Raw genomic sequence first — 72,089 nt, 5'->3', positions numbered from 1 at the left:
GTAAGTGAAAACCACTTCACTTCTTCACGTTGGCAAAGATATCTTTTTCCGTAAAGACCCAAACATAGGACTCCCACAGATAGAGGATTGGTAGGACAACTTTGTAAATTCTCTAACCATTAGCCAGTATTTCACATTTTTGGAATGGGCACATTAATAATGCAAATATTGAGTCTATGTTATTTCTAAGTAGTAAATCAATGCACGATGGGAGGCAAGAATTCAAAGATTGCAAGCATCGAAAACCCAGTCACATAGGACTTTTCAACCTTTTTTGATTTTCTCTTTCTTTGCATGTATCAGGATCACCAATTAATTCTAATTGATGAGACAGGTGGATATTGATTTATGTTGTACTGAGAAATGTCAATTGTTTTATACTCAATCTGGATTGATTTCCTTTGACTTTACCTTGCACATTACATGTATTGGTTTCATTTTTGAAAACATAAATATATATATTTTCAATTATATGATAACTCAAGAATCTTATGAATTATCATTTGTTTTTTTCAACTTCATTTTATGTTATATATGCATGAGCTATATGAGCTATGTTGTTTCCTTTAGATGTATTGTCCAGAACTTGGTCCAAAAAAGCAGTTTGGACAATGCATTAACAAATAAGACCCCAAATGAATGGGGATAGTCGCAACCCAGTTATTATCCACTTTGAGACACAGACAGGGGCGCAGGTATATTGGTAAAAATGAAAACCACTTAAAGGCCATGTGCCGCATGTACTGCAGCCACGCACGTGGTGATGGAAGTGGTGGAAAATAAACACAAGGCAGGGACAGAAGAACGTAAAGTCCCCCAGGAACAGTGAGCCAACGCTACGAGCCACGTCACAGAAGCACAAGAGAGAGAAAGGAAGAACACAATAAAGAGCACTGGTTCATTGGCAGTAGAACCAGACAACCACAGGGATTGGTCTGTCGATTACAACGTCTCCAAAACTTGGCAGCCCAGTTGGCAACTCAGACACCGTATGGGTCTCACATTTCCCCAGTCCTGCGCTCCCTTCACTGGCTCCCAGTAGCTCAGCGTATACAATTAAAAGCGATGTGTATTGTCCACCAGGCTCTGCACGACCATGGAGCAGAGTATCTCCACGTTAGGTTTGTGCTCTATATCCCTAAAGTCTTTAAAGACTCATCTATTTTGATTTTACAGTGACTATGGCTTGCTTGTTTTGTCTGTCTCCTAGTTACTTGCCTCTCCACGACCAGGCGCTCTACAAGTGACCATAACATAACATAACATCAAGATCCAGATGAAGACCCAATCGATATGTTTGATATCTAGTGGAACAATCACAGATGGACAGCAGGTCCAGTGTATCATCAGAAGAGGACTTGGGAAGAAGAGACAACCCTTGTGAAGAACCAAGGAACAGAGGGTACCTCTATGCACTTGAGAATCCAACAGCAAAGGATCAAAGTCTGATACTGCTTCTCCAAATAAATGGCATGGCGGCTGAATTCCTGGAAGGCACGGGTGCCATAGTAAATGTTATCAGTGTAGAAGTATACAAGAGCCTCCCAAATGCCCCCCGACCGTGACCGATGGAAGTAAACATCTACCCATACGGTCAAAAACCCCACTCCCATGTAAAGGACATTTCATGGCACAGTGCAACTACATGACTCAAGCAAAACAGAATACCCATACATGTGCTGGAGGCTGCAACGGACAGCGGCTGCAACCTAAGCTTCAAGGCAGCAATAGAGATTGGTCCCATACATGTACTTTACAGACTCATGGCACACAAGTACTTTGATCCTTCAGCCAAGATTGAACAACTGTTTCCTGCACTGCTCAAAGGGCTTGGAAAATAAAAAGATTGCTAGATAAGCCTCCACATCAACCCACAGACGCCGCTGGTGGCACAGAACTATTGTGGCATTCCAGTGAACATATAGAGACAGGTGGAGCAAGAGCTACACAAACTACTGGCGGAAGACATCATCGAGCCGGCGGTGGGCCCCACTCTGTGGGTATCCCCGATCGTGCCAGTACCCAAAAGGGACTCTCAAGACATCCGAATATGTGTGGACATGCGTCGGCCGAATGAGGCCATACTGAGAAAGCATCATGAAGCTCCATGCATCACCACGAATCACAGACAGGGTCCACTTACTAAATGGCGCCACTGTATTCTCGAAACTGGATCTCAACAAAGGGTACCTTCAATTAGAACTGAGCGCAAAGTCCAGATACATTGCCACGTTTGTTACCCATTTGGGTCTCTATGTCCAAATGTCTCTGTTTTGGAGTTTCATCCGCTGCAGAAATTTTCCAGGGGGAAATACATAACGGCATTAGGAATATCCCTAACTGTTTCAACTATAGCGACGTATTCAGGTAAGATCAAGAACAACATGATAACATGCTAACATGCATGGCACTGGAGGAAGCTCATCCCACCTTAAACAAGGAAAATGTGAGTTCAGGAAACACACACTTTGGTTCTTTGGCCACATATTTTCGGCACAGTGCATGACCCCAGACCATGAGAAAGTGACTACCCTCACTTAGGCAGACCCCCTAACCAACGTCTCTGACCTACGGTCTTTCTTGGGTCTCGCTAGCTACTATACTTGGTACATACAGGACGTCCCTTCAGTGAGTGAACCACTAAGAGCCCTAACTGAACAACAAGGACATTTTGTGTAGGCTGACTCATGTCAACAAGCGTTTGAAACGATTCGACAACACATAGTTGACACCAAAAACATGGCGTACTTTAACACATCTAGGGAGACAGAATTAGTCGTCGACGCCAGCCCCATAGGATTAGGTGCTATTATAACGCAAATTGACCCTGGTGACAGTGGAAGAAGACACAGGGCCTCATTACACGGACGGCAGTGGACCAAGGTGCAATTAGCACCTTGGTCCATGCCGGTAAAATACCGGCACCGCCTTGGAGGAAAGGGGAATTACTGCCCTATTCCAAGGTTGGTGGGGCGGTAATTCCCCCTTCCCCCATTGCCCTTCCCCATTCCCATTTTTGCCCCATAGGGCATAATGGGAATGGGGAAGGTGCTAATTACGGCACCGCAAATTGCGGTACCGTAATTAGCTCCCTGGTCCCTTTGCAGGTTGGTTTTTAACGCCTACAAAAAGCAGGCGTTAAAGTCTCCAACCCGCAAAGGGACCTCGTAGTAAGGCGGTAAGGGTTAACGGTCACCGGTACCATTAACGGTGACCGTTAACCCTTACCGCCGTCCGTGTAATGAGGCCCACAGTGGGCCTCATTACGAGGCTTGCGCTCCCGTAATGAAGGGTGCCGGTATGGGACCGGCACCGTTCATTATGGGATGCGCAATTATTTCCGGGTCCTGTGAGGGGACCAAGGAGCTAATAACGGGCCCGTTATTAACGGGCCCGTTATTAGCTCCATCCCCATTCCCATTGAGCCCTCTGGGGTTTCAAATGGGAATGGGGATCGGTTCCTTCAAGGAGGAATTACCGGGTCCTCCAATGTTGGATTGACCCGGTTATTCCTCATTGAAGGAACCTGGTGCTGGAACACGGTATGGAGGCCCATTGTCTTGTATGCCAGTCGCAGCCTTTCGAAAACTGAGCAAGCATACTCGCAGGCCCAGAAGGAAGGATTGGCCATGGTCTGGGTGTGCAATCATTTCCTTTTTTTTTTAATGGGAAACCATTCACGGTGGTCAACGACCATCAGGCCTTACTCTTCATACATGGGAACCTCACGCAGAAAATGCCCCTCAGAATCACAAGACGGGGTTTGAGGCTCCAGGACTACAGTTTTTGCATCATTCATCGCCCTGGAGAAGAGGACAATCCGGCTGATTTCATATCTCGCCATCCGTGCATTACCCCACCACCGGCAATTGCAGACCAATACATACACTATGGGCCTCATTACGAGGCTGGCGCTCCCGTAATGAAGGGTGTCGGTACGGGAGCAGCACCCTTCATTACGGGATGTGCAATTACGAGGTTCCCTTGCGGACCCGGAACAGACCTCTGGTAAAATCAGACGTCCTTTCCGGGTCCCGCGAGGGGACCAACGAGCTAATAACGGGCCTGTTATTAACGGCTCCGTTATTAGCTCCATCCCCATTCCTATTGAGCCCTATGGGGGCTCAAATGGGAATGGGGAATGGTTCTGTGCATGAGGAATTACCGGGTCCACCAAGGTCGGAATGACCCGGTAATTCCTCATTCACAGACCCCGGTATTGGAGCACGGTATGGAGGCAGCCATGGCGCTAATAGCACCATGGCTACCTCCATACTCGTAATGAGGCCCAATATCTTTCATGCTGCTACCCCAAAAGGGGTTGATCTGGAGCACATCGCACGAGAAACTGAAAATGATCAAGCCATACAAATCATATTCAGATGCCTTGAGTCAGGCCAGTGGAAACAAGCCAAGCAGGTGGAAGAGAGCACCAGCCCAGAAACGCAGCGAGATCTTGGTAGCCTAACAGCAGTGAAGGAGGAGTTAGTCCGATAGGAAGATGGGCTGCTACTCAAGGGCACTAAAATCGTTATTTCCTGGACACAGCAACAGAGGGTCCTGAAGCTGCCCCATGAAGGGCACCGCAGAATCTTGTCCACCAAGAGGATACTACGACAGAAGGTGTGGCTCCCGTAGCTGGATACACTGGTGGAAACGCTACTCAAGCAGTGCACTACGTGTGCAGTCATCAGTCCACAAACGCGACTCGCACCACTGCGCATGACAGACCTAACCAAAAGAGCATGGGTCGAGATAGCAATTGACTTCTTTGGGCCCATTGAGGGAGGGGAATACATACTTCTATCAATGGATGAGTACTCTCGGTTCCCGGACCTACAGCTTGAACACTCCACTGCCGCATGGCACACCATTTATTTTTATTTTTAAATTGGTTTATTGGTAGTAGCTGAAAGAAACATGGCGTCCGTCGGTCAAAGTTACAGTAAAAGTACAATGTACAGATATATCATTGCCTGCATAGCAGCAAAATAAGAATACACTGTACCATAAACACAAACGAAACAAAACAAAAGTCAAACTCTCCAGGCATAACAACTGGGCTCTTGTACAGGGTATTGTGAAGAGATCAGTATTGAAAAGTAAAGCCGCATTTCACACCATACTGCCACTGGAGAGAATATTTGCCCAATATGGAATACCGTGAGTGGTCAAATCGGATAATGGACCACCATTCACAGGGCAAGACTTCAAAACATTTGCAGAATATATGGGTTTTGCTCACAGACGAATCACGCTACTATGGCCAAAGTCAAATGGAACAGTGGAACGTTTCATGAGCAACATTAAATGGAACGCTCAAATTGCACGCCTGACATGAGAGCCTGTCAAGAAGATATTGTACCAGTTGTTGCAAGACTATTGAAACACTCTTCACAGCACCACTGGCAAGGCTCCAGCTGAACTGATGTTTGGGCGCAACATATGAACGAGGATTCTGCATGTCCCAACTCAAGGAGAAGAGTATGAGGGGGACTGTGAGATGTGAGAACAGGACATGACTGCAAAGCAAACATGAAGGTGAGAACAGATGTGGCCTGGAAAGCGCAAGGGAATGATCTGGCAGTGCGGGATGTTGTGATCGTATGACAGCCTCAGACTCACAAACAGACTTCTGCTTTCGACAGTGAACCAATGACTATCACACACATAAAAGGGTCTTGGATCACGGCAGAAGGGGAAAGGAGAGCCGTGATATGAAATTCTTCTCATTTCAAGAGAATGCCTGGTGTTATTCTGGATAGGACCTATGGAGAAGAGTCTGATCCGCATGAATGGGATGCTCCCTCAGAAGGCGATGGAGAAGTCTCCAATGGAGAACAAGTCAGTTCTCCCATAAGGCCGGGGCATGGTCAGCGCCCAGTGAACATGGCAGAGAGGCCTCAACTGGCGAGGAACCGCCTCAGAGACTCATAGAGGAAATGTACTGAGTCTCAAAGTTTTGTTGAGAAAGGGGGAGGTTGTGATGTTCTGCAAGGACCTTCTTCAAGCCCGCTCCAACTGTCACGTGTGGAGGGGCACGTAGGGTTACGGGTGCGGGAAGGGTTATAGAAAGGGGAGGAGCGGAAAGGGAAGTTTAGTATGTACACAGGGGAATAATCTTTGGTGTGCCTGCACGAGTGTGGGGGAACCATGTGGGGGATTGCGCTGTTAGCGCGGATGTTCCATCCCTCGAAGGGATATTATAGATATATTCTAAGGCCAGTGCTGCGAGTATCAATAAGTGTCACCCATTTACTTTTAGAGAACTAAATACACAGGCCAGTAAGGGATCTGTGCGGTTCCATGTAATACTGTCGCCGTGAAAAAGTCGTCAGTATCTGGCGACTTTTTCCTGGCCACCAAAATTCTTTCCCCATATATTCTAGGAGGGATCAAATTATATATTATTACCTCCAGTCCTAGAATCATTGGGGAAAGTGATAGCCTGGAGGGTGCATCATTAATGCATTTTTATTAAAAGTCGGCAACCTGACGAATTTTTTCATGGCAATATTATTACCTGATTCCATCTGTGCATAGTAACTGAAAGAGTGTTGGTGCAGTTCTTGGTAAGCTTACGAGTCATAGGGCCTCATTACACGGAAGGCGGTGAGCCATGGCGCTATTAGCGCCATGGCTCATGCCGGTAAAATACCGGCACCGCCTTGGCGGAAAGGGGATTTACCGCCCCATTCCATTTACCGCCATTGCCCTTCCCCATTCCCATTTCTGCCCCATAGGGCTCTATGGAAATGGGGAAGGCGCTAATTACGACACCGCAATTTTGCGGTGCCGTAATTAGCTCCGAGGTCCCTTAGCGGGTTGGATTTTAACGCCTGCAAGAAGCAGGCGTTAAATCCTCCAACCAGCAAAGGGACCTCGTAGTACGGCGGTAAGGGTTAACGGTCACCGGTGCCTTTAACGGTGACCGTTAACCCTTACCGCCGTCCGTGTAATGAGGCCCATAGTGCTTCCAACACTTCCGCCATGTTTTATTGAAGATGTTCTCCATTCCGTCCAGCAGTGATAGCATCTTTTCCAGGGAAGCATGCTTGGTCCCTTCTCCCTGGCCCCTTCAATTCTCAGTTTACATTAGGTTTATATTTTTAAAGGCAGATTCGTTAGGTGTCAGGTGTTGAAACATATGAAGTGGATCTGTTTTTATTCACGAATCAAGTAGTAAATTGGCTCTGGCCGCCTTTCTCTTTTACTCCACCCTGTCACTTGGCTCCCTCACAATTATTTTACTTCTGTGGCTCGGCATGCTTGTGACGTCACTTCAGCTGGGGCAGCATTTTTACTGCCTCGTGAAACTGATGCGACCTCTTGAAGCCTTCTGCGCTGCATGGGTTTTGTTTTCATCACACTGGTAAATTCAGTTGCCATCGGTCTTGACCACCTCTTCACTGTCCCTGCTGCATTACTAGTAATGGTGATTTATAAAATGCTTCATGACGGACTGCTGCAACTTCTAAGCGCTTGCCTGGGGACTGTTCCCAGGCGAGGGCGTTGACCCTCAGCTGCTCGCTCGATTTGTTTGGGTGTTGTTTCGCTTGCGTTGCCGTTTGTTTTGCATTGGCGGTATGGCAACGGCAGCGAAGATCCGTTAATCTATTCCTGCGGACCACACCGCCGCTGCAGCCGCCCACTCTGGACACTGTTTATTTTTCTTCCACTAGCAGTGTGTATCCCGTAATATAGGTCCTGGTTTTCCTTTTCCTAATTTTGCCCCCGCGCTCCAATGTCAATTCCCACCATGACCAAACTTAAAATCTCTGTTTGGTAACATGCGCGTTGTTTTCTTGCATGTTTTGGCTTAATTTTGATGTAACCGGTGGGATTTGATTGGTCCGTAGTTTAAAGTGAATGAGTGACTCGCTTTGAAACTTTAGAGCAGTGATATATAGCCCCCAAACCATCAATAGAAATTAGTCCAGTTATCTGCCTACAAACCACACAGCCGATGGTCAGGTTAACCCTTACTACCACCTCCTTTGTTCAAATAGATTGCGCAGGGTTGCAAACAGTTCAAAGCATTTTGCTTTTCCAAGTGAGGGTATTTTCTGTTTCTTTCTTGCTCTAAATAATCTACAAAGACGTCTTTATTTCGTCATTCTTTACAAAACTATGCGACTCATTACTAGTATGACTGTGCAGTAAAAAAAAAAACGGCTTTAAAGGAGAGGTGATTTAATTACTGCCACATTACCGCACTGCCGCACTACAAGTTCAGCGGTGAAGTGAAGGATTTACCCGCCGCTTTACTGCCAAAAATCGGAAGAAATACTGCCATTTGAATTACTGCCATCTGAATTACTGCCAACAGAATAACCGCCAGCGGTAATTCTGCTGAAATCTCCATGGAGTCATATGGAATCCAATAAATGGAGTCTTGCACCGCCTACCACCACTTGTAATCCAGCGGTAAATACACCAGACCAAGTGGCGGCAGCAGTAATTCCGTTTGGCGGTGTTCTGGCAGATTTACCACTGGCACACCACCAAACTTGTAATGAGGCCCAAAGTCACAGTCGATAATTGGCAGCTTGCTGCACCATTGTCAAATAAAGTGAAAACATTGAGGGGCATTATGAGTTTGCCGGTATTCTGCCGGTAATTCTGGTGGAATATCGGCATACTGACTCTACCGTTTCCGCCGGCTGATATCCTGGTATTAACAGTATACGCCAGGTGGTGGATACACTGCTGAATCCCCATTCTATTGAGTCCCAAATGACTCCATGCTGCTAATTGCGGCAGTTGTTTGTTGCTGGGGGCCAGATTTACTGGCATCAGGGCTGGAGGTAAATCGGTGCCCCCGCCAGCAAACTTGTGTTTTGCTGGCCTGGAAAAATGGTTGGTGCCGGAATTACCGGCAATTTTACCAGCAAGATTTCCAGACCAGCAAAATTGTAATGAGGACCATTGTCTCTAAATTTGGCCATGGCCACAGTCCTTAAGGGAATTCCAAAGTTTTCAAGTGCTCTGTAATTATTACCAGTGATTTGATCCCAACTTTTCAAAGGTAATCTGACCACTCACCAATTTCACCAAAGTGTCTACATCGCCACACAAGAGTGCCAAGACTATGAACACCAAAGGGGAAATCCTTCACTGAATTTGGAAAACCTTTTGGAGAAAGATGTACCACACCTTTTCAGGAAGCCTTTGAACAACTAATCAGGAGCCTTACTGAAGTACCAGTTCTAGCCTATGCTGACCCTGAGCAAATTTACAGCCTCCATGTCAGTAACAGAATAAATGGACTAGAAGCATTGTTGGAAAAGACCAATGGCACTGAGCCGGGACCTGTTACTTTTGCTAGCAGATTGCTGAACCACTCTGAGAGGAACAATCCGTTGCACATAGCAGTGATAACCCAAGAATGAACATCTTCTACACCCCATGGAAAATAAAAGAGACACAAATGTGATGGGACATTTGAAGGCCGGAGGTTTTATTAAATTCACTTAGAGTCATCTTACAGGCGACCCATTAACAATCAGTGTTGTTAATTTAAATCTAAGATTGCTGATCATCTGCACTGACACTTTGTTCATTTACTTCTGGGTCAAAGGTTTCACTTCCGGGCAATTTTGTTCTGGGGGAACAGGTCACTTCTGAATGGATTACTTCCAGTGCATAGTTATTTTTAATGACCTGGCCTGCCCCATTTGTCAGTCAGTGCTTTTGACTGCACTTTCTTGTACGAATGGCGTGCAGTCACATTCGTCTTGAGGCCAGCCATCTTGGCTCGGCCCCAGGATATGCAAGTGCAGCACCCTCTTATTTTGTTGTGAAAGCTGCTACTTTTGTTTGGGATCGCTCTGTAACGCTACCCTCCTGCAACTGCGACTTCTGCAGGTAACAAAAACATGTTAAGTACACAATATATGACAATTCCAAAAATGCTGTCTATCGAAAGTGGGTACTAGGGCCCCGAAGCTGCGGCCTGCTAAAGAGGCCTAGTGACGTTGTTCCCCCTTGATAAATGGGTTCCTTGAGTCCCTCCCCTCTTCCTATGACGATACCTGGTCTAACGTAAGAGGCGGGGCTTGCGAGAACCAATGTAAAAACTAAGAGGGGACTCTCTGGGGGTCACCATTAAGGTGCCCGTCCTTCTATTTTTCCACCTGCAGATGAACAGGGATGTTTACAATCTGGATTTATTGGCCTTAACATGGATCATCTTTGAGCAGTTCCAAGAAAACCTCTGCAGCCAAGTTCACAGTGCCTACCAACAACATACTCACAAATGTATTGAATCCTATCAAGCTAAATGCAACTGCACACAGGCACAAAAGTACAGTTTACAATTTCCAGCTTAAATATGACCTGGGCTAAACAACATTGATGCTGATGTCCCGGCACTATTACCACACTTAACACATGAAGATTGCCAAACCGACTAGACGAAGACCTCCCACGGACAAAGTTAAAGCCACATGCTCACCCACCAACATCAACCCACCTGGTGAAGCCAGGAACATAGACTGCATTGGGGTGACATCTGATGGGGTCCCTTCAATATTCTGTAATGTTGAAAGTCTACACACTCTGGAGCTACAAGAATGATCTGAAATGGGCTGGCCCTGGTTAAACTGCATTCCTTAGAACCAATGTGAAAGGGACTGATGCACCAACCAACAACAGAGAGACCACTGGTCATCATGCCTTCCTGAAAGAATGGAGGGTGATGTTGAGAGTGGGTGGGGAATAACTATCTACAAGGAAAGCCAAGTTCAAGACTACCTGCTCCACCAACTGATCCTTTGCAAGAAGTTTCTCCACTCGGCCCTGTACTCCCTATATGATCAGCATAAACCCCTAACGATCCACAGAACCTTCAAACCCATCTGAAACCAGTTTTACTGGTTTCACATGTGCTCTGATGCATAGGAATACTGCTGACATTTCTCTTTATCCATCGCTCGCAAGACCGCAGTACGGCCAGCTGTCCATCTGCAATGCCTGGAAAGTCCTTTAGTAATATATCAGGCAGGCATAGACTTCATGTGTATAGAAATGGAGGGCTGATGCACACATAACATCCTTTCTGTTATGGACTACTTCATAGGATGCACACAGGCCTTTTCCACGAAAGACCAGAAGACTGAAACTGTAGTATTAGCACTCTTGCAGAAGTACTTTGTACATCATGGTTGGTCTGTTCAGACTCAGTCCTATCAGGGACCTGACTATAAACCCCATCTTGTCAGACAAATGCTAAAAATAGTGTGACTCTGAAAGACCAAAACCTTACCATACCACTCTCAGGGTGATGCTAAGGTTGAACGATTCAGTTTCCCTCTCAGTTTCCCTCTCCCAAGAATTCTGGGAGCAGAAGAGACAATCCACTGGAGACAACATGTCTCTTGCTCACACCTACAATTGTACTACTACACATTTTCTTATGTTTGGGCAAAATGCTATGCTGGCCATAGAATTGTGTTACAGTGTCACCATCAACAGGGACATCAATTGGGGATCGTCAAGGCTCACATTTGCGACCCCTTGCAATTCGTGAACGACCCCTGGCTCTGCCTTTGGGGTCTGCAGAGGCAGAGAGAAACCAAAAGTAAAAAGGGCTCTCAGATGAGAGCCCTCTTTACAATCATTTCTTGTTTAAGTCAGTCTGACTTCAAAAAGAAATTATTTCCATTTCGGTTCTAATTATTTATTGAAGTTAGACCGACTTAAAAAAGAACACACTCGCCCGGCCTCCACAGGACATGGAAGGCTCTGTCTCCCCTTCTCTATGCATGACAGGAACCAAAGCTGATTCCTTGCGTGTGTGGAGCATGGGAAATAGGCCTGCCTGCAGAGTTCTTCTTTGGAGCAGCAATGGGTTTGGGAAAGGTAAAAAGGTGTTTTTTTGGTAAATGTGTGTGAGTGCATGAAAGGCCGTGTGTGTGTATATATAGATATTATTTTTTAAAACGACCAAAAAGTAGGTCACAAAATATTAGTGATATCTATGTCCGCTCTGCGGACACACTTCCCTGTTCACTCCACAGGCAGGACACCAATTGGCTTATCGGCTCGCGTCATGTCCACGGACATGCGATGTGTCCCCTGATTGGATGGTGAAGAGTGTGAAGTGCGTCAGATTTTTGGAAACGCCCGCCATCTTGGATCCGTGCTTGGTGTCCGCGGACATTGCGGTATAAACATATTGAAAAACACAACATTGCACTTGTCAAACTTATCAAATAATCTCTGGGGAGGTGACGGGTGATGAGGATTGGATAGGATATGGCTGCACGAAGCAAAAAACAGGTATTCTTTTTGTTGCGAAAGTGCGAACAGTTAGGATGATCGTGAACATGACTGAACCGCTTTACAGATTTTCACCAAATTTGCGGCAGGAGCAGCGGCTTGGTCCCGAAAGTGTGCTTTTGTAAATTTGGTGAAAATCCATCCGGTATTTTTTTTTAAACAACCAAAAAGTAGGTGACAATAAATTTGTGATATCTATGTCCGCTCCGCAGACACACTTCCCTGTTCGCTACGCGGGCAGGACACCGATTGGCTAATCTGCTCTCGTCATATCCACGGACATGCGATGTGTCCCCTGATTGGATGGTGAAGAGTGTGAAGTGCGTCAGATTTTTGGAAAAGCCTGCCATCTTGGATCCGTGCTTGGTGTCCGCGGACATCGCGGTATAAACATATTGAAAAACACAACATTGCACTTGTCAAACTTATCAAATAATCTCTGGGGAGGTGAGGGGTGATGAGGATGGGATAGGATATGGCTGCACGAAGCAAAAAACTGGTCTTTTTTTGTTGCGAAAGTGCGAACAGTTAGGATGTTCGTGAACAGTCCTGTGGAGGAACGGAAGAAGTGGTTGAGTGACTTACAATATATGTTTACAAGTCCACCATTTACATTTCTGCCTCACCATCTGTGTTGTCACTGAAATAATGCAATCAACTTGAAAATTAGTAAAGGTTGCAGGCTAAAAGCACTGTGCAGAGAAGTGATACAGTACCCACTGCTAAGGGTTAAGGAAACTTTGCAATGACGCTTGATGTTTATAAATTGATGTTGTTGTGCTACACCCAGAGCGCGGCAAAGAAAGGGCTATTCATATCTGTGTTAAAATGTAATTAAAGTAATAATGGAGTCAGACTGGCGCCCCCTACAGTCGGCACCTCAGGTAGCCACCTGCACTGCCTGATGCAAAGACTGCCCTGCACGTGCATGAGAATTACAGTTATCATGAACACGGTGTGGCAAGTTGTTGCAAAGTAAGAATGTATTTTGATTCTGAGTGAAGGTCACCAGCTTAGAACTTTTGTTTGCGAGCTCAGGAAGCCCACGCATCGGATACACAGTATAAGGTTCAGTTGTTTTTTGACCTTGAGAGAAAGGGATGATTCCGAAAGGAAATGAATGAAGGAGGGTTGTTATAATGTAAGATATGATAAGGCTATGTATTCAAAAAGTGAACTAAGGAACATTTAAATTCAGTTTATGAAAAATTGTTGGTGTGAACGGAGTCTGCCTTACGGTCTGAGTTACGCCAAGAGAATGGAAATGGTAAATGTAATGTAAGTTTAATTTTGGATGATTTTACATTCGAACAAGCATAAACTTATCATTATCTGAGCATTATTTGTGGGTTACATTACAGTCGTTGGTTCTGTGTGGCATATTACAATGAAACGCAAGTATAATCTTTGTGTGTAATGTTCTTTTTACCGTCCAGATGGGCAGGCCAGCATTGATATGCATATAGACCACTACTCAGTTCTCCCAGGTTCAACGCTAATATTTCATTATAATGCCATGTATGAGCACATAGAATTGTAGCGTCAGCTTTAGTATCCCGTTTAGAGTTGATCATACTACATAGCAATGTTCTTGGAAGCAAATTGTAATAAAGATCGGCTAGTGAGACATATTTCTATTATGTTTCCGAAACAGGTACATTTTGCCATTTTGCGATTGTCATAGTTTCCAGATGCCAACTGATGGATTTTTCAATCGGCCGCTCCAGCTACTTGTGAACAACTGGATGTGTTTAACAGTTTTTTGGGACGATGGGCAAGGGCAGATATGCCCTTACACTGTACTAGTGATTAGGAGCAACATAACATCCTTTACGGTGGTCTAGCCTCAAGTTGATGCACAAGCCCTGGAATTCACAATGTGACCCAAGCGCTTCTTTTATGCAAAATGAACACCTTGTGTACACAAAAAGAACAACGTGTGACTCACGATAAACATTTTGGATCGCGAGCGAAGAAAGAAATTTCAAATTTGATTGAATATGGCCATAGTCGGATGTTGTCGGAGCGTTTATTGTGAAATAAAAGTACTTTACAAATTGTACAGTCTTGTTGTTTCTTTTTAAAGTACGGTTTAGTATTTTTAATTGTGCCCTGCTGTGTTGTGAGAAGTTGTGTGTTGATTTTTGGGTTCTGCGTCACGTCACGTCACGTCACTGCTCAGGAACGTCACTGAGAAAAGCGGCCAATATCACTAGGTTTGGTGATGTGAGGCTCAGGGGCGGGGCATATGATTTAGTGCCATCAGGGCTTGGTCCCGAAAGTGTGCTTTTGTAAATTTGGTGAAAATCCATCCGGTATTTTTTTTTAAACAACCAAAAAGTAGGTGACAATAAATTTGTGATATCTATGTCCGCTCCGCAGACACACTTCCCTGTTCGCTACGCGGGCAGGAGACCGATTGGCTAATCTGCTCTCGTCATATCCACGGACATGCGATGTGTCCCCTGATTGGATGGTGAAGAGTGTGAAGTGCGTCAGATTTTTGGAAAAGCCTGCCATCTTGGATCCGTGCTTGGTGTCCGCGGACATCGCGGTATAAACATATTGAAAAACACAACATTGCACTTGTCAAACTTATCAAATAATCTCTGGGGAGGTGAGGGGTGATGAGGATGGGATAGGATATGGCTGCACGAAGCAAAAAACTGGTCTTTTTTTGTTGCGAAAGTGCGAACAGTTAGGATGTTCGTGAACAGTCCTGTGGAGGAACGGAAGAAGTGGTTGAGTGACTTACAATATATGTTTACAAGTCCACCATTTACATTTCTGCCTCACCATCTGTGTTGTCACTGAAATAATGCAATCAACTTGAAAATTAGTGAAGGTTGCAGGCTAAAAGCACTGTGCAGAGAAGTGATACAGTACCCACTGCTAAGGGTTAAGGAAACTTTGCAATGACGCTTGATGTTTATAAATTGATGTTGTTGTGCTACACCCAGAGCGCGGCAAAGAAAGGGCTATTCATATCTGTGTTAAAATGTAATTAAAGTAATAATGGAGTCAGACTGGCGCCCCCTACAGTCGGCACCTCAGGTAGCCACCTGCACTGCCTGATGCAAAGACTGCCCTGCACGTGCATGAGAATTACAGTTATCATGAACACGGTGTGGCAAGTTGTTGCAAAGTAAGAATGTATTTTGATTCTGAGTGAAGGTCACCAGCTTAGAACTTTTGTTTGCGAGCTCAGGAAGCCCACGCATCGGATACACAGTATAAGGTTCAGTTGTTTTTTGACCTTGAGAGAAAGGGATGATTCCGAAAGGAAATGAATGAAGGAGGGTTGTTATAATGTAAGATATGATAAGGTTATGTATTCAAAAAGTGAACTAAGGAACATTTAAATTCAGTTTATGAAAAATTGTTGGTGTGAACGGAGTCTGCCTTACGGTCTGAGTTACGCCAAGAGAATGGAAATGGTAAATGTAATGTAAGTTTAATTTTGGATGATTTTACATTCGAACAAGCATAAACTTATCATTATCTGAGCATTATTTGTGGGTTACATTGCAGTCGTTGGTTCTGTGTGGCATATTACAATGAAACGCAAGTATAATCTTTGTGTGTAATGTTCTTTTTACCATCCAGATGGGCAGGCCAGCATTGATATGCATATAGACCACTACTCAGTTCTCCCAGGTTCAACGCTAATATTTCATTATGATGCCATGTATGAGCACATAGAATTGTAGCGTCAGCTTTAGTATCCCGTTTAGAGTTGATCATACTACATAGCAATGTTCTTGGAAGCAAATTGTAATAAAGATCGGCTAGTGAGACATATTTCTATTATGTTTCCGAAACAGGTACATTTTGCCCTTTTGCGATTGTCATAGTTTCCAGATGCCAACTGATGGATTTTTCAATCGGCCGCTCCAGCTACTTGTGAACAACTGGATGTGTTTAACAGTTTTTTGGGACGATGGGCAAGGGCAGATATGCCCTTACACTGTACTAGTGATTAGGAGCAACATAACATCCTTTACGGTGGTCTAGCCTCAAGTTGATGCACAAGCCCTGGAATTCACTATGTGACCCAAGCGCTTCTTTTATGCAAAATGAACACCTTGTGTACGCAAAAAGAACAACGTGTGACTCACGATAAACATTTTGGATCGCGAGCGAAGAAAGAAATTTCAAATTTGATTGAATATGGCCATAGTCGGATGTTGTCGGAGCGTTTATTGTGAAATAAAAGTACTTTACAAATTGTACAGTCTAGTTGTTTCTTTTTAAAGTACGGTTTAGTATTTTTAATTGTGCCCTGCTGTGTTGTGAGAAGTTGTGTGTTGATTTTTGGGTTCTGCGTCACGTCACGTCACTGCTCAGGAACGTCACTGAGAAAAGCGGCCAATATCACTAGGTTTGGTGATGTGAGGCTCAGGGGCGGGGCATATGATTTAGTGCCATCAGGGCAGTTCATCTTAGGCCAGTGGTCTTCACATTTTTTGGGCCGGGGCCCCCCTGAGCAAAATTTGGGCAGGTCAGGACCCCCCAGAAATGCCAAATGGACAGTATATATTGCGCTACATCACCTGCTCCCATCACAGTCGCTGGGCTCCCTCATCCCACTCCTACCCAGTCCCTGGTCTCTCCGCACCCCATCACACACCCTGGGCTCACCCCAATCTGCTCCCACCACTATCCCATGGTTCCCGCCCATTGTGCTCCCACCATAGTACGTGGGTTCCTCCATCCCGTTTCCAACACAGTCTGACGGCCAGTGGCGGCTGGTGATTTTTGTAAGTGAAGGGGCATAACTATTTTCCCCAAAAATGCCATAGCGACGGAGCATAGTGAGGGAGCCAGACCCAATAAAGGGCGTTTCGGGGGTGGTTACCCCTGTGAATGTTTTTTAAATAATGGGTTAAAATGTTGCATTGTAGAGCATACTTTTAACAAAATAATGGGTAAATAGCCAAACAGTTTGCAATTGGTGCTGAGAGTCCAGGGGGCAGGCATGACATTTTTTACTGGACATCTATAATAGTAAAAAAAATACCATCCATGTCCCCTGGGCCCCACTGGGCCTAACACAATCAACATGATTACGTGTGTATGCAAGGCGCTGCACATTTATACAGCAATCCCTTTATCATTGACACGAGCATCCATCACCATACATTCACTCATAACATAAGCATACACGCATCCATACACATGTTTAAATAAAAACAATGAACATAAACGTACCTTCTGTATTGGCCTGCATGTGGGTGGTGAAACGCCCTGCTCCAGGCTGCTCTGTCCGTATGTGCCAGGAGGCGCAGGAGTTCCTCCTCGGACATACAGACATGCAGTACCCCAGCCAGCATTTTCAATGAGCTATGCAATGCTGGGAAGCAAAACTCCCCAGCACTTGTATGGCTCAGTGAGCATGTGCGGCTGGGGAACTAAACTCAACTGTCAAAGGGAAACAGTTTTCCCTTTGACAGTTCAGCCAGCCCAGGAGCCCTCCATCAGCTGGAAAAAGCAGCCGAGGGAGTGCTCACTGTTTCACTGGGCTGGCTCCTTAGCTCCTCCATAATGGATGAGCCGCCAGGCTCGGACTGGGCTATAGGGCAATGCTAGTGTGGGCCAGTCAAAATGTGCCACCATTTTGGCCAATGTGGACCAGTTTGATGAGTTAATTAACTATGCAGTTAGTAATTTTGACCATTGTTGCTGAATATATCACAATTTACTTACATTTTAACACAAAGCACTCCCTTGGGTACTATTGAAACAGTGGGCTTCATTACAACCCTGGCGGTAGCTGTGCCGGTAAAACTGGCACGGCTGCCGCCGGAGTTGCATCCGGGTCTGGCACCCGCGAGCGGGCAATTACCGGGTCATGCCGAGTTAGGTGGACCTGATAATTACCCTTTCGTGGGTGCCGGTACCGGTAGATCCCCATTCCCATTTAAGCACCATAGGGTTCAATGGGAATGGGGAGCTCGGATGCACCAGCATCGGTGCATCTGACGAGCTGTGCTCGCGGGTGCTGCACGGCCTGCCAGGTCAGACCTGGCAGGCTGTCAGGCACACACGAGCACAACTTACCGGCACCGTTGTTACCGTACCGCCATAGTTGTAATGAGGCCCAGTCTTCGACTAAAGGAATGAATATCCATTTACAACTGTGGTCCACTTTTTCATTGTTGCCTGACACAGTTTCATGCTTCAGCCCGACCATGTGAGCCACTCTGCCCATTTCTTCCAATCTTAAAAGAGCTCTCAGAGCCCCCAGTGATGCACCCGCAGACCCCAGGGGGGTCGCGCCCCACAGTTTGAGTACCGCTGCCTTAGGCCGATGCAGCAACCAGTGAGATTAGCACAAGATGGCCGCGCCCTGTTGCCAGATTTCGCACGTGTACAAAAGAGGAAAACTAAGGTAAGATGCATTGGAAATGTTCGTGCGATCGATCAACGTATGTATAAAAATACATGCCTGAACCCTCGGAACAATAATATTTTCTGAGCATTGCTCTTGTCAAACTTATCAAATAATCTCTAAGGAGGTGAGGGGTGATGAGGATGGGATGGTATACTTGTGACTTGATTGCAAATGAGTTTACAAAGTTTGGTGGGATTCTGTCATGAGGGGGGAAAATTAGAGGGGGTGTCCCAAAATAATGTAATGGCTTATAAATGAGGTGACATTTGATGAATCTACACTTATTTTGGCAAACTGATAATCTAGATATAAATGTTTTTGCGACGTTTGGTGGGATTTTGTCAAGAGGGGGCAAAATTAGAGGGGGGGGTGCCAAAATAATGTAAAGGCTTATAAATGTGGTGCCATTTGAAAAATCTACACAAAGGTTTGCAAAAAGATTATAGATCCAGATATAAATGTTTTCGTACAGTCTGAATGGATTTTGTCAAGTGGGGGCTAGGTTATATGACGATTGTGTGTGTATTCATTTGACAATTTTGAAAAAATAAAACACGTGTGGATTTCTAGCAAACTTGCATAAGGAGCATTGGCAAGGACCTACAAGCATGGTTTTGCCAATGTGCCAGTATTTTATTATTTGCCAAGTGTCATAATGTTGCTATAAAAAAATAGCGGTATACCTTTAGTGAATGAGGGGTAGCCTGTGGCAATGGGCAATGGCCAGATTGTCGGGTTCATGGAATAAGGTCATGATCCAGACAATCTGGCTGCTGGCTATGACCACAAAGCAGAAAACATAGGATTAAAGTGGCCATGTCCACCTGGGACTGGCTTTGTGGTAAAGTTATTCGAAAGTAGGATAGATCTGAAAGGGAAGAAAAATGTGCTTGTGGTAATATGGTCATAGGGTTCTCTTTTTGCTTTCTGCAGGCTGCCATGGAAAGTGAAGAGGGCCCTGTATAGAACCCTCGCCTTCCTTTTCCATGGTGGCCACCTTGGAAAAGTATTTTCCTTCCTTTACTGGGACGCCACAGGCGTCCCAGTGTAGGAAGCAAAATCCTCTTTTTTAGCACCCCGGGTTCCGGTTTGGGAACTTAGGTTGCTAATGGCTTTCGTCCCCCATTTCAGCATCGGTCCGCAGACATACGCACAGTCCACAGATATCAAAATCACGAGCTGGGGGTTCAGCATGTTCTATGTTACATGTATATAAAGTAAGGGAATCCTAGTAAACATACATCAAATTCACAGTATGTATATGCATATTCAGTGAAAAAAACTTTGTTAAAGGGACGTTATGGTTAAGTTGCGCTACCAAAAACCTATGCATATTCAGTAAAAAAACTTTGTTAAAGGGATGTTATGGTTAAGTTGCGCTACTAAAAAGCTATGAAATTCAGTAAAAAAACTTTGTTAAAGGGACATTATGGTTAAGTTGCACTACTAAAAAGCTATGAAATTCAGTAAAAAAACTTTGTTAAAGGGACGTTATGGTTAAGTTGTGCTACTAAAAACCTATGAAATTCAGTAAAAAAACGTTGTTAAAGGGACGTTATGGTTCAAAGTAAAACCGAAAAACCCCGGAAATCTGCTAGTAATGGTAAGGTCAGCAACCATAACTTGCGCCACCACTGTGCACTGCTAAGACTAACACCCAGGACATCAAAGATGACATCACAAATGTCATTGATGACATCAGATCTCACTCTTTTTTCCTTTACTGATATATCTAGGCCAGTAACAGTCAGGAACTAAACATTCAAAAAGTACTATATTTGTAGACTTATACTTGAAATATGTTCTTACAGTAATTCACTTAGGGTCCACTTACAGCATATGAAACATATACAAAGGGGATAACACAGACTTGGAAGACAGCAACGCTATCTATGTATGAAGATGATTAGTAAGGTTATCAACACTGTCTTACAGTTTTTTTTATTGCTGTACTTTCCCTGGGTATACTCATATTTGTACACATTGCATTTACACTATTTTCTTAAGGGCCTAGTCACAATATGTGATAGTTATACATAGGGAAGTAGTAGCTTTAAAGCAGAGCAATCATTTCTCTGCATGAAGATAATCAGTTAGGTTACTTCACTTTGCCTGTACAGCCAATCAGCCAATGTTTTAGCATTTCTGTTTCCCCGGCTTTTCACAGAGCCGACAAATTCTTTCTTGCAAAGGGATCCCCCTTATGGGACCGCACCTATGTAAGGAGCCTAGCAAATTAAGATGAAAGCGCATACAAATATAACAATTTTTCAGGCCTGGGAATTTCATCACAGAGGAATGCATCTCCTTATATGTCCTCAAGTATGTGGTTAGCTCCCTTTGTAGTTTATGCAGACAGATCATTCCCCATTTTACAATGTTCATTTTGTTGTACATCTTCACCGAGCTTTCAATGTAAGCTTGTCTGAGTGAATTTCAGCAAGAATCGGGTTGCAGCATGCCCCAAAATTGCTCAATGCTTTGTCATAATGATTGCTTAAAGATGTATTCAAATCTTCAAATAGCGAACCCGGTGGTGGAACCAATAATGCCCCAGCCTATGTTGCGCTATTGGGTCTAACCCTATTATATCGTGACCCCATCCATGGCATATGAAGGCAGCAATCTTGTTAAAATGTGGTTGGTATCTAATATATTCTTGTCTGCTTCAGTAGGTATTTAATATTTTTTAATGTTTATGTACTTTATTTTACCCCCACAAGCCACTTTCAGTAATGCCACCATGGTTAAAGAGCAACTGATGCCATCAGGGCCAAAGGTCAAGTGACATCACTTTCTGTGATGTCATCAGGAATGTGATGTCACTTCCGCTACCGCAGGCATTTGAAGAATCAACGTCCCTGACCATCAATGGAATCAGAACTGATAAATACCTAAAAAATGTACAGGATCTGTACTAGTAACTGGACAAGGTGCATCAGCTCACCCACGCGGTGGCAGACAAGAATGCTGGTAGAAATAAAAGACCTTATGATTAGAAGTAGCATTACAAGGCCCTGAAGTCTAGAGATCGTTATCCAAAACCTGGGACGATGAGAAAGAAAGAAAGTTAGGTACAAGTTGGAGGCTCTACTTTATATCACAGATTATTTATTTATTTGTGTTTTTTTATAAGGCGCCTAATACCATACCTGATTTCAGTTTCGAAGCGTGGATCCGGGATTCAAACCGCTGTTGCTCTGCATAGTTTTGCTTCTAAGGATAGCCCTGGAAAAGCAATATTCTGCACAGCAACCTTTTAGAAGAAGATCAATTTCCATTGCTGGAAATACCAGAAGAACACCCATAAAACCAGAACAAAGATAAGTATATCATATAAATAGGCACGTATGAAGCTGAGGAATTTTCTTCATCTTCAAATGCTGTATGGCACTGAAATGCCCAGATCGTTCCATGTAAACGAAAAGGTTGGGATAGACGTTTTAGGGTGCGGCTGGGTTAGATGCAATGTTGTAACTAAACATTTGTTCAATGTAGTTAGAAGAATTGAAATTTGTATCTTAGTCGGGTACATTTTAGAGTCACCCTAGGCAGGAAGCTGAGTAGCAGTGGCATGGATACACTGTATTGTGCAATGTACAATTTGTAACACTGAGAAGTATGTAGTGTGGAGCTGTATGCATGCAATAGAGGAGTTAATTGATGGGGAAACTAACGTGTAATGCAACAATGGTTTAGATTGCAGACACATTTAGGGGAAATATGGGTTTATTGTGGCTATATGGAGACACTGCAGAATGCTGATTTCCCCTACTTGGAGTCTTAGTAGGCCGCAGAGTCCCTGGGTTTGGAGGGATCTTTTTTTGCCTGGTTTGGGGAGCTGGATGTCCTAGGTCTCGGAAAGGGGTAGAAAGCAAACCACATATTGCTAGTTGTGATAACATCATAAAGGGCTGAAGGTGGGAACAGAATGGAAATCCATTGTGTTAGATTTTTATTGCTGGATTGGGTTATTGGATGCAAAGTGTAATTTCCCTGGGAGCACAAAGGCTTGCTTTTTAATGACCAGAAAGGTCTGGTTACAAGGAGGGTGAAAATGAGATCTTATGGTTTATGGGCTTGCAGGGAAATATGCAGAATGTATGCCGAAGGCTGTATAACTTGAAACGGCAGTCACACACAGGATTACGTCCATGAATGCAGGAAGAATGTTATGGGACACCTGCAGAATCTGGGAGGATAATGATTTTTACTGCTGCTTCAAAGGCATGCTTATTTATTTCTCTCCCTCCCTATGCCTTTAAGTGTTTATGGAAAGCCCTGCACAATCACCATCTGGGTTAATGGGTTAATGGGTTTCTGTTGCATGGTCTGAATAATGAACAGAGTTATTCATGAATGATAAATGTATTAGATGAAGTACGTCATACTGACTATGAAAGAAGATCATGTCAAAGGGGTTGTACTTTGTGAATGTATCTAATGGGGTTTTAGTCATAGGGGGATTACATTACTTTGTATTAGAGTTAGCAAATGGCGGGTTAGGGGATGACTTTATAACAAAATAGGTTTGATTATGTACGTTGTCTAACTGGGTATATAAACTGTAACTTTGTTGTAATTCTGAGAGAATCGGGTTCGTTTCCAGCTCCAAGGAACTGACTAGCTCCTCCCGATAATTAGCATGCAATAAACCTGCTTTCCTGGCAAAAGCTCATTTGTTTCTTTGAGGAAAGCCATTCTTTCACATTGGAATGTTTGAGTTACTTCCTTTCAAATGCAAGACCTCTAAAGTAATAAAGAAATGACATCCACCAATAAAAGGGACCCTTACATTCAACAAAGGATAAAAGATGTAATCAAAAACCAAGCAGGTCTGACAGGGAGATTTGTTCCAGTCAAAGACTCACTTACATATGCCCAATGGTTCAGTGTGAAGTGCCAGCGAGTTCAGCACCCTGGTCCTATTCTGCTGCTGTTTCTGTCCTGTACATATATTGTTATGTGGGACCCCCTGGAATTCTTCTTAGTCACATGGGCCCTAGTACCAACAATATATTCAGGGCACTACACTAAACACAACACCTGTCCCGCAGCCTGTATTCTCAGAGATGAGTATATTTTGAAGGGGTAGGGTGTTACACATCTGTTGGTGAGAAGTTTATGAAATGCACTTTTCTAGTATAATGATGATGAACCTTGGTGTCGAAGGGACACCTTCTGGCCTGTGCAATATAAAGAAAACTGCTATCTGGGTGGAAAGTCATTCTCTCATGGAGTTTTTCCATGATTCAGAGGAGACTTGTCAGGGAAATTCTCTCTCCCTCTAGGACCAGACACTAAGCCTCAGCCATGAATGAAGATTTTCAGACTCTTCCACTACACAAGACTTTTCACAAGGCTTGATGACCAAGCAGTGCCTTCCTCAGGAATCTTAGTACAACAAAACTGTCAGACAGCGCTCACCTTGGGGAGGTGGAGTAGAACTGTGCCAGGCTTTGCATCACACACATTCTCTTAGGCTCACTGGCATTCTGCTGGAAAGGTTAGTGTCTCGCCAAGTTCAGCTGTTGGCTGATGGCCCGGAGCATGAAGGACCCATCTAACCTTGGGCATGCTAACCGTGCAGTAAAGATAGTGGGCCTCATCACGAGTTGGGTGGTAGTGCTTAAATGCAGCGGTAACGCTATTACCGCTGCATTTAAGGGCTGTCCCAATATCGAGATGGGCGGTAAGTTGGAGTGTTACCTTCAGCAAGAAGCTGGAGATAAAAATGGCCACTTACCGCCCGTTTTTGGCCATTTTCAGCACTATTGCTGCAGGTGCAATTACTGCCCATTGGTAATAGTGCGCCCAAACCCATTGGGTCCTAACCGCCCAACCTCTACTCGTGATCCGGCGCTAATAGCGATGGACCGAGTAGCAGTAACACTATTTGCCCTGAGGTATACCAGTGTTATTACCACCAGGATACCGCCAGTTTCCTGATGAGGCCCAATGACTGGTAGAATGAGTGAGCCCCATTAAAAAAGCCCACAAAGAGTGCAAAGAATGTGCCTGTATGTGGGTAGGGGACAGTCACAGGGCTGGCCCACACAGTGTTATTGGGCCCCTTATCAGACCCCAACAGCCCCAGTTCCAAAGAATGTGTAGAGGAGAAACCCCATAGGATGCAGGGAGCCAGATGCTCCCTCTAGCCAAGTCTATCCTAGTGTTGAGAGAAACATCTGCTTTCCCTTTAAGGGAATAGTATTGCAGCATTCTGACTCCCTCGACAGGTGTGTGGTTATGATATGGCATTTATAACGCGCCTATATACAAGTGTTTCAAGTGTTACATTGTTTCCTTCGACATCCTCTCTGGCGAGAACAGAAGGGAAGGTTTACAGGATCCACATGGTTCAGGGAACTCCCAGATTGCATTGTAACATTGTACAAACACATTCACGAAAAAGAAACAAATGTGTGTCTCCTGCGTGATGGTCTAAGCAAGCATATATTATTCCACCGCTCTGGTAAACGGTGCAGCAGATACAATGTTGCCATTTCTGCAAGACAAACCATCGCTAGGACAAGTAAATCATTTCCCAAGCTTACCATGGCCGTTTCTGGACTCTGATCCACAGGCTGGAGGTACAGAGGGACTCAATTCAAAGCAGGCAATTTCAGCACAGCTTCCAGGGGTAGGCGAGGAGAACATCTACACATCGAAGGCAATGAAGGAATCCAAAATAGTGGCTGGCCCTGAAATAACTGCAGGGCAGCCTATTTGCAAACCACATGACCTCAGCACATGATGAATCACACGCCCAGTCCGCATATCCCATGTGCAACCCATATCATTAAGCATCACACAAGGGTAGGAGGGAAAAGACTTTAAAAGGCAATCAGCCGAATCAGTCAGTGTCAAACCTGCAGAGATCTGGCAGGAAAAAATCACCAGACTCTGGCATACCTCTGTACTGGAGATGGTGTGCCAGGGGAGAGTGATGGCACAGAACAGGGAGGAGGAGATACTATTCAGTGGTCAGGGGGCAGAAGTGTAGCATAAACAGGAGTTAGAGACTAGTTTGGAAGAAGAGCTTGTAGTGTTAAAGGTGGGGAGTAACAGTTGTGTGGTGCAGGAAGGAAGGCCTGGCTATATATATATATACGCATAGGAAAGATCCAATGACATCGAGCAATATCTGCCGGTTTTGTTCAAAAGACGTGGAAACGAGTAAACATTTGATAACGGAGTGCCCAGAAATCATCGCCCAACGCTCTTTGCATTTGGCACGATTTGTGCCAAAAAACGGAAATATGCAGGATTGGTGGAACTATGTAATCTCAGGGACAAACACCCAACTAACTTGTGCAACCATTAACTTCATGGACTCGATTCTACCAAATTTCGCAATGTGAGACAATTAGTTGCTGGACTCAGCATATTTCCGTTTGTTTCCATATTTCTGCTTGTTTCCACCATCTTATTAATTTCATTTTTGAACCTTTCGCCTCTTTTAAAAGGATCGCAATATGTAAACCAAGGAGGGAATGACAAAAAAGTGTGTTTTTCATTTACAAAACTAATGTAAAAAAAAAATATATATATATATATATATAATATATATATATATATATATATATATATATATATATATATATATATATATCCTCACCAAACTTTGCAAAAAAAGTATATGGCCCACTCTGAATTTTTTTTTGCAAAGTTTGGTGATGTTTGGTCCAGGGGGGCAAAGTTATAGGGGGGGTCCCAAAACGTTTTTTTTCCCATAGACTGAATGGAGGAAAACTTTGCGCACGGCTGCAGGCGAAACTGCTGGACGGATTTGCACCAAATTTGAGGCAGCGGCAGGGGCTTCGGCGTGAAAGCGTGCTTTTGCAAATTTTGTGACAATCCATCCAGTAATTCCCTTAAAAACGATCAAAAAGTATGTCTCTAAAAATTAGTGATATCTATGTCTGCTCCGCGGTCACACTTCCATGTCCGCTCCGTGGAGAACATTGCAATTGACTATTCTGTGGCGTGCTGCCCGCGACCATATTGCGCTTTCACTGATTGGTTGTGGCACAGCGTGAAGTGCGTCGTAATCTTTCGATACGTCCTCCATGTTTACTTCGTTTTCTGTTGAACGCGAACATCGGCGCTAACATACGTAAACGAAGAAGGCACCAATGCACTTATAACACTTATGGAACACTGTTTCGAAAGGTGAGCGTTAATGAGACGTGGTAGTAGAAAGTCAAACATTGAAGTATTCTTGTTAGCACTGTCATACGGTACAGTGGGACTTGCTACTCATTGTACGAAATGAACTTACTTCGTCCATTTTACAATCCATAAACAACATTACTGCGGTCAGAGTGGTGGGAATCTGAGGCAGCCACCTGCTCTATTTCATACACACAGCCCTTCTGCATGTGTACGGCATAGCGGTTCCCATAAATAGACGCTGATATGTTGATGCAAAATGAGAATGTATTTGCATTCGGAGTGAAGGCCACTGCATTTTCTCTTTTCAACACGAGCTCAGTACGGTCGCATATTTGTCGACACCCATAAGGGTCCCTTGTTTTTTGACCTTGAGGTACAGGGAAAGAGTAGAAAGAATGTAGGGAGTAACAGTTTGAAAAACATATCGTTTGATAAGGTTATGCTTCAAAAACATTTGCACCGACCATGAGAAATTAGTTCCCGAACAGGCAGTCTTCTAGATACACTAGTGTCTGACCACAGCTAACGCAATGGAGGCGCTCCACATCATGTAAGTGTATTTTTGCCGCCTAAATTCCGAATTGACGTTATGTTTTAGTTTGTAAAAAAAAATATGTTCCCTAATGTTTTACAAGTTTTATGTGCCGTTGCAATGTTTTCCCTATTATGGACATTGCACATTGTCACCGTTTGTAGGGTGCCAATATATTTCCCCAAATTAAAATAATATTTAATAAGAAAGGTATGTTTACAATTTTTTTTGTGCAGAGGTTGTGCAGTGATACACGTTTTATTTACCCTTCCACTGCACAGCTTCTTCCAAAGAAAAATTGTATTATTAATAACGACGTTCCAGCTTTCTGTGCCGTTCGATTTATTTTTCCATTTGTGGACATTGAACATTGTCGCCGTCCCTAAGGTCCCACTACATTTCCTCCTATTGAATACATTCTTTACTGAAAATGTTATGTGTACAACTGTGGTTTATCCAAAGGTTGTGTATTCATACATCTTTTAATTCACATTTCCTCCTCAGATACTTTCTTCCCTATTGTGATTGTCATGGATTACAGATGCCAAGTGACGGGTTTTTAACCGCCAAATGCAATTGTTTATAACCGGCTGTCTCAGCATCATAATTCACTGGGATGATCATGTGGGCCCTTTGTGTCCTTACGCTGCTGTCGCTATAAGAAGTAACATTCCATCCTTTCTGGTGGTGTAGATCACAGCGGTTGACGTCATCTTGCACATCAATGTGGGAGGAAAACGTCTATTGTGGCGGCAACGCTTGCGTTCTGTGTGTGGAAAAAAACAACGTGACCTTTAACATTGTCATTGTCGCCCAAAGAGACAAACTTAATACTTCTATGGAAAGGTGAATAGTGCCATCTTTTTGCACAGTTCATTGTGAGACAAAACTACTTTACTACTTCCATAAGGCGATTATTTCGCTCACTCTATTGTGAAATGAAACTACTGGGCAAATTTTATATGTTAGTCTTTTCTTTACAAATTTACTCTCTGTTTGCACAATGTGGCATGCTACGTTGCAGGTCGTAATGTGTTCTTTTGGAAGGTGCAACATCACGGCACGTACGTCCATATGGACGCATTTGTTTAAGCTCCCAAGGAAAGTTATGGAGAAAGGTACTCCTTACCACTTGCATTGGTTACAGGAGGGTCTGGCCCATCTCATATGCTTTAGTGTTGTCAGGCCAATTTCTGTCACCGTCAGCCCAATTTCTGTCACCCATATGCCCTATGCACAGAAATGTTTGTACAATAATATATGGTTCCACCCTGTAACGCTCACCTGATTCCCTTAGAGGCGCCGGTCTTGACTGGGCGTATACCGTATCTGCAAAGGTGATGTGTAACACACGGCTTGCTCTTTGGGCTGGACCTCTGTGCACTGTATGTCTGACTTGAAGGTTAAGATTTCTGCAGATAGAAAATATGGGATTAAGGAACTGGGTTATTGAATGTCTCTCTCTTCTTCCCTTTCTCTTCTCTTGTAGAACCCCAAAGGTTAACGCTCTCACCTTAGGTAAGTGAACGCCTTGCTCTCCATCTGCCTCGGGGCAGGGTGCTGTAACCAGTTTCTTCACTTGATAAGGAGAGCAAGCCTCTTGACTTCAGAGGACTGCTGTCCGTCGTTTACTGCACGAACGGTAAGTTTCGAGTAATTCTAATGTCTTTAATGTCTTTAGTAATGATGTTTCTTGTTTTGCAGGGTTCCGGCGATGGCGGATGCCGGGCTGAAGTGAGTTGAAGATGGAGCCCGTGTGATGAATTGAAGCGCCTGGAAGCACGTAAGTAAGCGCTTGTTGCCTGCTTCACGATGCGCTCTAACTGTTTTTTTATTTTGCAGGTACAAGTTCGGAGCGGCTGCAGGGTGCCGGAATACCCACTGGGTTAGATGTGGAAAGGAGTAATGGCACGTGAGTATTAAAGTTCCCCAATGTCTTTAAACGCACCTTGTTTTGTCTTTCAGATGCGGGATGCAGCGCCGAAGGTCTCCGGAGCGTGCCAAGAGTTGGTAAGCTTTTGTCTTTCAGATGCCGGAATGCAGTGTGAAGACCTCCGGAGCGCACGAAGAGTAGGTAAGCCTTTGTCTTTCAGATGCCGGAATGCAGCGCGAGGCGTTGGTGACAGCCGATGGACCAGGTAAGTGAAGAGCTGTCACTGAAGACCGTAATGCTAACCTGTTCTTTCTTGTCTTTATAGGTGTTGCTGAAGACTGGATTCAGGATGGTAAGCCTTTTTCCTTAGGCCCAGGATCAGATGCAGAAGACACGATGAGCGTTCTGCTGCAGAGGATGCAGAATAACGCAAAGCAAGATTCATCCATCGGGTGTGGTTTAAATAGCCTCCTGTAGTGCTTAGGTGTCTCCTTCCACAGCCACGCCTAGGTAAGAAAAGAGTTCCTGCTTTCCAGAAGAGTTCCAGTGTTCTGAATCTAGGGAGTGGCTCCTGCCCCACCCAACAGGAAAAGTAGTTCCAAACAGAAGAGGATCAGAGGCTCAACTGGCAGGCAAGTAAGCAGTATGGTCTGCTGCAGGTAAGTCCACCCAAGCATTATGACCCCGGCGCTTCCAGCGCTGGGACTGGGCATATTTATGAGCCTGGTGCCACTGGCGCCAGGACTGGGTCCAAAAGGTCCCAATTGGGACTGGTTGGCACTCAGAACCTGGGTTATGGATCTGCTTCCAAGGGAGTTGGGAAAACCCTGACCTTTTGGAAGCAGAGATCATGACAGTACCCCCCCTCAAGGCCCCTCCCAAACCGGGCTTCTCCGGGGGTTTTGGCTTGTCAGGAAATGTTCGGTGAAATCTTTTGATTAGGCGAGGAGCGTGGACATATTCAGCAGGTTCCCAGGATCTCTCTTGGGGGCTGTAGCCTTTCCAGTCAATTAGGTAAAATAGTTTAGATTTGGAGATCTTGGAGTCCAGAATGCTTTTGACTTCAAACTCGAGTTCTCCATCAACTAGGATAGGTTTTGGAGATTTAGTTAGTCGGGTTTGAGGTTGCACGGGTTTTAATAGAGAGACGTGGAAGACCGGATGTATCTTCATGTGCGGGGGCAAATCCAACTTGACCGCTACTGGGTTTACTATGGTAGTGATGGAATAGGGACCAAGGTATCTTGGGTTGAATGTGCGTGGCCCTTTTAGAGGTAGATATTTGGTGGATAACCAGACTTGATCCCCTACTTGATATTGAGGGGCTTCCTTCCGATGTTGATCTGCTCCTTTCTTGTATTGTTCTTTAGCCCTTTGAAGGTGAGAAACAGCTTCCTTAAAGGCTTGGGTGATTGTAGAATGCAGGTAGTCTACTGCTGGTGTTTCAAGATCTTGGAGGGGATCCAACTCCGAGGTTCGAGGGTGACTGCCGTACAAAAGAAAAAACGGGGTTTTCCCAGTTCCCGAATGGACAGAGTTATTGTAGGCATATTCGGCTATCCAAAGGATGTCTTTCCAAGTTTTTTCCGTTTGTTGCAGCATGCAGCGTAAATACTGTTCCAGAGTTTGATTGGTCCTCTCGGTTTGTCCGTCGGTCTGAGGGTGGTGACTGGTCGATAGTCTCACATCAATTTGAGCCGACCGACAGCAACTTCGCCAAAAATGAGAAATAAATTGACTACCTCGATCCGAAATTAGAACCGAAGGAAAACCGTGCAGTCGGACGATGTTTTCGAGAAATTCTCGGGCCAGAGTTGCTGCTGTTGGCAAGCCTTTGAGCGGAATGAAATGCGCCATCTTGGAGAATAAGTCCACGATTACTAGAATCGTATTGTATCCGGAGCATGGAGGTAGATCGGTGATGAAGTCCATTGAAAGCGTATGCCAAGGGCGAGTTGGGATGTCAATAGGGCGTAAGAGGCCTGCTGGTCTTTCCTTTTGACTCTTGTTTTGGGCGCATACTCCACCTGACATTATAAAGTCTCTGATATCTTTTTTCCAAGACGGCCACCAGAAGTAGCGCTTGATCTTTTCTGAGGTCTTGGCCATACCGGGATGTCCTTCCATTAAAGAATCGTGATAACAAGAGATTACTTTTTTCTGTAAATCTGTGCTGGGTAGGTATAATCGTTCTTGGAAATACAATAAGTTGTCCTTTACTGCAAAGTCCTTTCCCTGCAGATGCCAATTCTGTATGTCTGCTGGAGTTACAAGTTGCCTGGCCTTGTCCTTAACTTCCTCTATGGATTCTGTGGCGATTACACCCAGAATTCTTTGTTCGGGAATGATTGGTACAGGTTTAGGGTTGATCAAGTTTTCTTCCACTCCCATCCGAGAAAGGGCATCAGCTTTACCGTTCTTTGTACCAGGTCGATAGGTAATTATGAAGTCAAACTCGGCAAAGAATAATGCCCAACGGAGTTGTCTAGAGGATTGGGCTTTTGCGGTTTTCAAATATTGCAGGTTTCGGTGATCCGTAATCACAGTAACGGTGTGTCGGGCCCCCAGCAGATAATGCCGCCAAGCCTTAAAGGCAGACTTGATAGCCAGAAGTTCCTTGTCAGTAATCGTGTAATTGATTTCAGGAGGCGAGAATTTGTGGGACCAAAATGCCACGGGATGCAACTGATTGGTTACCGGGTCCTTTTGTGATAGAACTGCCCCCATGGCAAGGCTTGAAGCATCAGTTTCCACGATGTAGGGGAGTTTGGGGCGAGGGTGTTTTAAGATTGGTGCAGAGATAAATTTAGTCTTCAAATCCTGGAAAGCTTGTTCCGCCTCGGTAGACCATTCAAAACATTTGTTTTTCTTTAACAAGGCAGTGATGGGCTGGACTATTCGAGAGAATTCGGGGATAAACCTGCGGTAAAAGTTAGCGAAGCCTAACATGCTTTGCACACCTTTTACGGAGGATGGTGATGGCCATTTGAGAACTGCATCGACCTTCTTTGAATCCATACGCACTCCGCCAGGTGATAATATGAATCCCAAGAATTCAACTTCAGTCACGTTGAAAACACATTTTTCCAACTTAGCGAAAAGTTTGTGTTGACGCAATCTTTCGAGGACCATTTTCACGTGTTTCCGATGTTCAGATTCCTTTGAAAAATAAACGAGGATGTCGTCAATGTAAACAACAACACACACATCTATGAGCTCTCTGAGGACATCGTTCATAAAATATTGAAAGGCGGCCGAAAGTCCGAAGGGCATGACCTGATATTCAAATAGCCCATACTTGGTGCGGAAGGCCGTCTTCCATTCATCGCCCTCTTTTACTCGTACCAAGTGGTAAGCTCCTCTAAGATCCAGCTTTGTATATATGCATGCTTTTCTGACTTGGTCCAGGAGTTCAGGGATCAAAGGTAACGGATATCTATTCTTAACGGTGATCTGGTTCAGGGAGCGATAATCTATACAAGTTCTAAGGTCTCCTTCCTTTTTTGGAACGAAGAACAAAGCTGAAGAAGCAGGGGACTTGGACGGACGAATAAACCCATTTGCCAGGTATTGATCCAGGTATTGTCGAAGGTGAAGGTTCTCAGGCTCGGTGAGGGCATAAATTCTACTACAAGGAGGAGTAGATCCAGGTATCAGGTCTATCTGGCAGTCATAAGACCTATGAGGAGGTAGAGCGTTAGCCTGATCCTTCCGGAAAACATCTTGGTATTCTAGGTATTCGGGAGGTAACTGGGGAGTCTCTGAAGAAATTGCTGCCAGTGCAACACCAGGTGGAGGGTGACAAGTAGAGACACATTCTGGAAACTGGACCGTTCTTGCTCGCCAATCGATCAGAGGATTGTGTTTCTCTAACCAAGGTATTCCTAGAATAATCTGAAACTGAGGGGCCTTGATCACATCGAACACGATCTTCTCATGGTGTCCATCTTGACTTACTAGCATCACCTCTTGAGTGGTATGCGTTACTGGCCCGGAGGCTATATCCGTACCATCCACCGTAGTAATGACGTCCTTTACAGCCTTGGGACAAAGAGTTAGATTCATCCTCAAAACCATTTCATGATCCACATAATTGCCGATGGCACCGCTGTCGACGTAAGCTTCAATTGCATGTAATCGATCCAGATTATCAGGGCTAATGAGGACCATAGGTATCACGAAATGCGAGGTCACGGAACTGGTTTTCACGCTCGGCAAGAGGACCTCTATTCTTGTCGGGCGAGGTTGTTTCCCTGCTCAGAGTTTGTAACTTTGGTAACTGCAGCTCCTACTGCCTTCTTGGCAGGTTTCACCGGACAGTCTCGAAGAAAGTGCCCTGAGTTTCCGCAATAGAGGCATAATTGCAACTGTTTTCTCCTTTCCCGCTCCTTTTGTGTTAGAGGACCTTTCAGACCCCCTATTTGCATGGGTTCCCCGGAGTCTACTCCTTTGGAAGGAGTTGGCGGTTTGGAAAATACTCGAGCATCAAACTTGGAACGATCGGCCTTCCTGTTCTGCAGTCTGTGATCTATTTGAACGACTAAGTCTATATAGTCCGAACAATCTTGTGGGGGATTCACTACTTGGGCTAACACATCTTTGAGCTCTCCACGTAGACCTCTATAAAACAGCGTAATCCTTTTGTCCTCAGGCCATTGAGTTTCCACTATCAGTCTGTTGAAAGACGCAATATAAGCCAAAAGGTCTTGATTACCTTGTCGCAACGAAAGAAGCTCATTGTCCAAGGCCTGCCCCTGTGAATGTCTTGCGAACAGTTTTTCCATACTGAGATGAAAAGCTTGAAAATCATGGAGGACCGGATCATCTTGATTTACTAGAGGGATCGACCAGTCTGCCGCATTGCCACTAAGGTACGAAAGCACGAAAGCTACTTTAGCTTGATCAGTTGGAAAGGCTGCTGGCCGGCATAAGAAATGCAACCGGCACTGATTGATAAATACTGCAAACCTCTTTGGGTCACCAGAAAATCGTTCGGGCGGAGCCAGAGGTACATTCCCAGGTAGGTTGATCTGCACTGGATTCATAGAGGATGTAGAAGGAAGATTTCCCCCAGATGCGGGTAACGGGGTCTGTCCGGCTTGTGACTGTAGCAATTGTCTAGCGAGATCATCTGTTCGCTCCTTGGAAATAATCAGTTCCCTTCTTAGAGCGTTCGTTTCCTGACGGGCTGCATGCACTTCTGCCCTTAGTTCCCCAAGTAACTGGGCTAGCTGGTCGGTAGCCGAGGTTTCCATAGCGCCTGGACGGGAGTTTTGTGGTAGGCTTTGCGTTCTGTAACGCTCACCTGATTCCCGTAGAGGCGCCGGTCTTGACTGGGCGTATACCGTATCTGCAAAGGTGATGTGTAACACACGGCTGGCTCTTTGGGCTGGACCTCTGTGCACTGTATGTCTGACTTGAAGGGTAAGATGTCTGCAGATAGAAAATATGGGATTAAGGAACTGGGTTATTGAATGTCTCTCTCTTCTTCCCTTTCTCTTCTCTTGTAGAACCCCAAAGGTTAACGCTCTCACCTTAGGTAAGTGAACGCCTTGCTCTCCATCTGCCTTGGGGCAGGGTGCTGTAACTAGTTTCTTCACTGGATAAGGGGAGCAGGCCTCTTGACTTCAGAGGACTGCTGTCCGTCGTTTACTGCACGAACTGTAAGTTTCGAGTAATTCTAATGTCTTTAAAGTCTTTAGTAATGATGTTTCTTGTTTTGCAGGGTTCCGGCGATGGCGGATGCCGGGCTGAAGTGAGTTGAAGATGGAGCCCGTGTGATGAATTGAAGCGCCTGGAAGCACGTAAGTAAGCGCTTGTTGCCTGCTTCACGATGCGCTCTAACTGTCTTTTTATTTTGCAGGTACAAGTTCGGAGCGGCTGTAGGGTGCCGGAATACCCACTGGGTTAGATGTGGAAAGGAGTAATGGCACGTGAGTATTAAAGTTCCCCAATGTCTTTAAACGCACCTTGTTTTGTCTTTCAGATGCGGGATGCAGCGCCGAAGGTCTCCGGAGCGTGCGAAGAGTTGGTAAGCTTTTGTCTTTCAGATGCCGGAATGCAGTGTGAAGACCTCCGGAGCGCACGAAGAGTAGGTAAGCCTTTGTCTTTCAGATGCCGGAATGCAGCGCGAGGCGTTGGTGACAGCCGATGGACCAGGTAAGTGAAGAGCTGTCACTGAAGACCGTAATGCTAACCTGTTCTTTCTTGTCTTTATAGGTGTTGCTGAAGACTGGATTCAGGATGGTAAGCCTTTTTCCTTAGGCCCAGGATCAGATGCAGAAGACACGATGAGCGTTCTGCTGCAGAGGATGCAGAATAACGCAAAGCAAGATTCATCCACTCGGTGTGGTTTAAATAGCCTCCTGTAGTGCTTAGGTGTCTCCTTCCACAGCCACGCCTAGGTAAGAAAAGAGTTCCTGCTTTCCAGAAGAGTTCCAGTGTTCTGAATCTAGGGAGTGGCTCCTGCCCCACCCAACAGGAAAATAGTTCCAAACAGAAGAGGATCAGAGGCTCAACTGGCAGGCAAGTAAGCAGCATGGTCTGCTGCAGGTAAGTCCACCCAAGCATTATGAGCCCGGCGCTTCCAGCGCTGGGACTGGGCATATTTATGAGCCTGGTGCCACTGGCGCCAGGACTGGGTCCAAAAGGTCCCAATTGGGACTGGTTGGCACTCGGAACCTGGGTTATGGATCTGCTTCCAAGGGAGTTGGGAAAACCCTGACCTTTTGGAAGCAGAGATCATGACACACCCTCCCAATACACATATCTTCACACCTTTTCACCTGTGTCACTTACAAAATTTTGTGTCGAAAGGTGAGTGGTAATGGTGTTGCATCCAGTATTTCTGACGTCATTGCGCTTCGCATCACAGAGTTTGTTTGGAATTTTATGTCAACGTAAGTACACTACTCCTTTGCTGTTTTTATGCACATTTATACAGAAAAAAGTACATGTACAACACATGTATGTAAAGGTCAATGACAATGACTGAAAAGCTTTGTGTTGTGCATGTGATAGTCTTTTCATATTTAACGGTACAACTTCCGTCTTTGAGGGGTAGCCTCTATGTATGGGTAGTGCCCACAATATCGGGGATATGGCTACTGGCCTTTACTGCAAGGGAGAAAACATTGCATTGAGGCCGCCATGTCCACCAGGGACTGCCTTTCTGGTAAAAGTCTTGCTCATAACCACATATTTATCAAGGAACACAAATGTGATGCTGCCATAACGGTAACACAGTTTCTTTTTTGCTTTCTGCAGCCTGCAATGGAAAGTGGGGAAGGCTTTCTATCCAATGCCCGTCTTCCCTTTGTATGGTGGCCATCTTGAAAAAGGATTTGTTTTCTTCAGCCGGGAACGCGTTCCGGTTGAAGACTAAAAATACTCTTTCTTGGTACGACGAATTACTGCTGATATTTGTGATGCCATCTTTCTTGTCCTGGTGTTAGTGTTAGCAGTGCACAGTGGTGTGGGCATTTATGGTTGCTTAGCTTACCATAATGGGGGAATGTGCAGTGTTTTTTGGTTTCACTGTGAAGTATAACATCCCTTTAACAAAGTTCTTTTACTGAATGTACATATATATATATATATATGGCAGGCAATGAAAACAAATAGGCGAAACATGTGATGTTGTCAGTGTTGTCATAAGTGACATTTCAGAGGACAGCTTTCATGTACTTGGTGTTAGTGTTAGCAGTGCACAGTGGTGATGGCAAGTAAGTGGGCTCAGTCTGCCATAACTGTCGAATTTCAGGGGTTTTTCGTTTTTAATTTGAACCACAATGGGGAGGGCGAACATATTTCTTTAATGAAGTGCACAGGTTTTTCGTAGGGCAACTTAACATTAACATCCCCTCAACAACGTTTTTTTTGTAGTGAATATATATATATAAATACATTTCTTTGGAGCAGCGATAGAAGGATATTAGCTTGGAGATTCAAGTGAGGGTACTATCGGGATGGAGGAGGAGTTGATAACTGTTCAGGAGAGACAACTTATTTGAAAGGTGACAGTTGGGGAGAGAGGTGCTCTGAAGTTGACTGAGTTGGAGATATGGAAGGGAGTCAAGAGCTAGAAGCAGAGGTTTGGTGTGGTGAGGAGAGAAGACATGACTTGGAAGCAAGAGAGAATTACAGTGAGAAGGAGGGGTACCCACAGACGAGGGAGTGTTATTGGCAGGAGTAAGGAAATGGATACCATTAGAAGCTGGATGAAGTGCCGGACCAGCTAGGGAGATAGGGCTGCACCATTTTAGGCAGGGGAGAGAATACCCTGAAATGTAGCGAGAATAGGGAAGTTCCAGAGGACCACGTTGGTCCAGAGTGCAGAAGTGGTTGAGGCAGAAACAAACCAACATTACTCTGCTGGGGACAGGAAGGACAGCCCAGGAGTAATCAGGATAGTAAATATGGGTCCAAGGAGAGCAACAGTAGCAACAGTGGGTGAAAGGTGAGAGTCGGCCCACGCATCCCCACCACAACCCACCAGGGCAAAATAGACACATCTGGCAGGCCCAGCCTTGGGACAAGCCTGGTCTGAAATCATGCCGGCTAACTGGCAGAGTGCCTCAAAGAACCCCTTACGAGGCAGTAAGCAGGATGGCCCCAAAAACATTTGGCTGCCCAAGAAGTGTGGGTCTGCAGATGGGGAAAAACTATGCATTGAGTGAAGGATCCAGGCAACCCCAATAATTCTTACACCAGAGGGAGCGATGGCATCCCCCTAGAGGGAACTATTTGATTTGTCCCTTTATTATTTGTTGGATTCAGAGGAACTTTCGGAACTGAAGAGGGAGACACAAACAAGCTCCTCGTTGCACCTATCCCACTCTCATCTCGGCGGCGGATAAAAACAAGAGGTGCACATCGTTCCTGAACTCTCCTTCCCCATCATTGATGTATCGCAGATGTGAGAAGCTCTACTCACTGAAACAACCGTTCAGCATACCTGGATGACAGTATTGAAGAGATACAGCTGTCATAAATTGAACAAGTTGACTGACTCCAACTTCGAAGAACACTGACGATGTCATCACTGACATCATGACATAGATATGTTAGACATGAAGCACATAGACACCCCTGAACAAAACTACACAGACATTTAGTTTTATTGCTGTTAGACACGAATAATATGCTTATGAATCACATAGTTAGTGGACTGACACATGTATATCTTTTGCTATGCGGAAACCGCAAGACGTATAAGAAAACATATGAACTGCTTGCTGATGCTTAACAGCAGCTAACATGGGCAGCAATGTGAATAAAGATGGAAGCCATAGGTGCATTGGAATGAATGGGAAAAGCAGAATGAACTCAGGGACAGAGAAAAAGGCGGATAGGCTGCAGACCAGACTTCGAGCATGGCTACCATATACAGCTTTGCCAAGCACACCAAGAGAGAAAGGTTCCAAGTTAACAGATGAGATAGGACACCTGCAGGGAACACAAACTGAACATCCTTATAATTGCAAACAAGAGAAATCCATTTTGTGCTCCCTATGCACACGATCGGAACCTATAAAACAGAGCCTATTCATTTGAGCCAAACTGAGAAGTCTGTTCCCATCAAACCAAAGGCAGGAAGAAACAACCGTTACATAGGTTCAAAGCTGAATGATCTGTCTCAAGGCCTAGGAGATCTGAGATGGTAACTTACTGGGAACATGCAGCACCTTTGGGGTTGTTTCCACTACCTTGAATCGTTACACTTAGCCTGGAAACTGTCCAAAGCTCCAAGGCTGAGAAGACCCTTTCTGCCCAATCCTTAACCACCTTCCACGCTAAGCTTACACTATGTTGCATTGGCCAATCACCTTTGGCTAATCTGTAACTTTGTATTCATAAACCTATTTCCCGGATGACTGGGAGCACACCTCTCGTCTTTCAGTAATTATGCTTAAGCTTATGGATGTTGTGGGGTGCAAGGGAGATGAACCAACCCCGACACTACGTAGAATTTAACATAAAAGACAACAGAGGTACACAATCTTGTGGAACCCTCCCGTCCCTTGCACACACAATGGGCCTCATTACGACCCTGGCGGAAAGTTACCGCCAGGGCCGTGACTTTACCGCCATGGTGCTAACTACGTTAACACCATGGCGGTAAGGGGATTTACCGCCCCATTCCGACCTTGGCGTGGCGGTAAATCCCCAATCCCCATTTACCCTTCCCCATTCCCATTTTTGCCCCATAGGGCATAATGGGAGTGGGGAAGGCGTTAATTACGCCACCGTAAATTACGGTGGCGTAATTAACACCAAGTTCCCTTACCGCCATGGATTTTTACACCCGCTAAAAGCAGGTGTAAAATCCGCCATGGCGGAAAGGGAACTCGTGATTGGCGGTAAGGGGTCGGCGCAGCTAACGATGGCGCTAACCCCTTACCGCCAGGGTCGTAATGAGGCCCAATGAGTGTTAAAAAAAACAACCAATGATTTTTTTTTCCTTTCTGAAAATAAAGTTCTGACTCGAATATTGTTACCAACGTTGTATTGCTCTGTTTATGCAGCAGTATCCAAATTATACCACAATAGATATGTTCAAGCGATTAGATGTGTCAATTCAAAGAATAAAAATATATTTTCATCAATTGCTGTACAATATAGCCCTAACAATTTCATGCATTGTTAGTTTTATGATGAGTTATACAATCACAATATTTGGACGGTTGTGCTCGATGCGTTTTGGGAAAACTTTCTGTACTCTTGGAGCTTCTAGTTCCCTGTTTTCATTTTTCTTTCATGTCTAGAGTTAATTTAAACAAGACAATATTTTAATATCCATTCTACTATACAATTATTCATAAAGATTCTGCTCTGTCATCTTATTCATAAAGATCAATAGTCACCTGGATAATGATACGTGGATATGTATTGTTCCATAATCCATTGTTTGTATTATGATTACATTTTCTAAAGCTGTTCTCTGTCCACCTAAATATGGGACAGCACATTTTAGTAATTAAACAAAAGCGATATATCAAGACCAATTTAAAAGAGACTGTTTAGGTTCTAGACATGTTCCTAAAAACTTCATCGATTGCAAACCCAGTTCCTTCCTGCAACTGTGTCATTCACTGTTTCAGTTTCTACACAATTTTTACTTCAATGTTGTTATTTAGTCACATAAAAAGGATCCTTACCTATCAGAGGTACATAAGTTTTGCTCTTCTTCCCGTTCTATTCAAGTGTAAACTCAATCTTGCACTGCCCAAGGTTTGCTGTAAGTGAATGGTGAAGTACTTTGAGGTGCATAAATGATTGATTTATCAAGGCCCCTTTATATATTAGAGCCCGCTTAAAGTAGAGAATCCCCAGTAGTAGATTCCTGCTCCTGCTCCTGTAGATAAAGCTTACCTTCCTAGAAGCTTGTCTCCCCTTCATAAAATGCCAAACTGGAACCGTGTGTACCGCGATTTTCAAAATGGTTGCTTTAAATGGTGACGCATCATCACGCCATAGGGTGATGATGTCACTATTGTTTACATCAATACGTCATTGTAATACGTGACGGTGATGTTCACTTGTTATTAACATTATGAGGAATTTAGACGTGGGATGTTAATTTGTTTCCCTAATTGATCACTCATAGGGCCTCATTACGACCCTGGCGGAAATCGCGGTGCAAAATGCACCATGGAGCACGGCGGAAAGCTGCCGATAGCGCCATGGGGGTTGGCGGATTTTCCGCCCCATTCCGACCTTGGCGGGGCGGTAAATCCCCATCCCCCATTTTACCCTTCCCCATTCCCATTTTTGCCCCATAGGGTATAATGGGAGTGGGGAAGGCGTTAATTACGCCACCGTAAAATACGGTGGCGTAATTAACATCAAGGTCCCGTAGCGCCATGGATTTCTCCGCCCGGAAAAACCAGGCGGAAAACGGCTCCATGGCGCTACGGGAACTCGTAGTAGGGCGGACGGGTCCGCCGCGAATAACGCTGGCGTAAACCCACTCCGCCAGGGTCGTAATGAGGCCCATAGTATTATTCGGAATGTATATTATTGTTGATTATTCTCGTAATTAGTATGCTATTTTGTACCCACTGTTGGTGGGACTATTACATGTCTAGATTATGTTGGTTTGTCTATATGTGTCTCATCCCGATATCTATTGCTTCAGAAAATGCTCACAATCTCTAGGGTGTTTTGCAATTACTTCAGTTGACAACATTCTAGATCAGTATATATGTTCTTTCACAATGTTATGAATGGAGTATTTATAGCATTTGGATGGCCTACTTTCCAGTAGTGCGCACTTCTTTTCCTATGAATATATCAAATGGCAAATACTTACAATATACATTTGTGCAATTTTTGGATCGACTATTCATGGTATTTAAATAACCTTCTTTGTCAGGACTTGTGGTTATTTAAAAAATATATACATATATATAATGAAGGACACAATTTTCCAAATCAAATACTCACATTGTGTATCTCATTCCACAATTATAAAATCAAAACATGCTTATGGCATTTAGATGGCCTACATTACAGTGGCATATGTTCGTTTTCTTGTGAATAAATCAACGGATAAGTGCTTATCATCTTCATTTCTTTTTACATTTTTAAGATCAAATTTAAATGTTTTAATGACCTTCGTTGTTAGGGTACTTGGATATCCTCCATGGATTTTGACGTGGTCTGAAACTGTTGACTCTGTCCCTAATGAAAAGTCCTGGTAATTTTGATCAGTTCATTTCTAAGATGAATGCTTTGTTCATTTCTCAAAGGAATGAGTTGAGACTGAAGTCTTCGTTCATCCCTTCTGGTGTTAGATTATTCAGGGTTTCTATCCAGTATATTTCCCTTTGGTCCAATTTCGTGGCATGGTTTCCTCCTCTCTGTGATTTCTTCATCACTTCTGGTATAATGACTTTCAGTTGCGCGATGGTATGTCTGTTTTCATTGAAATGTCGAGCAACTGGGGATTTCGCATTATTAGTTCTTATGTTACTCTTATGTTCATTCCATCTCTCTTTTGCTTTCCTTGATGTTTGGCCGACATAAAAAATTCTGAATGGGCAACTCAAACCATATATCACTGATTTGGTGTCACATGTAGAAAAGTCTTTACATTTTATTTTGTTGCCTATTTTGGGATGTCTCACGTATCGCCCTTTCATCACATTGTTTCAATTATTGCAGGGGTATGTCCCTGTTTTCTTGGTGCTCAATGTGAGTTGTTTGTCTTTCGGTTTCCTTACTGCTTTCACTAGCTGGTCTCTTAGATTGCGTCCCCTTTTATAGGCTAAAATTGGTGGTTTTGGGAATAGTTTATGGAGTTGTGGGTCCAGGTCTATAAGACGCCAGTTCTTCTTGATTAATCTCGTCACGTGATGGCTTTGTCCTGAGTATCTCAGAGCATACCATAATGGAATTATTTTGGATTTAGTTTTTGGTATCATTAGATCGGTTCTTTCCAAATTCCTTGCTTTCATTCTTGCTTTGTTGATTATTTCTTTGGGATATCCTCTCTCAGCATATCTTTCAGTACATTTTTCACTTTCAGTTTCTAATGTATTCTCTGATGAGATGACCCTCTTGAGTCGAAGCAACTGACTGTAAGGCAGATTGTCTTTTACATTTTGAGGGTGGTGACTTTGGTAGTGTAGTGAATTATTCACATCGCTCTTCTTGTGGTGGATGGTAGTAGTTATAATGCCGTTTTGAATTTCAAGCTCTACATCCAGGAAATGTAACTTTGGCATGCCGACTTCCATGGTTAATCGAATCCTCTCATGAATTGAATTGATATATTTGAGAAATTCATCCAAATCTGTCCTATTTCCTCTCAAGACGACAAACACGTCATCTATAAATCTTTTCCAAATTATGATGTTCCCTCTCCATTGGTCATTATTCAGAAAATTCATGGACTTTAGATGGTACATAAATAAATGTGCATTCGCGTGGGCCATAGAAGAACCCATCGACGTGTCTGAGGCTTGCAGATGAAACTGAGTTTTATACCAGAAGAAATTGTTGGTTAGTATAATCTTACTCAATTCCAAGATGAAGACCTTGTTGGCTCTACAGTCATTCTTTCTCAATAGTGTCCATTGCAAAGCATCTAAGCCTTTCTGGTGTGGAATTGAGGTATAAAGACTTTGTACATCAAATGATACTAGTAAGTCGGTATCCATGATGTTTGGCAAATCTCGTATTGTGTTCAGAAAATCAGTAGTGTCTCTTAGGTACCTGCTTGTAATTTGTACCAGAGGTTGGAGTGTCTTGTCTTCGTATATGGCTAGTGGGTTAAAAATGCTTTCAGTGCCCGCTACGATGGGTGTCAGTGGGGGTTTGTTTGAATATTTGTGAATTTTCGGTAACCCGTAGAATACCAGAGTTATTGGGTGGTCATTAGTTAGGAAGGTTTGCGTTTTTTGAGATATCCAATTTAATCCTTGTGCTTTTTGAAGTGTTTCTTCAATTATTTTAGCCACTTCCTTGGTTGGATCCTGGTCTATTTTAATGTATGTGTGTTCATCCTCCAGTAATGATCCGATTTGTTTATCATAGAACTCAGTGTCCATTATCATGCTCGCGCCCCCTTTATCTGTGGGTTTTAAGGTTAGTGTTGGGTCATTCGCTAGATCCCTAATCAGTTGGCTTTGATGTCGTCTGATGTTATATCCCTTATTTGTGGCGAAGTTCACCGTTCTCAGGTCTTTAATCATCTGATTTTCAAACGGATCGAAATGGCCTTTAGGTCTGATTTTCAAATAATCATGCTCAGGTTTCTGTCCTTCGATCAGTGGTTGATTATCAAAAAATACCTTGAGCCTCATTTTTATAGTTAGTCTGTGTAGGTTGATTTTTTCTTCTAAGAGATTAGAATTATGTGTCGGGATAAAACATAATCCCAGGTTCAGCATGTCCAATTGATTCTTTGTGAAGTTCTTAGAGGAAATGTTAAACACTAACTGTTCGGTTTGTTTCATGACCATAGGTGTCTTATTCCCTCTTTTTGCTGTCCTCTGTCTAAAAAAGGAATCAATTGTTGAGCATTTGATGATATTGCTGTTAGGCAGAATCCTGTGCAGTTCCCTTAGGGAGCACTACAGAAGATTAAGACTACAAGTATAGGCAATAAATCCCCTTTGGTATCAGTCTATACCACAAAGATTTAGTTGGTAGCTGTGGCTAAGCAGTCAGACTTATCTCAAGAGGGAGATGAGCAGTATTCAGGGTTTACACAATAGGACTACAATACTATGGAGCAAGGAAACACTGACCAAAGCTTTGTATCAAAAATAATATATATATATATATATATATATATATATATATATATATATATATATATATATATATATATATATATATTTTACACACTCTGATGTTCACACACAAATCACTATTATTAAAGCAAGTTAAACCAGTCAGGAAAAGTATATACAACTCCCTATTTAATATGTAGACAAGTTTGAGCAAGAGTGAAAACTGAGCAAAAAGGCACAGTGTCAACTAAGCAGAAATGGCACTCTAGCAATTTCTTCAGAGGGAGGGAAAGAACAAGTTATACAGGCTTAGACCCCTCAAACACACCAGCAACCCTTCCCAATTGGATTGTGAACAGGTTAGGCAAGGCAACACTTTAGCATCAACAGTACTTTGGTGAAAACCGAGCAATATGGCAATTCAGCAATATATAAAGGGGAAGGAAAGGTGGTTATAAGAGTTTTCGGTGCACCAACACATTTCTTGAAGAGAAACAATCTAGAGAAGGCAGTTGTAACAGATTTAGCCAGAGTCAAGAGGCTTGTGCCAGAGTCAGTGGTACAAGGCAAAGTGCCTAGGTGCAAAATGTTCTAGTAGCTGCAGTCAAGTCTTTGTTAAACGATTGAAAGGGTGGTTGCAGGACATAGAAAGATAATGTTAGATAAAAAGGTGGCCAGCCCAGAAGGTAAGTAAAGGATTTAAAACACTGTTAGCAATACCCAACAAAACGGGAGGCCTGGCGGAACAATGTACCTTGAAAGTGGAAGAGGCTCCTGCGGTGGTGGTAGTTCCTGGCAGTTCCTGCAGTTCCGGAGATCCAGCAAAGGAAGAGAGGCTCTCGTCGTGGAGGAAGGTTCGAGTTACTGCACTGCCCAGGGATGAAACCAGCCGCGGCGCTGCCAAACCGGAATAAAAGGTACGCTCCTTTAAATCACGGTCATGGTGGATGGGTGCCTGGCTATCCGGTCTCCTAGTGCTTGGCACTGGCGATTCGACCAAAGCAGGTCCTGGAAGGCGATTGGTGAACTGGTTCACCCCACCAGCTCAAGGGAAGAATGCTCTTGCAGGCGAAGATCTTCTCAAGTCGTTGGAGAAAAGTGGTGAGGATCTGCAGCAGGGTTTCACCGGTGGTTCAGTCGTTGCAGATGTCTTTGGCTTCTCTCCTTTTCGGCTTCTTAGTTCCAGTGGTGACATCTTGTCCTCCAGTCCTCAGGACCCTGCTTTTATGCAGCAAGACCCCCAATCATACAGCCTAGCTCTCACTCACACAGTGGGGTGGCTATCCTGGCGGGATAACCCCCCAACCTATCAGGGCAGAGTGCGACTTGGGTTGCCTAGGTAACCCTGTCCAGGGTGCCTAATCCCCCTCCCACACATCCTGTCTACCCTAGACTCAGTGGTGCCGAAAGGAGGGCTTCTGTGCAGAAGCCCACCAAAAGGACGAACAAAGGATCCCCAACCTGGGTTAGGATTTTAGAGAAAGACACGAGAAAGAAATATTATTAAAGTTCTGGCAATAAAAACCTACTGGAGTAAAGTTAATATAAAAATAAACCGGCGGTATGTTAGAGGCTGTCAGTAAAAGTGCTAGCCTCCAACAATTGGAAAATCCCATAGGGAAATATTTGCAGTCGAATATTTACGGTAGTAACCACTGCCACCAGCCAGAAACTTTGGAGAGAGGGACTGTAAGGTACCCCCTCGAAAATGAACACTAGGGAAAAACTATTAACCCTTTCCAGTACTTCCATAGTAAGATGGGTTCTACTGGTTTAGTTCATAATTATTGACTAGTAAAGACAATGGGGACTTTACATGCCCTGGGAGACATTAGTCAGTCCCAGGGTATGGAGTCTATGTTTGGGGATCGCTACGACACCCCTGTGGTACTGCACTGAGGGTGCTGTGTAACACACATGTTAAAAAGATGATTCCTATGAGGGTGAGAAAAACCCCATAGACCATAAGCACACAAGATAGCCTAAAACACACACTAGCAATATGTCTAAGAGTGGGAAAAAAGGGTCTCACTCTTAGCAGGAGAAATAAATAAACCCTTCAAATCCAGCAAAGCTGCTGGGGGACTCTATAGGTAAGGGAAATTAGCCTTAGAAGAGAATTCTCCCTAACACTCACCCCCCCTCCCCAGACTAATGGACAGGAGGATCTAATCCACTCCTGGATGAGGCTCCTAACTCTGGTCGGTTAAAAACATCCTAGAGAGACCATCAGCATTTTGGTGGTGACATCGTGACCTATGCTCAAAGGTTTTCCTTTGTAAGCTATATGACCTACAAACCCTTTCTGGTACATCTTTCTTATTTAAGGTATAAGGGAGCTGATCTAACAGTCCGCTTGAAGTTATGATAACTTCTGAACCCAAAATAGGTTTTCTCAAGGGGTCCTTAAGAAGGATTCCCTTAGATCTAGAAGGGCCTCCATGGTTCCTCACCACCTCTCTTTCAAGAGCGGTTGGGTCACAGGCATCCTGGTTGGAGGGTCAGAGGTCAAGCCAAGTACAAGCTTCCTCTTCTTCTGAGATCTGGTTTTACCTGGTGGAGGAGTTTCTTTCCTAACACTAGGTTTTCCTTTGGAGTCTTCAGTAGAAGAGTCCACAGCCAGCCTTAAGGTTTTTATCCTTGGGCCTATTGTTCCTGGATTTCCACCAGCTTTGAGAATTACCAGTTCTCACAGGCCTAAAGAGGGGTCCAATCTGTGTGTCCACCTCTTCCTCAGAAGCAGGGGGAGTCAAAGACTTTATAATTGGATGGTCCATGGTGGAGCTTGGTTGGGGCTCCCATTTCCCTATCATTCTAGCCTCAAATTTGCCTGTGTTAGAGATCAATTTATTAACATCAGGGCTTTCAGTGGGGGTCTCAGTAGAGGTTCCCACAGGCTCAGAGGGGCCCCTTAAAGTGGCCTCTCTAGCCAATTTGGCTTGGTTCTGCTTCTCCATATTGGGAGGTCTGGGGGTACTGGATACTACTCCTAGAGTTTTTAGATCATTCCCCAACAGGACCCTTCCAGGCACCTCAGTATGAACACTGACAGGAATCCTCACTGTCATGTTATGACACTGAATGGGGGCTGGTAGAATAGGAACCAACTGGACAGGACCTCCAGAAAATTTAGTGGGACCTTTGGGTGCCTAAGCAACATCCCCAGGCTTGAAAAAGCTTTTGTCCACTACTGTTCTGCTGGCCCCAGTGTCTCTCCTGGCAGGAGTATCCTGGCCATTGATAAGAACACTGTACATGTAATATACTTTAGAATTTTCTGGAAGGGAGTCATACACACCCCTATTCTGTTTGCTAACCAGACCCATGAACTCTAAGGATACTGTTGCTTGAAGGCCCAAGGGTTCTTCAGCAAACAATTCATAATGAGCACTAGCCATTTGTACTTCCTCCTCAGGAACAAAGGCTAAGGAGACTGTGCTGATCCCTGCAGGTTTACCCTTGCATCTGAGATCACCCTTTATATGATCAGTAGACACACAAGCATAGCATTTTCCAAATGCTCTCAGGAATGGGGGGTTCTGCTGACCTACCTCTGGTTGGGCCCCAGAGGGTTCACTAGCCCTATTTGGTTTCCCAGGTGGCTTACCCTGGCTATTCTGTTGTTTGTGGCCCTCTTTGGGATGGGAGGTTTTAGAATTCCTGTGGTTCTCTTTTGGTGGCCGCTTCCCCTCATCCTTCTTCTGAGTTGCACCTGATTCCTTGTGAGTAGCCCTGTTGGCAACCCACAAGTCAGCAGCCTTGCCTAACTTCCTAGGATTCATTTCCTTGGAATCAGCCAAGTGCCGTCTGAGCTCAGGAGAGCAGGCATCATAAATAGACTCCAACATGACAAGATTTCTCATTCCTTCATAAGTGTTCACTCTGTAACCCCTAATCAATCCCTCTACGTTTTTCAAACATTCATTCACCCAAGTAGCCCAAGGGGTACTATCATGCTTTTTGAGGGTCCTAAACCTCTTAAGGTACTGGGAAGGGGTCTTCCCAAATCTAGCTATCAAAGCTAGTTTCACATATTCATAATCCATCCTATCCACCTCCCCCAACTCCATTACCACATCAGATGCAACAGGGTGGAGCCTAGAGAATAACCATGGGATCAACTGATTCACTGTGATTTCCTGGAGGCCACGATTGTATTCAAACATAGCTAACCAATCTAACACATCCAACTTAGGTTCATACATACCCACAATCTCTTTAGGCATCCAGGGTCTTTTTGGACTGGAGGATCTAGAGGATTCGGGGAGAGAAGCATTTTCCAAAGACAATTTTTTCATCTCTAGCTCATGGTTGAGCTCAATTTCTTTGAGCCTTAGTTCTTGGTGTTTCAGTTCAGTTTGAGCACTAATTCTTTTGAATTCAAGTTCAAGCCTAATTTTTTCTAGAGTGATAAATTCAGGACTTAATGTGGGTCCTGACAATGATCCAGTAGTCACAGGTTGAGGCCTTTGAGCAGGCAGAGGGCCAGATGGTGTTACATTGTTAGCCTCCTCTTCCTCATCTGCTTCAACAATAACATCATCAATATTATCATCCTCAATGCTTGCTACATTTTCTGGAGGAGTAGGCACTACAGCCCCACTCTCCAGTCTTTGGTGTTCTAACAATCTTTCAATCATTTCTGATTTCTTGCCTTTGACAGGAAGACTTTTCTGTCTGCACAGATACCTTAAATAATCAGCAGTATTTACAAGGAGGGTCTCCTGGCTATAGCTTTCCATATTTTACTTTTTTAAAATGAACTTTTAGTGATTGTTAAGCCTTGTGGTTAATTGAACCAAGGTACTCGCAGCACTCTAAAATGTAAATACAATACTTTTATCCTCACCGCTGTACACCAGTGTTAGGCAGAATCCTGTGCAGTTCCCTTAGGGAGCACTACCGAAGATTAAGACTACAGTTATAGGCAATAAATCCCCTTTGGTATCAGTCTGTACCACAAAGATTTAGTTGGTAGCTGTGGCTAAGCAGTCAGACTTATCTCAAGAGGGAGATGAGCAGTATTCAGGGTTTACACAATAGGACTACAATACTATGTAGCAAGGAAACACTGACAAAAGCTTTGTATCAAAAAGAATATATATATTTATGTTACACACTCTGATGTTCACACACAAATAACTATTATTAAAGTAAGTTAAAACAGTCAGGAAAAGTACACACAACTCCCTATTTAAATTGTAGACAAGTTTGAGCAAGAGTGAAAACTGAGCAAAACGGCACAGTGTCAACTAAGCAGAAATGGCACTCTAACAATTTCTTCAGAGGGAGGGAAAGAACAAGTTATACAGGTTTAGACTCCTCAAACACACCAGCAACACTTCCCAGTTGGATTGTGAACAGGTTAGGCAAGGCAACACTTTAGCATCAACAGTACTTTGGTGAAAACCGAGCAAAATCGCACTTCAGCAATATATAAAGGGGAAGGAAAGGTGGTTATAAGAGTTTTAGGTGCACCAACACATTTCTTGAAGAGAAACAATCTAGAGAAGGCAGGTGTAACAGATTTAGCCAGAGTCAAGAGGCTTGTGCCAGAATCAGTGGTACAAGGCAAAGTGCCCAGGTGCAAAATGTTCTAGTAGCTGCAGTGAAGTCTTTGTTAAACGATTGAAAAGGTGGTTGCAGGACGTAGAAAGATAATGGTAGATGAAAAGGTGGCGAGCCCAGAAGGTAAGTAAAGGATTTAAAACACCTTTAGCAATATCCAACGAAATGGGAGGCCTGGCGTAACAATGTACTTTGAAAGTGGAAGAGGCTCCTGCGGTGGCGGTAGTTCCTGGCAGTTCCTGCAGTTCGGGAGATACAGCAGAGGAAGAGAGGCTCTCATCGTGGAGGAAGGTTCGAGTTACTGCACTGCCCAGCAATGAAACCAGCCGCGGTGCTGCCAAACCGGAATAAAATGTACGCTCCTTTAAATCGTGGTTGTGGTGGATGGGTGCCTGGCTATCCGGTCTCCTAGTGCTTGGCACTGGCGATTCGACCAAGGCAGGTCCTGGAAGGCGATTGGCGAACTGGTTGACCCCACCAGCTCAAGGGAAGAAGACTCTTGCAAGCGAAGACCTTCTCGAGTCGTTGGAGAAAAGTGGTGAGGATCTGCAGCAGGGCTTCACCGGTGGTTCCGTCATTGCAGATGTCTTTGGCTTCTCTCCTCTTCGGCTTGTAAGTTCCAGTAGTGATGTCTTGTCCTCCAGTCCTCAGGACCCTGCTTTTATGCAGCAAGACCCCCATTCATACAGCCTAGCTGTCACTCACACAGTGGGGTGGCTATTCTGGTGGGATAACCCCCAACCTATCAGGGCAGAGTGCGACTTGGGTTGCCTAGGTAACCCTGTCCAGGGTGCCTACTCCCCCCCACACCTCCTGTCTACCCCAGACTCAGTGGCGCCGAAAGGAGGGCTTCTGTGCAGAAGCCTGCCAAAAGGACGAACAAAGGATTCCCGACCTGGGTTAGGATTTCAGAGAAAGACACGAGAAAGAAATATTATTAAAGTTCTGGCAATGAAAACCTACCGGAGTAAAGTTAATATAAAAATAAACCGGCGGTATGTTAGAGGCTGTCAGTAAAAGTGGTAGCGTCGAACAATGGGAAAATCCCATAGGGAAATATTCACGGTTGAATATTTACGGTAGTAACCACTGCCACCAGCCAGAAACTTTGGAGAGAGGGACTGTAAGGTACCCCCTCGAAAATGAACACTAGGGAAAAACTATTAACCCTTTCCAGTACTTTCATAGTAAGATGGGTTGTACTGGTTTAGTTCATAATTATTGACTAGTAAAGTCAATGGGGACTTTACATGCCCTGGGAGACAGTAGTCAGTCCCAGGGTATGGGGTCTATGTTTGGGGGTTGCTATGACACCCTTGTGGTACTGCACTGAGGGTGCTGTGTAACACACATGTTAAACAGATGATTCCTATGAGGGTGAGAAAAACCCCATAGACCATAAGCACACAAGATAGCCTAAAACACACACTAGCAATCTGTCTAAGAGTGGGGTAAAGGCTCTCTTAACAGGAGAAAAAAATAAACTCTTCAAATCCAGCAAAGCTGCTGGGGGACTCTATAGGTAAGGGAAATTAGCCTTAGAAGAGAATTCTCCCTAACACTTGCTACCTGTGATGTATGTATATTTGATGTTGACTTTGTTCCTATGTCAGTATTCCTGCTTTCCTCGCCACTGGCTGGGGCTTCGCTGCTAACGTTGCTTTCTTCTCGGCCTGACGGTCTTTGATTAGGTGGTGGTCTCCTATTAAATGATTTCATTTAGCCATAATGCTCCTACCATGTGTAGACGACGTACTGAGAATAATCCAGGGTATCGCACCGATACTTCCTCGCTTTCCTTTGCTCAATATCTTTTTTGTAACTCTCAAGGGTGGTGTTAGCATCTACCAAAATCTTTTTCAGTTCTTCCGTGCTTTTGAATGTTGACAGCTGTTCTGTTAACTCCTCTATTTCTTTGTCAAGGCCTTTTACTGATTTTGATAACTCCTCTATCGTTAATAGAATCAGATCAAGCGAACAGTTATTGAGGACCTGTTCCCATTTTTTGACAAAGTCAGGATTATCCTTGCAGAGAGTGTTGGTTAGAGGTATACTCTGAGGCCTCGGGGAATACTTTGTGCCCAATAATATTGTGCCAAGGTTGTAGCATGCAATTTCTGAGATATCTCCCTGCTGATGATCCTTTCCAGTTGCGATATTAATTTTTCTGGATTAGTTGATGTTGGTATGCTGCTGTCTATATCTTTTATTAGGCCTAAAATCCGATTAGCTTCTTTTTCATTGAACTATAGTGTAGTGGCATGTCTATCCGTTATACTATTTATTTTAGAAAAAGACATAACCTCTCCTCCTTTGGTGTGGGTGCTGCCCAGGTTACTGTGTCACTCCCTATTTCTAGGGGATATACAATGAACCTATTTCCCGGATGACTGGGTGCACACCTCTGGTCTTTCAGTAATTATGCTTAAACTTATGGTTATGTTGTGGGGTTCAAGGGAGATGAACCCACCCTGACACTAGGTGGAATTTAACATAAAAGACAACAGATGTCCACAATCTTGTGGAACCCCCACTGTCCCTTTCACACCCAATGAGTGTTGAAAAAAACAATCAATGATTTTTTGTTTTCTTTTCTGAAAATAAAGTTCTGACTCTAATATTGTTACCAACGTTGTATTGCTCTGTATATGCAGCAGTATTCAAATTATACCACAATAGATATGTTCAAGCAATTAGATGTGTCAATTCAAAAAATAAAAAATAAATTTCATCAATTGCTGTACAATATAGGATAGGCCCTAACAATTTCATTCATTGTTAGTTTTATGATGAGTTATACAATCACAATATTTGTACAGTTGTGCTCGACATGTTTTGGGTACACGTTCCCTTCTTCAGGCACTTCTATTTCTCGGTTTTCATGTTTGTTTCATGTCTAGAGTTAATTTAAACAAGACAATATTTTAATATCCATTCTACCATACAATTATTCATAATGATTCTGGTCTGTCATCTTATTCATAAAGTTCAATAGTCACCTGGATGATGCTACGTGGATATGTATTGTACCATAATACATTGTTTGTATTATGTCCACATTTTCTAAAGCTGGTCTCTGTCCACCTAAATATAGGCCAGCAAAATTCAGTAATTAAATGAAAGAGCTATATCAAGGCCAATTTAAAGAGACTGTTTTGTTATTAAGGTTCAATTAGTTCAAGGCTGTACCTGTCAAGAAATGGCTCAAAGGTTGGTGCAGTTAGTTGCTAGTAGCCTCTTGGTTCCTATCGTAGGTTCTAGACATGTTCCTAAAATCTTTGTGGTGGCAAACCCAGTTCCTTCCTTTAATATAGGTGAAGGAACTGTGTCATTCACTGTGACAGTTTCTACATAATTCTCTCTTCAATATCATTATTTAGTCACATAAAAAAGGATCCTTACCTATCAGAGGTTCATATCTTTTGCTCTTCCTCCCGTTCTATTCAAGTATAAACTCAATCCTGCACTGCCCAAGGTTTGCTGTAAGTGAATGGTGAAGTACTTTTAGGTGCATAAATGATTGATTTATCAAGGCCCCTTTATCTATTAGAGCCTGCTTAAAGTAGAGAATCCCCAGTAGTAGATTCTTGCTCCTTTAGATAAAACTTACCTTCCTAGAAGCTTGTCTCCCCTTCACGAAATGCCAAACTGGAACCGTGAGTACCGCGAGTTTCAAAATGGGTGTTTTAAATGGTGACATGTCATCACACCATAGCGTGATGACGTCACCATTGTTTTCATCAATACGTCATTGTAAGGCGTGGCGGTGATGTTCACTTGTTATTAACATTATGAGGAATTTAGATCTGGGATGTTAATTTGTTTCCCCAACTGATTACTCGTTGTATTATTCCGAATGTATATTATTGTTGATTATTCTCATAATTAGTACGTTATTTTGTACCCACTGTTGGTGGGACTATTACATGTCTAGATTATGTTGGTTTGTCTATATGTGTCTCATCCAGATATCTATTGCTTCAGAAGATGCTCACACTTTCTAGGGTGTTTTGAAATGACTTCAGTTGACAACATAATAGATCAGTATATATGTTCTTTCACAATGTTATGAATGCAGTATTTATGGCATTTGGATGGCCTACTTTCCAGTAGTAGGCACTACTTTTCCTATGTATACATCAACTAGCAAATACTTACAATATACATTTGTGCAATTTTTGGATCTAATATTCATGTGATTCAAATAGCCTTCTTTGTCAGGGCTCGTGGTTATTTTTAAAAATAAATGTACTGAAGGACACATTTTTCAATATCAAATACTCACAGTGTGTATCTCATTCTACAATTATATAATCAAAAAATGCTTATGGTATTTAGATGGCCTACGTTACAGTGGCATATGTTAGTTTTCTTGTGAATAAATCAACGGATATGTGCGTACCATCTACATTTCTTTTTACATTTTTAAGATCAAATGCTTTAAATGTTTTAATGACCTTCATTGTTATGGTACTTGGATATCCTCCATGGATTTTGACTTTTTCTGTAACTGTTGACTCTGTCCCTAATGAAAAGTCCTGGAAACTTTGATCATTTCATTTCTAAGACAAATGCTTTGTTCGTTTCTCAAAGGAATGAGTTGAGACTGAAGTCTTCGTTCATGCGTTCTGGTGTTAGACTATTCAGAGTTTCTATCCTATTTCCCTTTGCTCCATCATTTTGGCATGGTTTCCTCCCCTCTGTGATTTATTCACCACTTCTAGCATAATGACTTTCAGTTGCGCGATTGTATGTCTGTTTGTATTGAAATGTCAAGCAACCAGGGATTTTGCATTATTAGTTGTTATGGCACTCTTATGTTCATTCCATCTCTCTTTTGCTTAGCTTGATGTTTGGCCTACATAAAGGATTCTGCATGGGCAACTTAAGTCTTTAAGTTTGATTTTGTTGCCTTTTTTGGGTTGTCTCACGTATCCCCCTTTCATCACATTATTGCAATTATTGCAGTTTAGGCAGGGGTATGTCCCTGTTTTTCTGGTGCTCAATGCGAATTGTTTGTCCTTCGTTTGCCTTTCTGTTTTCACTAGCTGGTGTCTTAGATTGCGTCCCCTTTTATAGGCTATGATTGGTGGTTTTGGGAATAGTTTATGGAGTTGTGGGTACAGTTCTATATAACGCCAGTTCTTTTTGATTAATCTCATCATGTGATGGCTTTGTCCTGAGTATCTCAGAGCATACAAGAATGGAATTTTTTGGATTTAGTTTTTGGTATCAATAGATCGGTTCTTTCCAAATTCCTTGCTTTCATTCTTGCTTTGTTGATTATTTCTTTGGGATATCCTCTCTCAGCATATTTTTCAGTCAATGTTTCACTTTCAGTTTCTAATGTATTCTCTGAAGAGATGACCTTCTTGAGTCGAAGAAACTGACTGTAAGGCAGATTGTCTTTTAAATGTTGAGGGTGATGACTTTGGTAGTGTAGTGCATTATTCACATCTGTCTTCTTGTGGTAGATGGTAGTATTTATAATGCTGTTTTGAATGTCAAGCTCTACATCCAGGAAATGTAACTTTGGTGTGTCAACTTCCATGGTAAATCGAATCCTCTCATGAATTGAATTAATGTACTGGAGAAATTCATCCAAATCTGTCCTATTTCCTCCCCAGACGACACACATGTTGTCTATCAATCTTTTCCAAGTTATGATGATCCTTCTCCATTGATCATTATTCAGAATATTCATGGTACATAAATAAATGTGCATGCGCGGGGGCAATAGAAGACCCCATCGATGTGCCTGAGCCTTGCAGATCAAAATGAGTTTTATACCGGAAGAAATTGTTGTTCAGTATAATCTTACTCAACTCCAAGATGAAGACCTTGTTGGCTTTACAGTCACTCTCTCTCAATAGTGTCCATTCCAAAGCATCTAAGCCTTCCTGGTGTAGAATTGGGGTATAAAGACTTTGTACTTCGAATGATACTAGTAGGTCGGTATCCATGATGTTTGTCAAATCTCGTATTGTGTTCAGAAAATCAGTAGTGTCTCTTTTTATGTGACTAAATAACGACATTGAAGTAAAAATTATGTAGAAACTGTAATAGTGACTGACACAGTTCCTTCACCTATATTACAGAAGGAACTGGGTTTGCAATCCATGTAGTTTTTAGGACTACATCTAGAACCTACGATAGGAACCAAGAGTCTACTAGCAACTAACGGCACCAATCTTTGAGCCATTTCTTGACAGGTACAGCCTGGATCTGATTGAACCCTTCTCAGCCTCGGCTGATTTTAATAACAAAAAAGTCTCTTTTAAATTGGCCTTGATATAGCTCTTTTGTTTAATTACTAAACTGTGCTGTCCTATATTTAGGTGGACAGAGACCAGCTTTAGAAAATTTGGACATAATACAAACAATGGATTATAGAACAATACATATCCACGTAGCATTATCCAGGTGATTATTGAACTTTATGAATGAGATGACATACCAGAATCTTTATGAATAATTGTATAGTAGAATGGAGATTAAAATATTGTTGTCATGGCCACGGGCCCCAGAACACAAAAACCACACCATCTAGTGATGGGGCAATGGGTCACTTGACTCATTTATGTCCCTTTGGGACTCATAAACACAGGGGCCCTGGCTGGACTCAGTCCTGGCGCCGCCAGGCTCATATAGAGATGTGAGCAGGAACACTTTATTTCAGTGCAGGAGTGTTTTTATTTTACTTCAGTGCAGACTTTATTTCAGTGCAGGAGTGCTTTTATTTTACTTATGTGCTGGAGTGCTTTTATTTTACAAGAGCTTTCCAGGTGCTGAAAGCCTTTTTTCCAGAGAATATCCCCATGTGCTGACTCATCAGGCGTGGCTCCCTAGGCCTGGTCTTCAGGTGCTGACTCATCAGGTGTGGCAGGGCGTGGCTTCAGGCAGGCCAGAGCTACTGGGCGTGGCTGGGAACAAGACTATATAAACCGACCGATCCCTCAAGCAAACGCTTTGCGTTACCTTGCACCTCCGTGCAACGTGAGGCTCACAACCGCTGGACCAGCTACTTACCTCGTGATCCTGCAACAACAGCATCCTTACCTGGACCCTGGCTCACATCTCACAGCAACGCTCCATCTTCTTGGCAGATCCCGAATCGACGCTGCAGCACCTGCGCTCTCTTTCCCACAAAGCCTAAGTCCTGAACCGAGAAAAGAAGACAAGACAAGGTTAGAACTCCCGAAAACACCCAACCCAGGGTCGTGCCGCATTTAAAACCCAACGCACAACCTAAGGCACCATTAAAGGCTACTTACTAGTTGTCGGACCACCTCAGCCCTGCTCCTCCGTACCGCCAGCTCAGCTTCTTCTACCGCAGCTACCACCAGCACCGCTACACCACCTGCAAGGGGAGAGAGCAGAGAAAAGAGACATTACATACAAAGGACAGAGAACAAACTTTACAAATACATTTACAACAGTCGGAAGACAAGTGGGCAAGTGGAAACAAGGGAAAGACTTACCTACAAGAGAAGTGGACTAGTCACAGCTGGCCTGGACTTCCACAACAAGGCACCAGTGAAGGAACTCAGTTCCCTTCAACAAGCGCCCCTGCCAGAAGCAGCAGGACGGAGAGCTCATCATCATCATTCAACAGGTGAGCCTCAAGAGTAGTGCAAACCCGGGGAAGCCACATCCAGGGAGAAGAGGTCTGGAGAAGGGGTCAGGGACTACAGGCTGCATACCTATATGACCCCCTTATATTCACGCAGGAACTGCCCTGCTCATCACTGCAGTTCCCCACACGGATGCATAGGGAGGAACAGACAAGAGGAGTTTCATCCCTGGGAGGGCTGCAACTGTGCCCCAACAATTGTCTTATTTAAATTAACTATAGAAATGAAAGAAACATGAAAACAGGGAACTAGAAGCTCCTGAAGAAGGGAAAGTTTTCCCGAAACGCTTCGAGCACAACTGTACAAATATTGTGATTCATAAAACGAACAATGGATGAAATTGTTAGGGCCTATCCTATATTGTACAACAATTGATGAAAATGTATTTATATTTTTTTAATTAACACATCTAATTGCTTGAACATATTATTGTGGTATAATTTGAATACTGCTGTATAAATAGAGCAATACAATGTTGATAACAATATTGGAGTCAGAACTTTATTTTCAGAAAAGAAAACAAAAAATCATTGGTTGTTTTTTTCAACACTCATTGGGTGAGCAAGGACAAGATTGTGGACATCTGTTGTCTACTTTCTATTCATAACACACATAGGTGGTTTCAGGAGGAGCCACCAGATATGGCTTACCCAATGATAGCACTAACCCATTAAAGAATGTATATGTAGTTCACCTCGCTAACCAATCTCTTCCCCGTTAGGTTTTTGGAATGTAACCTCTGCTTTGTGACGTCAAACCTTAACAAAACTGGACGACAGGCGCTTAAAGATTGAGAGCGACTGGAGAATATTGCATTGTTCATGCTGCAACCCCTGTCATTGATTTGTCAATACACACAGTAAACTTTGTCCTATGGCTAGGTCTTCCGCTCTTGGGGCAGGGGATTTCCAGGCCACAGTTCCTCTTGCATGTAAATGGGGAGACTGATAATGGTTCCCTTGCCACTATTACAAGTGGTAGCAAGAGGATGGTTGCTAAGACCCCTCAGCAATAAAGCCGTCTTTTTCCCGCTTTGTCCCCGAAGGGATGCGTCGCAACCCGTGGGAACTGGAATAAAAACCATGCATGGAAAGTGAGAGGTCATCAGGAGCCGCCTTGGAGAAATTCCAGCACACTCCCTGTGGGATGCCACACAGACTAGACGGCAGAGTGGCAGATTGTGGGAGAGGCGGTGCCCGAGAGCTTCAGAAGTGTAGACTCAGCCATATTACAAATATTGGAGAGGGAAAGTTGTTGTTTGTTGTATGTCGTTGTGAAGGACCCCTGTTTCCAGATGCGCTAGCTGAAGTTATTGATGAATCCCCCCCCCCCAGAAAAAAGACAAAAAAAGTAAAGTATACCTTTTCTCTAGGCATTAGCTTAAGTTGCAGATGAAAAAAGAAAAGAAGACAACAAAAAGGATACCTATTGCTAGGCAGTTAGCTTGTTTTATGGATGATTTATGTATTATCCCTGTGTCTAGGCACTAGCGTAGGTAGTTTCTTAGTTGATCTCATGGAGATATATGCCTATATGTGGCGGTATAGAAGAAAGACCAAATGATTTTGGTATTCCGTGTGATTGAGATTTTTGTTTTTGGTTCATGACATCACACATAATGTTGCTGAATAGGACATGGTGCAGTGAATGAGACCGAAGGCCCATAGTGGGGCACTAATGTGGAGATAAGAGAAAAAGAGGAAAAAGAGAGAAACAGGAAGTATTTTAAAACAGAAAATGATTGTTTCTAGCTCGATGAGGTGATGTCCACATTATCAAAAACTGTTATGCTATTTGGGCTGGGCTCGAAGAGCGCATCACGGAATTGTGGCTTGGCCTATAAGGGCAGAGAACACAGTGTGGGCGATGCACACAGAACACTCTTGGTAATGGTGATGAGCCAGAGGGGCTGGTGGAACGTTATGAGAGTTGTTATAGTTTTAGTTGATTGAGAACTGATGATTTGTGAAACATATTGGCAAAGTGTTCAAGTGTGTCAAAAATCCCAACTGAGGTCAAGTAAGTATTGGCAGTCAGAAAGTGACGTGCTACGATTGGGGACACACCCCTTCAACTTTTGTGCAAGTCCCTTCCGCAGTATCAAGACAAAATATGCAAGTATAGCGCAGAATGGACTTGCGATATAGAGCACAAAATGGCAAAGCAATGGCCCCGGGAGGGCAGCCTTTCCAAATATATGATGCAACAGATGACTACCTATTTATATGCTGCCTATAAAGGGAATAAATTGACCAACAAATTACCTATATTGGAGATATGGAAAATGTTTCAGGGCGGGGAAGAGGACCCACCCAAGAAAGAGTGGATGCTGAGCCACCGCGATGCGGGAGGCGACGCAGCCATGGCTCCTCCTCCTCAAACCATAGACCCCACAACAGAAGCCAGGGATTTGACCCCTTGAAGGAATTAAAAGCAGCAGCAGCATATACCAACCCAGTTTATGCACCACCCATGTATAGCAGCGAAGACAGGCTTAGCGGCGCAAAGCAGGCAAACAATAGAGGGTATAAATGATGAACGTAAGGAGCACAGCGACCTGAAAGCAAAACTGAGGGGTGACAACGAAGGGATATTGGGATGTACTAGGGATAACAAAGTGACATTACAGCCAAATGAGTGGGAAGAGGGGCAGATACTGCTTAAATTGGATGGGAAGATTGAAGACGAGCATACAGATACAGATGAAGAACCTCAAAAACACAAGGAGACAGAAGAAGACGACAGAGAATGGACAGAGATAATGGAGGAAGTGAAGAGAAGAGAGAGGGAAGAGGAAGAGCTACAAGAGTGGCTGAAAAGGGAAAAGGAGAAGGCAGAAGCAAAGGAAAGGGAGGAAAGAAAGCGGAAAAGACAGAAGGAGAGGAAAAAGCAATGAGAAAAGTGGAGGAAGAAGAGGAGAGGCAACTGCAAGTGAAGAGGGAGAAGAGGAATTTGGAATTTGAAAGACTTGTTAAAGAGTATTGACGCAGAGAAGAAGAGTATGACGCAGAGAAGAAGAGTAAAGGGGCAGGAGGCAGGAATGGGAAATAAATAGAAGTAGAGAGACGCCTCAGGGAGGTAGCAGACATCATGACAGGACCAGCACATTCAAATGACAATGAGGAAGAGGGAATGCAAAGAAGAATAGAGATACAGCATAGGAGCAGGAGGGATAGTGCATCTGCCCCAAAAACAAGAAGGAGTATAGCAGGGTCTCCATTGAGGTGGGAGAGCAACACAGTGGACAGAGTAATGGGGAAACGCCAAGGGAAATCCATGTGAAGGAGACTTAATTTTGAAAACGAAGTAGAGGAGGACAGCGACGACAGCATCAGAACCCTAGGGGTCAGTTGAGGACTGAGGGGAAAGTGACGATGATGAAGAGGGAAGGCCTAGCGGCCACTCCAGGGAAGTAAGTCTCCAAAGGGAGACACTGTGGGGTGGAGAGGAAGACATTGAGCCGAATAAGCTATAACCCAAAAGAGGCCTTCCGCGTCCCCAAGGTAGATCGCATAGCGCAGACAAATTCACTCCATATGCCAAGAGGCTGAGAGCCTTACCAGGATGGAAAAGAGCGAACATGACGAGAGCATTCACAGTTACCAAAGACCTAGAGAGAAAAGACAGGGGAGTACATGTGACACAGTTTCTGTTGTTAGAAAAGGGTGGCGGACAACCACAATATATACTATGGCAACAGATGGACGACGATAATCTGAGGTGCAAGTTGCCCTCACTGACCACCATAGGTGGGAAATGGATACACGAGTTAGAACGATTGACAGCAGGGAGAACACTGGCAGTGGACGACATGAAGAGCTTACTCTCAGCCATTCTTGGGGAGGTAGCGGACGATGTTTGGAAAGTGGCAGGGTTTCCCGGAGTGATGGCACAAAACACAGCGCTCAAATGTGCACCATTTAATAATTGCATAGCAGCCGTATTGCAGGCTCTGAGAGCATAGTACCCAGACACATCTTGTGAAATCAAAAAGAAGATATTGAGGCTGAGTACCCCAAAAGGAAATAAACCAAACGCAGGTTACAAAGAAAGATACAAAGATCTTTATTCTATACTGAACAGTTTCAAAGGACAAAGCAACAGATAGCTATCGGCCCTCAGTAAAACACAGCGAACTCGAGCCCTGTTCGGTGTGCTCAGTGAGTGGGACTGTACATTAGAATAGTCGCACTTTTTATACAGTCCAAAACATGATGTCCAGCCCACCTTCAAGTTAATACATCACGGATCTAGGGTTCATGCCGAGTTCATGCATCTATACATTTAGAGTTTACCATTAATATATTCACCAATAAGTTACAAGGGCAACAGTGTGTCTTCGGATCTCTCGTTAAGCCTTCTCATACATCTTCATACAATGCAGTTAAACAAGTGTTCACATTTCAGTATTTGAATATATTATGTTTAACATGTGCTCACGGATTAGCTTCATTGGCATAGGTAATCCTCTATACACAGGTCAACGAAGTACAAGGTCTTAGTTCATGACCCCAACATGTGGCCTGCAGGCAAGTTACATATTAGCTTTTACACAGAGGTCAGGACGGCCATGTTACATTCGGAATGACACTGTCCACCATCTTGGAACACAGGGTGACTTTAGAGAGAGAATCTAAAATGGCGGGTGAACCTAAACTGGCGACTTACACTGATCTAAGGTCAAGACCTTGTAACGCGGATTCTCTTTGCAAAGCGGCTTGGCTTAGGCCAATATACATATATTCATACAGTATAGGAGGCACAATATGATTTTCCGTTTGACAAACCCTCCTTTAGGCCTGTGCCAAGCGCTAAAAATACTTCTGATCACTTTACGAAAAACTCCACGTCTCAACGTCCATATACCCTGAATCACTATCGGAAATATCTATTGCCATTAGATCAGTTATCAAAATTTCTTTCAGCACATACTCATTGGAGTTCTTGTCTGGGTCACGTACTTTGTGTCCTAATGTACTAATCGCCTGTGCGCAACATCCTCCTAACATCGAACATATACCAGGAAGGCACTGTATACAGCAACAAAAAAACAACAAAATTCCCAAAATGATCAGCAAGACTGAAAGCACCTTCCAACCCCAAGACCGCAAGATGCCCCAGAACCAAGCGCTAAGATCCCAGTTTCCCTCGGGAACGTGCACTTCTGAACTAAGGACGTGCAGATTTTGTAATGCCTTAAAGATAGTTGGGGAGGAATCTGGCATGGAAACGCAGCAAGCGGACCCCACTAATTTACACACTCCACCACGTTCAGCCAGAATGACATCTAATGCCATCCGGTTCTGAAGGGCTACTAATCATATTGCTTTCTGTTCTAACGTCATATTATAGAGTATGTCCGTGGTCCAGTTGATGGTTCTCTCCAGTACACTTGCTAGTCTCCTGATATCCTCAGAGTTCATTATTTGTCCCCAAAATGGCACAAAGACTTTGCTATTATAAATCAAGGGGTAGCGTGTCCCTCTTTTTGATCAGGGGGCCTAGGTTATGAGGGGTATTGCAGTAGAAAAGAAAAAAGAACCTAGGCTACCCCACCTGTATCACACTGGCCGGGTCTGGGTCCAGCACACTTATAACGGATCTCCGTTAGTTGATCTGCACATATGAGACCACCCAAACTGTATGTAGAACAATTACATTTATTTATATTCAAAATTTAAAACAAGTTGCATCACACTGTTATTGACAAAAGCCCTTTTTGCTTTGCCTAAATAATCGTGGATGGTTTCAGCATTTAAGACATTGTAACAAAACCTGATACATTGGTTCTTTACTTTCACTATTTCATAGTGTGGGTTAGTAGTATTTGTGATTTCAGATATGGTCTAGTTGACTTCACATCTATCTGGTCGACACTTAAATGGTGTTTCTGGCATTCAGCTGTTATTGTTGTGCCTGGTGCCATCTTCAGGACAACTTCAGGGGACTTGTGCTGTCACAATGATTGGGATATCTAAAACATAGGTAAGTAAAAACTGGGGTCAGTGATGGGTGTATCTCTACAGGGAAAGTCCTGTACTTGTGTGCTTGGACAGAGTCCTACCTCTGCCGTACTTGTTTGGTGTGACAGGTTAGCGTTGAGACTGATGAGAGTTCATTGCTTACAGCGCCGTCAGTGCACTGGGTTTCATAGATCCTGTGCTTCTAGGATGTGCTAGTTGAAAAGATACATAAATGAATATCTCGTCACTGAAGCGCTGTACTGCGCTTGTGTTGCTTGTTTTGTAAAAAGCCTAATGTTGTGCAGTTAGGTTTACACAAAATGGCGTGTTTGAAACTTAAACTTCAGTATCATTTACAGGTCTAGTTTCTGTTGTGTGTCTAAACCCGGTGTTACGTGGGTGGCTCTTCCTAATTATGTGGTGGATGGCCATGTGCTCACCGAGGGGGACCTCTATGCATTTGGAAAGGTGCTCCCTCTCATGGCAGGTATGCATTTATTCAGTGCAGGCGGGCGAACCGCTCTCAAGCTGTTCATATTCCTTACCTGTGCATCCCGTAACTGCAGCTCGCTATGACAGTCTGCAGCATCTACAGTTACGCGCATGCGTAGGCCCGGCTTTATCGGATCTTGTTCGTGTTAGCGCGCCTTGATTGTGGCTGCGCGTGCGCGAGTGAGTGGTGTCTCACTTCGCAGTCGTGGGGAATAGTGACTCGGTACCGGGCATGGCTAATGTAAGTGGGTTACACGCTGATGCTTACTCTGCAAATTAGCTTGGTTTGACTTCTGTGTGCGCTCAGTTGGCGCGTAAAAGCACAGTGGAAAATCTGTGTTAAAACATGCGGCCTCATTACAACTCAGGCGTTAAGGGTTAAGGCCACCGTTAACCCTCAACGCCTGATTCTGATTTTAACGCCTGCTTTTAGCAGGCGTTAAAATCCATGGCGCTAACCTGCCATGGTGCTAATTACGCCGCCGTAATTTATGGCGGCGTAATTAGCGCCTTCCCCACTCCCATTATGCCCTATGGGGCAAAAATGGGAATGGGGAAGGGAAAATGGGAAATGGGGATTTACCGCCCCACTCACCTTGGAATGGGGCGGTAAATCCGCCATCCACCATGGTGTAAACGGAGTTTACACCATGGTGGTAAAGTTGGTGCACTTAGCACCAAGGTTGTAATGAGGCCCGTTACATCAATTTTTTACATTTCCACGTATAACTACAGTGTCATACATTTATTGTGTTGTTGATTACCATTTTCATCTAAACCAAACTTGCCATTCTCAAACACAGTTAACTCATGATGTGTGGTAACACATGGTGTTACATCAATTTTTTACACCAATTTTTTCTTTCACATTTCCTCGTATTACTACAGCATCTTCTGTGTGCGCTCAGTTGGCACGCAAAAGCACAATGGAAAATCAGTGTGCTAGCACATGGTGTTACATCAATTTATTACATTTCCTCGTATTGCTACAGCATCATACGTTTGTTATATTATTGATTACCATTTTCATCATATTATTGGGTACATCAAAACAAAACAAAACTTGCCATTCTCATGCACAGTTATCTCATGATGTGTGGATTGTCCAACAAATTTTTGCAGTGAGTCCGACATATTTTTGCAGTCATATCTAGTTACTGGAAATAGCCGGGGTACAGTAGAGGTATTAATTTGTTATTCTATTTCAGCACTTAGAAAAAGAGGTTCCATTCTATGGCTACATTTAACCCATTCATCACCGTATCCAACCGGTGTATGCATTTCAGCTCTAGTTGTCTTAGTGCTAGGTCTCTGTCACCTCCTCTAGCTTTTGCTTCAACGGTTTGGATCACACACCATCTCAGTTCGGTGTGTTTGTGTTGTTTTTTAGCAAAATGGGCTACCATTGGTTTGTCCTCTATTTGGTTTTTCAAGCAAGATCTGTACTCACATATCCTTTGTCGGATTTCACGCTTGCTTTTACCTATATATTATAGGTTGCATAGGCATTTGATTAAATCAACGCTACATTTTGTGAGGCAATTAGAGAAGGTCTTTTATTTCCAAATGGTGCCATTGCGATATTTCTTTTTGGTCTTGAGTGGGGTGGCATACTGAGCATCTACCACACTGGTAGTGTCCTACTATGGGGGGTAGATGCCATAGGGTGTTTTGGGCATTAGTTATGTGTTTTTCTGTTGGGTACGTGTGTACCAGCCGGTCCTTGATGTTTCTGCTTCTTATAAAGGCGAAGCGTGGCGTTGTTGGTGTAAAACTGTCCCTCTGTAGCAAATGGCAATTGGTGAGAATAATTTTTCTGAGGGCATTGCTTACGGGCGAGAAGGTGCTGACGCATGTCATTGTATCCTTATGTTCTGTTCTGATCTGTTTTCTTAGAGAATCTGCTCTATTTCTGTTTCTTGCTGTTTTCCGTGCTTTCCTGATAATGGCTGGCGGGTACCCTCTTGTTTTCAAGCGGTTTTCTAGGTCTTTCCCATGATGGTCGTATTCGGATAGGGAGGAACAGTTCCTTCATATTCTTAGGAACTGCCCATATGGTAGATTTTCTTTGAGAGATTGCGGATGGAAACTTGAGAAATTGAGTAATGTGTTCTTGTCCGTGGGTTTCCGATACAATGATGTAGTGATGCTTCCGTCTTCTGCTCTTATTATGTTAAGGTCTAGGAAAGGTAATTGGTTGGTGTCGAAGTGCATCGTGAATTTGATGCACGGGTCTGCATTATTCAGCCAAGTATGGAATTCCTGTAGTTCTCGGATGCTGCCCCTCCATAGGGTAAAAATGTCATCTATGTACCTTAGCCATCCTATAAGGTGGTTGTTGTATTGGTTGTTGTTGTTGTATATAAAGAGGTTTTCTAAGTTGTCCATATATAAGTTTGCAATGTCTGGCGCGAAAGTGGATCCCATGCTGGTCCCTCTGATCTGTTGGTAAAATTGACCTTTATGTATGAAAAAGTTTTCAGTAAGTGCAATCCTTATGCATACTTGGATGAATGATGTGGGTGTTGATACATCTGTGCGCTCGTCTAGGTATTTTTTGAGGATGTTGATACATTCCATTTGGGGTATGCTTGTGTATAAAACTTCCACATTAAAGGTCATGAGTATATCTTGTGGTGAAGTCGGAATGTTGCTCAGGTGATGGATCATTACCGTGGTGTCCTGTATAAATGATCTCATCTTTCTGATGCTTGGTCTGAGAAATATGTCCGTATAGATTGACAAGGGTTCTAGGATAGATCCTATTGCGGAAATTATGGGTCTCCCTGGTGGTTTTGTGGTATTTTTATGAATTTTCGGGATGCAGTAGAAGGCTGGTGTTACATGGTGTGGTTTGATGAGGAAAGCTCTCTCATCCTCGTCGATCCATCCTTGTGTATTAGCGTAGAGCATCAGGCTGGTTATTTCTTCCGCTAGGCGTGTAGTGGGGTTGCTGTCCAGTTTTTTATAAAAACGGGTATCGTTCAGTTGTCTGGTGGTTTCTTCTTCATACAGGTCTTTTCCCCACAGGACTATCCCTCCTCCTTTGTCTGCCGGTTTCACTAGAAAAAGGTTGTTTGTTTCGAGGTTCCTTAGGGCATGTCTTTCTGTTTTATTTAAGTTGTCCCTGTAGTGATTCTTTGTTTTGAAGATGTTGTCCATTTCTCTTAGGATCCTGTTCTCAAAAGCTAGTATCTCTGGACAGATCATTGATGTGGGGGGCGTGAAGGTCGATTTAGGTTTTAGACCCGTGGTGGTTGGGTCTGTATTTGATTCCCTGGTTGACTCTCTGAAGAAGTATCTAAGGCGGATTAGTCGGAAAAACCTTCGTACTTCCATTTCAGTGGTAAACCGATCCGCTTTGTTTTTTGGGACAAAGCTCAGTCCTTTGCTCAAGATAGCTGTGTCTTCTGGGGTTAAGTTGTATGTACTTAGATTGAAGATTGGGATTACCAGGGCTGTTGGGGTTGGGAGGTCCACTGCCATGTGTGCATTCCGTGGTAGCCTTGTTGTCTTGGTCTGCCTTGTTTCCCTCGCCCCTGAAAAAATTGTTGCTGTTGTCCTCTTTGTTTCAGTGTTGTGCCTCTTGGTGGGGATCCCGAGCAGCTGCTGTTAGACGAATTTGAGAAAGATACAAATTTCTTTGATGGTCTTCTGCCTGATTTGTTGGTATTGCCACTGTTCTGTTGTTCGTAGAACCCCGATACTAAGTAGGGGTATGTACATTCCTCTTTGTAGTTTTGTATGTCCTTCTTGAATTTCCAAATGTTTTTGTCTAGTGTGAACTCCTTAAATTTCTTGATTTCTTCTTCTATTTGTTCTAGCTGTTTCTTGATGATGATGGAGTCGGTCTTGATTTTGTCTTCCAGTTGGTTAAGCTCCTCGGTTTGCTTCTTGCCTTCTTCTTCCGCTGTTTCTATTATCAGTAGAACCCAATCTCTTGAGCATTTGTTGCCCACTCTGCTGAATTTTGCTTGAAATCTTGGATTGTCGATGAATACCCTCGGGATGTTTTTCACCTGGAGGCCTTCTGGGATGACCCCTGCTTTGAGGTACTCCAACATTAGGAGCCCATGAGATTCAGTGCATATTAGCTTTTTCTTCTTTTGCAGAAGTGTGTCCAGTTCCGTTGTAGAGGTATTTGATGCCTCTGCCGATGTCGGCGGAGTTTGTCCTAGTAGTTTTGGTTTGTCTAGGTATGAACGATATTGATCGTCGGAGAATGACACAACGTTGACATTCTCCATTAGTTGTTAGTATACGTTAGTGGAACCCACCAACCGTACGGTTGGCCTAAGACGGTATTATAAATCAAGGGGTAGCGTGTCCCTCTTTTTGATCAGGGGGGCCTAGGTTATGAGGGGTATTGCAGTAGAAAAGAAAAAAGAACCTAGGCTACCCCACCTGTATCACACTGGCCGGTTCTGGGTCCAGCACACTTATGACGGATCTCCGTTAGTTGATCTGCACATATGAGACCACCCAAACTGTATGTAGAACAATTACATTTATTTATATTCAAAATTTAAAACAAGTTGCATCACACTGCTATTGACAAAAGCCCTTTTTGCTTTGCCTAAATAATCGTGGATGGTTTCAGCATTTAAGACATTGTAACAAAACCTGATACATTGGTTCTTTACTTTCACTATTTCATAGTGTGGGTTAGTAGCATTTGTGACTTCAGATATGGTCTAGTTGACGTCACATCTATCTGGTCGACACTTAAATGGTGTTTCTGGCATTCATCTGTTATTATTGTGTCTGGTGCCGTCTTCAGGACAACTTCAGTGGACTTGTGCTGTCACATTGATTGATTGATGGGTGTATCTCTACAGGGAAAGTCCTGTACGTGTGTGCTTGGACAGAGTCCTACCTGTGCCGTACTTGTTTGGTGTGACAGGTTAGCGTTGAGACTGATGAGAGTTCATTGCTTGCAGCGCCTTCAGTGCGCTGGGTTTGATAGATCCTGTGCTTCTAGGATGTGCTAGTTGAAAAGATACATAAATTAATATCTCGTCACTGAAGCGCTGTACTGTGCTTGTGTTGCTTGTTTTGTAAAAAGCCTAATGTTGTGCAGTTAGGTTTACACAAAATGGCGTGTTTGAAATTTAAACTTCAGTATCATTTACAGGTCTAGTGCCTGCTGTGTGTCTAAACCCAGTGTTACGTGGGTGGCTCTTCCTAATTATATGGTGGATGGCCATGTGCTCACCGAGGGGGACCTCTATGCATTTGGAAAGGTGCTCCCTCTCATGGCAAGTATGCATTTATTCAGTGCGGGCGGGTGAACCGCTTTCGAGCTGTTCATATTCCTTACCTGTGCATCCCGTAACTGCAGCTCGCTGCGACAGTCTGCTGCGTCTACAATTACGCGCATGCGTAGGCTCGGCTTTATCGGATCTTGTTCGTGTTAGCGCGCCTTGATTGTGGCTGCGTGTGCACGAGTGAGTGGTGTCTCACTTCGCAGTCGTGGGGAATAGTGACTCGGTACCGGGCATGACTAATGTATGTGGGTTACGGGCTGATGCTTACTCCGCAAATTAGCTTGGTTTGACTTCTGTGTGCGCTCAGTTGGCGCGCAAAAGCACAGTGAAAAATCAGTTTGCTAGCACATGGTGTTACATCAATTTATTACTTTTCCTCGTATTGCTACAGCATCATACGTTTGTTGTATTATTGATTACCATTTTCATCATATTATTGGGTACATCAAAACAAAACAAAACTTGCCATTCTCAAGCACAGTTATCTCATGATGTGTGGATTGTCCAACAAATTTTTGCAGTGAGCCCGACATATTTTTGCAGTCATATCTAGTTACTGGAAATAGCCGGGGTACAGTAGAGGTATTAATTTGTTATTCTATTTCAGCACTTAGAAAAAGAGGTTCCATTCTATGACTACATTTAACCTATTCTTCACCGTATCCAAACAGTGTATCCATTTCTGCTCTAGTTGTCTTAGTGCTAGGTCTCTGTCACCTCCTCTCGCTTTTGCTTAAACGGTTTGGATCACACACTATAAAGTGGTTGTTGTATTGGTTGTTGTTGTTGCATATAAAGAGGTTCTCTAAGTTGTCCATATATAAGTTTGCAATGTCTGGCGCGAAAGTGGATCCCATACTGGTCCCTATGATCGGTTGGTAAAATTGACCTTTATGTATGAAAAACTTTTCAGTAAGTGCAATCCTTATGCATTCTTGGATGAATGATGTGGGTTTTGATACATCTGTGCGCTCGTCTAGGTATTTTTTGAGGATGTTGTTACATTCCATTTGGGGTATGCTTGTGAATAAAGCTTCCACATCAAATGTCACAAGTATATCTTGTGTTGAAGTCGGAATGTTGCTCAGGTGATGGATCATAGCCTTGGTGTCCTGTATAAATGATCTCACCCCGGGTGGCACTCGCTTAGTGGGGGTGGGTGTGGTGGCTTACTCTATGGTACTGGCATGACTCTATGGGGCACTGCTGTGCAGCCAGAAGGGTTTTGTTGTGCTGTTCAGTGATTGGCTGGCTGAGCCCATGTTGGTGTAAGGGGACATGTACTTCCATGTTGCATGTCTGCCATGCCAACATGGGGTAGGACAACTGGGCCTGCAACATGCTAGTGTGGCTGATGTATGGTGCTGTGGTTGCTCACGCACTGCAATCTCACTGGCACTGGTTGCACCAGCAGGGGTGTGGTGGGCATGGCACTTGGATTGGTCACTTGCTACACCTTGCCACTGTTGTTACTTTCAGGGGCTCCCTTGGTGCCCTGCCCCATGTCTGCTGTGGAGGGTGGCTTATGTGCCACTCCATCACTTCACCCTGTTGGCATACCCAGCTTCTGGGTCTTCTGACATGTGTCCCTGTCCACTAGGGCATCTGATGCTAGGCTGTCAGTTGTATATGCACGTGTGCTGGTGGGTGGATTGACTCCCCTCCAGCCTCCTGGCTCCTGGAACCAGCCTCCGCAACTCTGAATCCCTCTGTTCCCGCCATATCCAGGACTGTGCAGCACTTTTCCTCCCAGGCACTGAATATCAGTGGTTCCATGGTGCCTCCTCCAGTCGCCAGGGACTCCTGTCGGTGTTGGGACAGCAGTCCACGCACTCTGACCCTCAGGTCATTCCACCACTTCCGGCAGTCCTCTCTGTCACGGGGTACAATCGCCACAGCAGTCACCTTCTGGCTATGGTCTTACGTTGCCTACTGCTGTATAGCTCATTACAGCGGGCAATGACCTTGTCAGTGAGGACTCCCAGCTCCCCCTCACCGAACTTGGACTTTCGCAAATGATTTTCAGGCACCTTGCTTCTGGTCCTCTCCTGTGACATTCTGGCTTGTTTCCATGTCTGGATGGCTGCAGGAAGTGGACATTTTGAATGGATTGTTTTTTTTTAAATGCCCAGTGCAATGCTTCCTGTTCTGGCCATGACGCAATTTTCGCCGGCACTATTAGCACCGGTATCGCTGGCAGTAGTGCTATTTGCACTGATATTTCAGCAGTAACCCTTATCTTGCCACTTTTTCTGCCAGGTGGTAATATTGTTACCGCCGGAGTGGGTCGCACACACATGCCAGGTTGTGATGCAGTACTAATACCACTGCACAACCCAGCGGTAATGCTATTTCCGCTTGGCAGAAATTGTGCCGGATTACCGTCCAACTTGTGATGAGGCCCACAGACTCTACAATGCAAACTCCCATACAGAAACTAGGGGGAGCAACCGTGGATGGGGGGGTAACCCCTTCATAGGGACAGGGATGATTCTAAACCAACAGTAGGACAGCCCACAGACGACCTGATGTGTTTAATCCTATCCGTTACACCTGACCGAATGAGGATCTACATGTAGGGGTGACCACAGGTGACAAGACATTTTCCTTTCTTGTAGATACAGGGGTGATATGATCCTGTGTTAGGGAAATTAGGGATTGTCT

Source organism: Ambystoma mexicanum, chromosome 10 (genome assembly GCF_040938575.1).
Source record: "Ambystoma mexicanum isolate Mex_15411 chromosome 10, UKY_AmexF1_1, whole genome shotgun sequence".
Lineage (NCBI taxonomy): Eukaryota > Metazoa > Chordata > Amphibia > Caudata > Ambystomatidae > Ambystoma > Ambystoma mexicanum.
This window is presented reverse-complemented; position numbering follows the sequence as displayed.